The sequence below is a fragment of the Aythya marila genome (genome assembly GCF_965140915.1).
Source record: "Aythya marila genome assembly, chromosome: 2".
Lineage (NCBI taxonomy): Eukaryota > Metazoa > Chordata > Aves > Anseriformes > Anatidae > Aythya > Aythya marila.
Genome location: NC_139043.1, coordinates 131,143,902 through 131,215,990, shown reverse-complemented (window position 1 = coordinate 131,215,990; position 72,089 = coordinate 131,143,902). Strand labels below are relative to the sequence as shown.

General features: G+C 38.8%; 2 protein-coding genes across 2 annotated transcripts; one reads left to right on the top strand and one right to left on the bottom strand.

The window, feature by feature from the left end:
* Positions 1–36,392: 36,392 nt before the first annotated feature.
* On the top strand, positions 36,393–53,298 carry CALB1 (calbindin 1). The gene is made up of 11 exons (XM_082753127.1): positions 36,393–36,594; positions 36,889–36,965; positions 41,519–41,593; positions 46,342–46,425; positions 46,514–46,570; positions 49,309–49,386; positions 51,819–51,874; positions 51,959–51,998; positions 52,088–52,141; positions 52,274–52,345; positions 52,764–53,298. The coding sequence occupies exons 1-11, from the start codon at positions 36,513–36,515 to the stop codon at positions 52,875–52,877; spliced, it is 789 nt and encodes a 262-aa protein (XP_082609253.1). The 5' UTR covers positions 36,393–36,512; the 3' UTR covers positions 52,878–53,298.
* A 6,262-nt stretch (positions 53,299–59,560) lies between these two features.
* Positions 59,561–71,207, bottom strand: DECR1 (2,4-dienoyl-CoA reductase 1). The gene is made up of 10 exons (XM_082755463.1): positions 71,105–71,207; positions 68,127–68,329; positions 67,195–67,252; positions 67,019–67,105; positions 65,545–65,692; positions 64,599–64,698; positions 62,510–62,582; positions 60,235–60,381; positions 59,842–59,904; positions 59,561–59,752 (listed from the first exon to the last, which is right to left on the bottom strand). The coding sequence occupies exons 1-10, from the start codon at positions 71,177–71,179 to the stop codon at positions 59,693–59,695; spliced, it is 1,014 nt and encodes a 337-aa protein (XP_082611589.1). The 5' UTR covers positions 71,180–71,207; the 3' UTR covers positions 59,561–59,692.
* Between the last annotated feature and the right edge of the window lie 882 nt (positions 71,208–72,089).

Here is a 72,089-nt window from a genome sequence, read left to right as displayed (position 1 = left end):
GGTGGGTGGGTGGTGAGTGAAGGACAAAGGGAACTTCTGAGTCTCGTTTTCTCAGTCAGCATGCATCAGACCTTGTTCCAGGCTCTTCTTCTCAGCTTACCGTTGCAAAGAAAATAATCAATTCAGCAGCTTCTGAACACCCTGATGAAGTAGGCAGGTGTAGTGACCAGTGATGTAGGGAAGTAGAAGTTATCTATGGGATAGTTCTGTACCAAGCTCTGTTTTACTAGCACAAGATATCACCAGGTTAAGTGTATTTTGGAGGAAGCCAGGCATTAAATTAAAAAGAGGATGAAACTGGTGCAATACACCTTGTTCGAATTGTATACCAATAGGTGGTCAGCAACTGCCTAGAAAGATGTCTTCTTTGTGACAAAGAAACAGGATGAGATGTGGTGTCTTTCAAAGTTTTTGGAAAATTATATCGTTAGAAAGACTGATGGTAGAAGGAACTTCTCTTCCATGTGGGACATAGCTGAACCACGGAACCCTGCCACAGAGTGTTGGGGAGGCTAAAATAACAGTGCACTCAGAAACTCAACAGATTGCCAGAGAATGAATATATAGTAGTCCAGGTGCATCTCTAAACATCTATTTCCTGGACATGCAGAAGTTATGGTGGGAAAGGAATGTAAATTAAGGAATAATAAACAGAGAGATAAGGAATAGATATAGAAGATACAGAAGCATCAATCTTGCCTCTTTCACGTGTTTGTTCTTCAAGCTTTCCATTATGAAATGCTTCTTGAAATAGACCTCTATGAGCAATCTTCTAGTTCAAGCCAGTGAGCTTGTTCTTCATATTATATATTATCACAGGTAACAAATACTAAGACTGGAGGCCTGTGTGAATAAGAAATGCAAATAATATTGAGAGCTTTCACAAAATCACAGAATAGCTGAGGTTGGAAGGGACCTCTGGAGGTTACTTGCTCCAACACCCTGCTTAAGCAGGGACACCCAGAACAGGGTACCCAGAGGCTTTGCCTAATGAAACCTAGAATACCGTTAGTTTTCTTAGTGGCAGGGCACATAGTGTGTGGAAACACAAAATTTCCTAATGATTTTTTTTTTTTAAATGAAATAAACCTCTGGAAAAACTTATCAAAGTTACCACAGTTACCTATTCAGCTTTTCACATGACTTGGCTTTATCCCAAAACCACAAAGATTCACTGACTGATACATGGCCATCATATTGAATTCTCTCTCCCCCCCCCTTCCCCCCGCCCCAAAAAAAAAAAAAAAAAAAAAAAAAAAGCCCCAAAGAAGGTGAAATTACATACAGGGCAGTCAGCAGGTTTAATGCTTGTGTTTGTGCTTTCCTCACTGAAGCTAACAGTTCCACCTGCAAGAGGTTAGCTGATAGAGATCCAGTTCTGCACAATTCACAATTTGTGGATGTGCAGATTAGCTGACTGCAGAGCATACACAAGCATTATTCTTTGTGAAACCATTTGCCCAACAGCTGCCTTTTCAAGAGGAAGAAGATACAAGCTCTTTCCGGTTTGAAACTGAAGGAGGAAACAAGAAATCCCTTCTTGTATTTGGGTGGAAGCCAGGCATGAATGAATGAAAATGTAGATCTACATTTTTCTCACACTGACAAAGGATGGATGTCTTTTCCTCTACTTTAGTACAGGAAACAAGCTACAGTCAGCTGTTTGAAAATTGGAACAGATTTCTGAAGGAGGCTTACCATTTATTGATTCAAGGAGTCTGCTAAAATCATATCAGCAATACAAGACTTGGGGATTCTTCTCTCAAAAACCTTCTCAAGACTGAAGGAAAAACCTGGGAAACAGATAAACCATTCCTCTAAAGAATGATTGTTCAAATTACAGTGGAATTAGAATTAGCAGGCAAATAAATAAAGCCATTCCCACCAATTCAGAACTCCTATTTTGCTAATTATGAATGTTTCAAGTTCTGTACTAAATTTAGGAGCTCTGCATGAAATCTTGGCTGTACTGAAGTTAATGGGAGTTTCTGTCATTTTGAGGGGATCTAAATTTAGCTAAATGAATTTTCTCCTTGGTAGTTCTGTGCCTTCTCATGGTTTTGCTGACACTAGTCAAAACTACATGTCCTTGCATTAAATATTAATAACCAGTGTTTTGTTATTTCACACTGAATGCTTGTTTGAAACAATATTTAATTATTATTTCCCACAATCTAATTTGTTTCCATGTATTTGCGAGAGGCCTTTAAAGTTTGGCTACTCTAAGCATGCTCCTACAAAACTGACTGAGTATTTAGTGTTGAATACTTAAAAGTACTAGTTATAAAGCACTTCAAAACCTCCCCAAACAAAGCAATATACAAATTACTTACAAAACTGCAGTTCGGATTGTCATATAGTTGAATAATTTGTCTGCTGGGAATCACTGCTAGTCTGGATATTCTTTCAAAGTCTTCTAACCCAGTTTTATGCATATTAGACCCCTCTCTTCTTGTCAAATGGGACATACCTTCCCAGGCTGAGGAAGTTTGGTAATAGGCATATTTTGCATTTCCTTCTGAACCAGGTTTGATGAAAATTTTAAGTTATGTTGCAATCTGGTAAGTGTAAAAAGAAGAAAAAAAAAAAATCCTTCCCTGATCATTTGAATTTTCACTGGTGAAGTTGGGGACAAATCAGATAAATCAAAGACATGGGGATGTCCCCAAATAACCTGCACAAAAATAGACTAGTAAGAGACAGCCATAATGACCCAACTGTAATATTTTATGATGCAGAGGCAAGGAACCAGACAGTGAGGGGACAGACTTAAGGCAATTGTGTTTGACTTTAAAAAATGTTATTTGGCAATAGGAAAGTGCAATACAAACTGTCAACAAACTGTCAACATCTTAACTCCAGGAATGCTAACATTGATGAATCTTGTGTCTAGACCAACCTGGGAGATAGGGAAAGTGCTGGAGGTATTACTGTGGTTTTAGAGATTCATGAGGTTTCTCTTCATCACAAAAAGAACAATGCAGAAACTCTCAAATAATGTCTCAATGAGATAGTAAAAACAGTTTACCTCATCTAGGAGGCAAATTAATTTACACACAATACATCTTTAATGTTGCTTGGATTCAAGATGGTATCTTTTGATCTTTTTTTTTTTTTCCTTTTGGATCTAGACTTTCCATTCTATCTTGCTCTGTCACTATAATAGCTAAACGCTTTACCAATAATATTACATCTATTCATAATACTGCAAGTAGAAATGGGAGAATCATCACCCATACTTTGTAGAGGGTGAATTTAAGAGGTAAGGCACTTAGGAACATGTTTTTATGATATTTCTAGATTTGTGTGTTAATAGATGCTCCCCCAAAAAATCAAGGAAAACTAAAGCTGAAAGCTTACAAAGTTTACAAAGATAACTTCCTGTGCACCCAGAAAATACCAATAAACTAAAACACCTTGGTTCATGAAATACTTGAATCTTGAATTATGGCATTGTCTGCCTATTGCTTGTCCAACTACAAGGTTGAGGAACCTAGAGTCTCCCCTGCACTGTCCATGGAGAGATCCAGTTGCCACAATGCACCAGTCTAACCCGGGTGTCCAACTTGACTTTCTTTATAGACTTATTTATAAGAGTCAGAGTCTGTCAGCTTGGAGAGTGAAGATAAATTGTTCATTTTCTCAAACCTGGATTTTTCTTAAATGAGTAATCTGAATATAGCCCTGTCAGTTTTCTAGCTAGCAATTTTACCCAAAAGTATTTTATCTAGCTTTCTAGTCAAACTTGGTCCTTCTTCTCCCTTGCTTAACCCATCACACAAAGCAATCAGAAGAGCAAATATTCAGATCCTACCTTATTGATTTTAAATATCTTCATCCCGTATACACCATATCACAGAAAATGTCAGGGCTATAGTGAAGGTTAAAGGCATTTAACCACTGAGAGTGTCTTGCCAAGACAAACTGTTAAGAACTCAGGGAGGCATTTATCTTTTTATACATTCTTTTGCAAATTCAGTTGATTGACTTATCAGTTGATGCAGTATGCAGTAGGGATTTTCCTGCTACAAGTTTTATTTAGAACTGGCAGATCCCAGCAAAGCCAATTTTGGCTTAATTCCATTCATACTGCTATAACATTGAAAATCCGTTGAGATGCTTAATTGATCTCTGGGTTCAGTAATAGCTTCATTTCATAGTGAAGTTTGACAGTAACAAGACCAAATCTCATCCAGAGAAAAATATTTGAAGACTTAAGGTATGGGTTTGCATTCAAACCTTAGGGGTTGGTCTGTCATTCCATAGAAAACAGTGGATGTGATTAAAAAATCCACTGTGGTGACTGTGTTAGACCAGCTAATACAGAGTTAGCTGAGCTTTTTAGGTGAGCAATTTATTCACTCAAAACTAAATTTTCTGAAGGTGGCTTAAATTCCTATCAAATTAAAAAAAAATAATAATAATCAGCTACATTAAAGAGGCTAAACTAACAAAAGGTATTAAAAGCTTGATATGAAACTCCCCCAGCACGCAGACACAGTAAATCATTCTGAAGCTAACTTAAAGTTCAACTGATCCCAAATTAAGGGGTTTTAAATTTTTATTTTAACATGTCAGAAAACAGAAACTAACCCCATCTTATTCCTTGTCAGTTATTCTACTTTTTTTTTTTTTTTTTTTTTTTTTTTTTATGCCCTATGGAACCGAGAATTTTTTTTTCATGTTTTTAATGATGTTAGATTTTCTGTTGTAGGATATATATGTATATCCTACATATATATATATATACACACATATATATATATCCTATATATATACATACACATATATATATCCTATCCTGTATATATAAATATATATATATATTTAATTTTTTTTTCTGAAATCATTGCTATTTATAAAAGTGATATTAACTTTCTAAGCAGAGTCCAGGCAACCTACAAAAACTCCCACTGAATTTGGTGGGAAAATGGCTGCACCAAAGCAGCTGTAGGCTTATTGAACACAGATGCAGGAGTACACTGTAAAAAGTATAGGCCTTGGCTCCCCATACATCCAGAAAAGAATCCCCTTAAATTTGCTTTGCTTTATGTTTGGCCTTCCACTGTATGCTTTATCCTGTTGTGTACTTATGCAATGGCCACTGTTAACAACACTGAAAAGACTGGGTAATAAGAGGCAGGGGCTGTGACATAATCAGACATTCTCTCTTATTGAAGCTTAAATTGGACCTGGGAGACTAGGCTTCAACCAGAACTGAGGTCTGGTTTCTTACAGAATGTCTGTAGTAAACACAGAACCCAAAACCAAACTTATTACATAGAAACAAATGATCCCAATATGAAGCAAAGTTGATAAAGACTCATCTCAAATAGCGAGTGAAAAGCTCCAGCTGGTGTTTATGAGAAGTAAAGGTATTTTCTTCACTTCCTATTGAAGTTCTTTAACACAACTTAAGCCAAAGATACATCACATTTCCACAAATTGCACAGGGACATCAACTTACAGTTATTACTCTTAGAACATTCTGTAAGAGATGTGAATAGTTGCAGGCAAACAGTTGTGGTCAGTGGCTTGATTGATGTCCAAGTGGATGCCATTGACAAGAGGAGATCTTCAGGGGTTGGCATTGGGACCAGCACAGTTTAACACCTTTGTCGATGACATGGACAGTGGGATTGAGTGCACCCTCAGGAATTTTGCGAATGACACCAAGCTACATTGTGCAGTCAACACGCTGGAGGGAAGGGGGCTCCAGGAAGGCCTTATACCGGCCTTCCAGTACCTGGAGGGGATCTACAGGAAAGCTGGGGAGAGACTTTTTACAAAGGGGTAGTGGTTTTAAACTGAAAGAAGGAAGAAGAGAACCCTGATGCTGGGCATAGCAGCAGCCAGAGTGCACCAGGGCCCAAAGCTATGACTCATAGCTGCGAGATTACCTACATCCTCAGTCACCAGTGGGAGGCAGACCCATTCTAGGGGCAATGTAGGCTCTATGACACTCTGCTCTGTGGCCACCCAGATTGCCACTGAAACAGCAGTTGCTTAATTTCATCCTTCCTGGTCACTGTATATTCTGACAGCACTGGGAGCCCCATAGGCAGACCCACTCCACTGTCTCATGACCATGGAAAGTTCTCCAGTGCACACTAAACACTTCTACCGTATAGCTGTAGAGGGCAGCCTGAATCCAGCTCCCATTTCTCTTCATTGCACAGAGGAAGCAAGTTTGGCAGTGTTGGTCTGCCCTTGGATTCAGGCATCACATGGACACCTGAGTGTTCAGTGCATCTGAGCAAAACCCCTGTCTCACCTCTTCTGGAAAGCCCAGGGCTAAGAGTGGAACCCACAGATGATGGATCACTACTGCTTAGGTGCTCTGGTCTCTACTTCTTTCTGTCTTTTCTATCTAATGAAACTGCCAACAAAAACATGAATTACATCACACACTGCTGTGCTGAAACACTCTCCATCAGGAAGTAAATGGGGAGCATTTAACACTGGTTTGTGGACAACTTCTAGAAGATAGAAAAGACTGATAGTGACCAATCTGGGTCAGATTTGACTTAGTTACTTGAAAATGAAAGCATTCAAGTCCTACTTACAAGTTTCAGAATACAGGAAAACCAGATCCATTTTATACCAGAGGGATTGTTTAGAGCCTTTTGAAAGGGAGGGAGAAAGGTTTGAAGATCAAGGTAAAAGCAGGATGTTATCTCTTATTTATTGATTAAAACTGATTCTTCCTGTATGAGTAGAGAAATATAGAAATAGAAACAACCATAATTGTCTCCTCTTTCTTCATCTTCCGTAAAGATATTGTATTTACCAGACTGCATGGTAATCTATTCCTGTCCATAAGAAAGGTTTCACGCTATGCATATCATTGTAATATCAGGGTCAACAAGGGCACAAGCCAATTTTCTTTGCAAATTGGCCTCCTGCCAGGCTAGGACTTATGTCAAGCAGGCTTTGCCCTCCATGTCCAAGAACACAAGCTTTGGCTTCCCCTACATCATATCAGTTCAGCTGTGCAACGGTTTTGTGAGACAGACAATGAGTCCTTACAGACCTGGAGTACTCTACTTGTAATTTCAGGATTTTAGGCTAGGAGTCTTAAACTGGTTTAAACATAATAGCCACAAGAAATCTTTTGATTTAAACCAGAAGCATTCACCATACTTTAGGTAAACTGCTTCATCTTTTATTGGTAAGTAAGCATGTTAAAAAGACTACAGACTTAATATCCAAAGAGCTCCTTGAAGATGCATTACAGTAGCAAGCAACAGGAACTTAAAATAATTCTCTGCATTCCTGCTTTGAAGAAAAAAAAATGTTTGCTTTTTTTTTTTTTTTTTAATGCATTCAGGGACCATAATCAAAGATTTCCCCATTTTAATAAAAATAATAATAATAAAAGAAGAACAAACACTGATTTATTGAGAAAAGAAACAGTACAGCTTCAACCACCAGCCATAAGGGCTTCTGATTTTGCACTGCACTGCATATGTAGCCCCTCTTACCTACCCTTCCCGTATAATATGATTGCGGTGATGGTGCTAACCCAAATTTTGGATATTACACTATGTCTGCAGTGTCTGTATATGTTCTGTAGATGCGGCAGCTGGTTTTGCCTCTGAAAAGAGACATCAGGGAGGGCAGACTCATCATCTTCCTGTACATAAACCATGAAAACTTTCTTAGGAGTGTAGCATGAAACTTTCTGTTAGAAAGTGAAATAGAAGTCAGCCCTAGCTGTGAAGATTAAAAGGAATCAGAGTTATCTTTTCTAACAGCTGTAGGGCTCCCAAAATCTTACATCTACAAGGAGGAATAAATAACTGGGTACCCAGCTTCCCTATCTCTTTATGCTGATTTATTTTGAGGATGTAACAATTATTTCACACTGGGTTCATGTGTGAAGATTTTGGAAGTTTATAGTGTTTCACTCACAAATCCCTTAATATGACATTGCTTTCTCCAGCATGTTGTCTCACCCTGCAACCCATCATGTTGGAATGTGCTTCAGCTTCAGAATGAAACAGGACAAAAAAGGGGAGTTTAATCTTGGTTGTCTTTGTTTGGTTTGTTAGTTTGTTTTGTTTTATTTTGTTTTTCCCTGTCATTGATACTACATTTAAACCAGTCATCCTGTTATCATGAGAGCCTTGCTGGAAAGACGATGATGAGTAGTGATGAGTACAGATCTAGTTACATTGATCATGTGCATAAATTCATGCTTTCTGCTTCTAGACTAATTTCATTTGTTGACACAACCCTGCCAATCCAAAGCCCATCCTTATCTACAACACTGTTTGTATTCTGAACATTTGGGCAGATGAGACTTTTGCAATACCATGCTAACTTTCTAAATCTTCAGAAAGAGTTTTGGTATTGAGGAAACACCAGTACAAAAGGTCTAGATGAGATGCCAATTGATTTCTTTAACATATTACAATGTAGCAGCTTTCTGAAACCCAGGGTGCATTATGCTAAGTTTGTTGTTCACCCCCTCATCTGGGAAAACTTCACACTACAGAGATTTCTCTTCTGTCTTGCTCCACTATCCCACACTAGGATTCTTTTTATTTATTTTTTTTTTTAAGCTTTGTGTTTCAGAAAATGAACAAAGGGAAGTGGTCTTTCCATGAGAAGAAAAGAAGTCTGCAAGCAAGTGTCTGGCTGTGTTTCCTAACTCCTCACAGTTAGCATGAAGAAGACCAGCCCAGGATCACGGTGTGCCTGTGCTAACAACAGTGTGGAAACCTCCTCAAGAGGAGGCCAGTTCTTTCCACACTCTCCTCAGTCTCTATAGGTCACACAAGTGACCCAACAGATGGGTTAATGTGACCTCGTGGAAAATGAAGTAATGTAAAACAAAGAGGTTGCAGCATGCTTGCTGCTTCAGCAAAGCCAGATGTCCCTGAGCCTTCATCCCCTTTCTGTCCTCCTGCTTACCCCTCTGGTATCAACCTTTGCCTTTTTTCCTCCGTGAAGTAATTCTTCCACCGTCCACTCATGCTCAGGTTTACAGTCCTCAGGTCTCACCTGCATATACCCTCTGGCCAGCTGAGTTTACCACTCATAATGTCCTCCACAAAACTGTTCCAAGTGATAAGACACTATATTTTTTTTAACAATAGCAACCCAGCTGACTGCACCAGGAGCAGAATATACATTATTTAGAGCTTAACCAACCATCCTCTAATAGAGACTGAGGGATGCCTTGCTCTCCAGACAACTACATTTATACTAATATTATACATTTTCTCCAGCACTAAACAGCCTGTGACCATGCCATTAAACTCACTAAACCTCTAGAACAAACTGTGTATTAACAATTGTCCCTAGCCTGCACTAATCCCCAGTCTTCTTGGGAATTATTAGGAAAAGTGCCAGTTATCCTGGGGAAAAGGTTTAGCATGTTAGATTAGTAAATGATCACATTTTAGTTTCCATAGGCATTCTGTGACACTGCTTGACAGTGGAGACACACCAGGAAGCCTTGTGAGCTGCTGGTTGATGGAGGAATTGAAGCCCAGAGGGCCATGGAGAAGATGTGGCCCGAGTGTGTCACTTTTCCAGCTGTGGAATTGGGAATTCTCCCTCTCATGGTGAAGTTTTTCCTGCTTTCTTATATCTCTCTTGCAAAAGACTGTGAGGAAAAGCAATGTGATTTTAATCAGCTAGATTTGAAGATTTTTCAACTGTATCTGTCCACCACAACAGAAGGAATACTTATCTCATCCCTCCATGTCCAATGCTGAGAAATTCTTTTCCATGTCACCATGAGGTGTGCATGAATGTATGAAGAAAGAAAGATGGTACTTGTGAGGAAGCCAGCTGCACACAGTGAAGGTGTATATTTCCCTGCTCATGTTCCCACAGAAACGGGCCATGTCAGATTTACACTGTCAATATGAAAAGTGGGTATTTCAGATCACGAGCTCAACACTTTGCCAGAGGTTTAATAAAAAAACACACACTACTCCCTCCTACCACACATCTGTGCAGGTCTCATGGCTGTTACTGACCTATAAAAATCAGTTTCTATAATCTTGTCACGTAGATGACAGCTCATCATGTCATCCCACAGCCAGGCAACAGAAATTTTTGCAGAGCTGAAGATGCTAGTCACCCAATTCTTCAAGGCGCTGCTCATATTTTTAAGTGAATTTAACAGTCATAAAAAGTGGTAGAGGAGACCAACATCTTGTGCTTAGCCTTCAAAAGTTATCATCAGGATAAGCTCCCTGTGTAGGCAGACCTGCCAGTTCCCATCAACCCCTATGTGGAAAGAGCCATCCCTGAGCTAAGAGGCTTGGTTACAGCTCTGGGCCCTAACTGGGGCTGTCAGCTTTGGGGCCAGCTATGGTCATGGAGAATTAAATGTCAATCTTCATCCACATGGAAATGGACTTCTAACACAAGTTAAAATCCAAGCATCATTTTACATCAATTTTAAATATTTCTAACCAGAACTGGCTATTAACCACGTATTTAGGGACAGAGGGTTTAATATATGCTATATTTTAATCTATATGTTTCAAGGGGGAGAAAAAACATAGATGGATTCTGCTTGTCTGATCTCCTCCTTTCTCTCACCTCCCTCAAATTTTGGATGTGGTGTTGACAAAAAGAAATTGCTGTCAGTCCTTGTTAGAGAGCTGCACCAGCAACAAGGCAGATGTGTTTAGTTTCCTGGAGGAGTTTACTTGCTCCAGCTCCTGCTCTGTAACCAGACTGCTAATGGACTCGCTGCTTATCCAGTCACTGTTCTTACAGAGCTCCGGACGGAAAGCTGGGGAGGTGTTTATGGCTCCAAAGACTCGTAAAGGAGAATGGAAAAAATTATTCCTGCTGACTGTGCAGCAGGGAATTGAGAATATGATGAGTTCTAACACTACTGTCCAGACACTTTATGCTTCCAAGGTAAAGAGCAAACTACCTAATTGCAGCAATTCCCATCCAAGATAAAACATGATATCTTTTACAGAGGCTTGTCCAGTTCCTCATGCATTCAGCAAGAAACAATTTGTATGTGCTCACAATTCACGGGATCACTTTTTTTTTTTTACAGTTAAATACTGCTGTTATAACAGCTTTCATTCTACTTGATTTTTACTGTCCCTCTCCTATTTTCAGAGGCTGAGGTCCTGTGCTTGTTAAATTCCCTGTATTTTTTAACAACTTTTCTTAAATGGGATGCACAAAGGATTGAACTTGAGATGTGAATATCTGAGCATCGCTTCAGTGACTTAGGGTTTTGCAGATCACCTGAGATAACTATAGTAGTTGTTCTGTTTTTAAAGTTTAGGAGTCTAATTCCTGACTTTGACTGTGTATGTTTTCTTGAAGGAGGACAAATACAATAGTAGAGTGCAAACTGAAATCACTCCCATTGTACAACACTTCTAGAGACTGCAGACCATTAATTAAAAATCATGCAGAATTGGTTAACGTTTCACACCAGTGCAGCTGCTGTGATGGGAAAAAATCACCATGACATTTTTCAAACCTTTCTGGAGCTAAACAAAATCAATTATATTCAGAGGTGGTAAAATGTGTTTAATGCTCTGAAGTGCCTAATGTGTATTTGAAACACCTCAAGGTTGCAATACTAAACAGGATTCTTTGACTAACATTTTATTAATAACAATTCCTTATAATTAAGAAAACATAAGGACATTTCTGTTGCAAGAAAAAAAAGAAAAAAAAAAAAAAGAAAAAAAAAAAAGTTCTTCTCTCCATTGTGTTAGTTGTTTCCAATAAGTAGTTTTTTCAAACTGTTCCTCATGGAAGAGGTGATTCTGTACAGAAGTTTGCTCCTCTCTGATCCATTAATAAATGAGATGACAGTTGGGAGCATGAAAGTACTTTTATAGGAAAGGGAGTGAATAGAGCTGTTTATAATTTGTACCAGGTCTTTTTTTTTTTTTTTTTTTTTTTTTTTTTACATTCTTGCACTTGGCACTGAGATCTGCCACTTTGATGTTGCATTACCGCTGCCAAGGTCATGCTGACAATGAGTTCAGTGGCTGGAGAGGATATATACCTGCATGACTAAGTAGTCATATATTTGCTTCCATTGAAGCAAAACTTTTTGTGGGGTGACCAATGAACTGTAGTGTATCGTATATGTGTGCACTGTATATATATAAAGATTTAAAAAGTCACTCCTTCTGCACGTGGCATCTGGAATAAAGCTCAGGGTCTTCATATTCAGAACTCAGACAATTGAAGGAGCATAGAGATGGTCTTCATTCTGAGCCTTTTGCTCAGAGCACAGACCCTATAAAGGCCTATTTATGCAATATAAGCCATCAAATGAGGAAATTTGACTTAAGGACTTCTGTATTTCTCAAGGCCTTTTTAAAGAGTGTTAAGGACTTTGGGGTAAGTCCCTCAGCTTCCACAAACTTAGGTAAAACCTCCAAGTCCCAAGTTCCAGGTCATACAACAGTGCCTCAAGGCTCCCCTCAGCATGGCTCGGTCTTGTACTGAAGTCTCTCATCATTCATCAGCAATAAGTTTTTACCCTAGGACAGTCATGTATTTTCATGGCTTTGGGAAGTGCAAGAGATTTGGATTTTTTTCTCACATCGCAGATGGATGTTTGGATGTGGTAAATTAAACAACTTCTGTTTCTAGTCCTCTGGTGCCTGATAAGGCCTGGGGTTAAAATACACAGACTGCTGGTGCTTGACTGCTGTCACAGATCATTGTATCATTTCCCTTATTCATTTGAAGTTACATGTAAAAGATGAACCAAACCCAGCTGTTACCAAATTACTTGCAATTAAAATTATAATCTGTGAGATAGTGATTAACACAATAGCAGATATAAAGTCTGAAGTGTACTAAAGCCTTCTTGCCTGTTTTTTGTATCTCACTCTTGACTGCGATCTGTACCTGCTCTATTATACCTTGGTCAGATATCAAGAACTATCTCATAGAGCCATTGCCTCTCCTTTGTGATGCAGTACCTGCCAACTCTAAAGTCCATAAGGAGAGAAAGACAGTTTCCCAGTAGACTGAGAAATTAGAGGAGCATGATGTACAAGCAACTCACAAGGAGCAATTCACAAGCCTGATAAATATATATATATATATATATATATATATATATATATAATTTATTTATGCTCAAATAAAACTGGCAAATATTAGGTCAAATGTAAAGAGGCTCAGCAGAAAGGAGTAAGTATCTTAATGAGGCCAGTGACAGCCTGATACCCAGAGCAGGGAGAAAATGGAGTGAGGTGGCAGTGCTGTTAGAAGGCAGAATTACATCTCCCTATCTGAATAAGATGGTGAACTTGATGTGCATCTGCTCCTTTGAGAAACCACGGAGGACAGCTGTTCTGAATCTGCTGTCCTCTGGGATAACATCAGCCAGTCAAGACCTGAAAGAGATCTTTCTTCCATGTGACATCTGCTGACTGTCTTATACTAGGTTTCGGTCAAAATGCATGTAGGCTCCAACCATTACAGGTAGATGATGGAAAATTTGTCTTCATTCAAATTTCAGAGGATGTTTTTTGTAGATCTGCTCAGCGAGATGTGCCCAGTCTTCTATGGGTTCTGATAGTTTTGCATTAAAAACAAGCTGGAAAATTTCACAGACATGCAGTTAAATCAAGGTCTTTCACAAGACTTCCAGAAGGCTGGGGGCACTCTGTGGGGACTCCCAAGGCCCCTCCAGCCAGGATCAGCCCCAGAAGTGGGCATCAGACACCTCCCTGGGAATGGGCACAGGCTAACACATCCTCCGGCAACATTCGGGAAGTTGTCATAAGGCCAAAGGGGTCTGTGGGCTCAGTCATGTCTAGGAAAAACACCTGCCTTCTCAGTATCTCCATACAGCTGAATCACTGAGAGCAGCTGCTCACAGCCGGATCAGAAAAGCTCCCTCAGGACCCAGGACAAGCAAAGAGACCTTCACAGAGCTGCTCTTTGCAAAGCTAAGCTGAGGAGAGGGTGGGGTGGATGTCTAAAGTGGTGTGATGTGAGATACTCAGCGGTGAATAGGAAGGATGTTAATGGGTTATTTACAATATCATTTCCTCTTGACTTGCAGATGCTATCAATATTTGTGCATGTGTGATATGCTTCTCTAGTTCCCTCCAATTATGGCCATTTTCTATGCCTTAATAAACAGATTTCCTACAATTAGAGGGAGCTAGCAGAGGGGGTGATCTGCCTGCACAGGGCACTGCAGGCTGGACCTTGCTCAGTCACTTGTGAAGAGCAGCCCTAAATGTATTGAACCAGGCCCTTTTTGCTACTATTAATTACCTGGCAGAGAGGTTACAATTGTCCTGGTGTATTTACCCTGGCCAAGTTTGTTTCTGGACTCCCCTGTGATTTCTGATAATTGAGTGTTCAAAAAAACATCAAAGATGCTAATTGATTCTACTGTGGAGCTGATCCAATCCTTTTCCTCGGCTCTTAGACCAGCAGCAGTAAAACAAAAATTTGTTACAGGGATAATAAGAATTTCAGCAGGCAATCTTGTTAAGTCCTTTAAGGAAAGATAGAGTGGCAGAAGATGATTTAATGGCCCAATTAACCTCAGCGTAGTAGTATCAATTGACAATATAGAAGGCAAATGTTGGAAGTTGCCCACATGAGAAGACCATTCAATCCTCTGGTATGAATACACATGTTTTAGAGATAACCAGAACTGATGTAGACTTTTACCATCTCTGCAGCTTGGATGCCAATTTATGAAGCATTTTGTGGCAAATTAACAGTGGCAGAAAAAGTATAATTTTGAAACTAACCCTCAGTCTAGGAGAAATTTGACTTTTGGATATAAATAGCAGCAACACCTGCCTAACCTAAATGCTCATTTTACTTTAAACTAGTTTAATTTAAGCAATAGAAGTTACACTTACTTTTAATGGGCAGCAGCTGTTCATTAAATTTATAATGACATTTAGATACCCTGGTGATAGACATCTCAGAAATATCATATACGTAGAGACAGAAATTCATTATTAGCATTACTGAGATGGCTTAGAAGTGAAATTAACTTGAAAAGAGACACTTGTTTTAGCTTCATCTGCAGTTTAAAAACCCAGGCTATTTCCTAAGGAGGTACTACATGTACTACAAAGTGGTATTAACCAGAACCCAACTTAGACAAAGTCTGAAGAATTTTCCTTGCAAAGACATACACTGACTTAGGATTTTTCTACTAAATGATTACGGTACTACTACCACTGAAGTCTGTATTGATTTTACTTTCAGTTATATACAGACATACAGATATATACAAATGTAACATACAGTTACAGTTATACATTATTTCCACAAAGTCAATAATGAGCACATTAGAGTTTATGGACACAACAGCATACTCACCTTAGAGGCCCTGTGCATTTCCAATGGGCCTCAGCTTTGTCCTGATGCCAACTGAAAAATTTTTGTCAACTTTGGTATACAAAAGGTTTGACATTAGGGACTGATACAGAAAATAATTACAGAACTCAGTAACAGAATAATCTTGTTCTTTTATTATTATGAATCCTGCATTCAGTATCTTGGTCCATTATTTGTATCATCATACCCATCCCTACTCTCTTCTCTTAGACCTTTTATGTGTGTCAAGTCCATTTCTCTCTGAAAGTAGTACTGCCGGTATCCACCTGAGCTGTCTGGATATGCACACATAATGCACACATGCTGTGGTCTGAAGAACTCAGCATAGGATCAGGGCTAAATATGTTATTCCTATTTGCATGTCACCAGCGTTAATAAGGCAGCAAAGGTCTAACAAGATTGCTGTGCAAGAACCTCATGGCATTTCAGGTAGTCTTCAGTGATGCTTTTGTAACCTTTTTGACTTCAGTGGGATTGCCAAATGTTAACTTTTTCATTCTGTTAAAAAAAATCTGTTGATGAAACACATAAAAGAACTGGAATATGACTGACTTAGAAGAAGGAAATGTGTTAAGTGACATATAAGAATGAACAGCAACTTTGCTATGTTGGTTCACCAAAGAGAGACAACACATTATCATTCATTTCGGTAGATATGACCCTGATCATGCAGCCTATGTCTGCGTTACCTAGTTAGCACAGATCAGTAGGTGCAGATTATAGAATGGCTTGGGTTGGCAGGGACGTCAAGGATCATCTAGTGCCAACCCTCCTGCCATGGGCGGGGACACCACCCACAAGATCAGGTTGCCCAGGGCCTCATCTAACCTGGTCTTGAACACTTCCACAGATGCTCTCTGGGAAAAGATCTACAGAATTAAAGTTTGAAAACCTGGCATCCACAAAGCACACATACCAGGCTGTGGAGTGGCAGGGGCCAATCCATCTTTTCCTTCAGAGCAGCTTTATTCCAGTCCCACAGACTGAAAACCTGCTTGTGACTGGAGTACAGCAGCTGTGCTACTAGAGAAGGGTTTCCACTTTTATTTCATCTGAAGGGAATCCAATTCATGTGTTCAAAAAATGCTCCACAATGGTACCAGTGGACAATAAATGTGAACAGGGATATTTGTTTCAAAACATACTTCTGATCCAAAATAAAGCACTAAGGTAGATAAAATTATTTAAAACAGATTTGTTTTGTATGGAGGAGACAGTTTCAGAGTGGACTCAGAACAGGACTGCATTCGAACAATTCTGATGAATTAGAAGCAATACATCTTCTCACAGTTCCCTCTGTGCATCTAATTTTTCTCTGTTGAATAACTTCTAGCGTGTCAGGAATCTCATTAGCAAATTCTTTGCAGAAAGTGATGCTTATGTAAGTTGAAGACAAGCACATTATCAGAAGAATGTTTTGATTAATTTGCTGCTCATTAACAGTACACCTTGGTGACTGTATAGTAAATTCTTTTTTGAAGACAACTATAACAATTATATACAGCTGTATTTTTGAGAATCTAGTGTTCTGAGAACATTTAATTACCTCCAACAAATGTTTGGTATTTGTTTACATCAAGTCCCCATTTAAATTCTGCAGCATATACATTTAGGTCTGAAAATCTGAAGTCCCGAAGGGTTTCTTCTGAGAAAGCTATCACATTGTAGAGCCATAAAAAGTGGCTGTTAAAAAGTGACCAGGGCTGTATGCTGTGTCACCCAGGAACATATATCAGCTGTTCCACAGAGCACTTCTGTGAATTACTTTTTCCAGCTGGTCTGGTGGGACACTTACTGTTATGAACCTTAAACCAGATAATGTTTGCTTAGCATCCAATGTCATTGCAAATCCAAAATTTTGACCCTGCTTTCTGAAGTGACACACATCTTTTGGTGACCTTTGTCAGAACATCTAGCTGGTTTCACTACTAACCCAAAGACATTTTTCTTTTTACCAGATTTCACTAAGAGGAAAGAAGCTGCGATTGAGCTGCTTTGAATTCATTCCCAGGATAAGAAAGAATTAACAAGGGAATTCTTTGTGGATGGCATCTGTGCACTCCTCTATTTTAAAGAACATTGTGGTGATGAAGATATTATCTGTGTTTTGACTACAAACACTAGCTGTGGGTGCTATATATCATTCACTATAAAAATAACCACACTAGTAACAACACTGCACCAGGCTGGTACTAGGTAGTTATATTTGGCTAATATAACCTCCTACATTAGCCAGAGAAGAGTATTCTTCACTGCAGCGCTGCCATGTATTGTCATAAGATGGCCTCTTTCATTCACTCATTGTTTCTAAGGGCAAAATGAAAGAGTACCTGTGCACTGTATGTATTTCTAGGTTTCTGAAAAGCTTTATGATACTTAGGACAAGTATAGCACTTCTATAAATATATATTCTCACATTCTCATTTTCTCCACAGTTTGCCACCTGCTTAATTTTTTAGTAGAATTGCAAAGAACGTTTTTCCTTTTGCCTGGTTTCAGCTAAGCCTGTTCTTCTCAAAAACCTGTTCACAAGTTTCACTCGGCTACTGAGCAAAGATTGACTGGGGTGACCTAGCAGTTAATAATTGATTAAGAGAAGGGGGTTCTTCCACAAAAAAATCTCCTCATTTTGGCACTGTGCAAAATCAGATAAATGGAGGTGCAGTGACCTGCTATATCTGCTTCCATTTTGCTGGAGCAAAGAGGGCAGTGAGTGCTGACCAGCAAAAAGACTGAGAAACACAGCATAGAGCTGTATTAACAGCTCTTGCTCATTAAGGAGAACGAAGAGCCATATTTCAAAGTAACAACACAACATCTGCCAAAAATCTGTGCAGAGCAGTTATAAACACAAATGAGTACTTTGTGTGCACATGCAGATAATGGCAAACTTCAATCAAATAGCCTGAGTGAGTAGGTAGTTCTCCAAATACCTCCCCAGCTTTCATCCCGAGGCACAATGATGTGCACAAATCAAGTAGCTCGATAGCATTACCCTATGGAAATGTGTCCCTGGAGTCCAATGTTCCCTCTTCCTTCTCCAGCACCCCCAAAATGACTCCTGTTAAAACTACGTCTTGTTATAGAGATAAAAAGAGCTTGAGGAGCCTTGTCCTTAAATCTTCACCAATTAAGAATGAAGATATTTAAAGGCATGATGCAAGGAGAAAGCCAACAGGAAACACTTGGAGCTCAGCAAAACACTTCTGCCTGCCTTGCTGTTATATCAATTAAATATTTGTTTCTTTCTCTAGAGGCAGATAAGATTTGAAAACCCTTAGTTCTGGACTATTGTTATTAATATTGACAGGGGTTAGATATACACAAGGGCAGCTGCCATCCAGTCTTCTGATCCATGGCCCTGGGAAGGGAACCTGGATGACAATAGTGCAGCATTTCTGAAAGAGATGTACAAAAACAGGTACTCCAGGGGAGAGCTATCTCAGTCAGAAAAGCAGAAGATCACTGAAAAGGATGTCTTAAATTCTCCCTATTTGTGACTCTTCACTCAAAATCTTTTCCTGTACAGGCAAACGCCAAGGTCCATGGAGAAATGAAGGGGGGTATTTAGGAACAGGTGTTGTACTACACAATCTTCTGTTGCCTCTGCGTGTTACACTGTGCACAGATGAACACTGCCCTGGTACTGCAAAATCTCACTCCTGAATCCTGCTCTGAGTTTATTTCTTTCCTGAGCAGGTCAGGAAACAGCTCTGATGGGGTGTCTGTTCCCCCTTTCAGCATCTGCAGCTCTCTGAGATGCAGAGATCTACATTAACACCTGCTTTTGTTCTCTCTGAGCATGAGAGGGCCCAGTGTATAAACACATGGGCTGCTTTGTGGGATGAATAAATAAATAAATAAATAAATAAAGTGTCTCCTCCCTGCAGCAAAAGCATTTTTGCATGGAAATGGGACTGACACCATCTCTGACTGGTGGTTGGTGGTGCCTATCTGCAGGAGAAGACATCTGAGTGCCACTGTATATGAGGTTTATATCAAGTAATATTCAATAGAAAACTACCACAGACAACCTGAGGAAGCTTGTACTCCTGGTAAACTGTCAAGGAATTTATAACTGTCAAGGAATTGCCCAAATGGTTTTATGTTTAGTAATGACAGCAAATGAAGCCATTTTGCTTTAGCATGGCCATGTTAATGCTGCACTCTGTATTGGCTAATGCAGGTTGCTTGGCTTCTCTGGTAGCAGCAGCAGGAAGAATTCAGGTTTCTCTATACAGCACTGGCAAGTCCATCACTTATGCGTAAAAGCAACTTGCTCCAAAGCTTTTTGTTCCCACCTGAGTCATCTCTCTGACACTAATAAAATCTTGCCAGCTGACACCCCTTGCTCTTACAATTAAAAGCAGGTGTGTTTCACCAGGAGTGGGACTTGAGGTCAGAGTATTTTTCTTCTCAGTGAATATTACAGGAATAGGTGGGAGACTTTTGACTCTGCAGCCTACAGTCAGTCAGACTACTCCATTACCTTAAATGCACAAATTAATTTCCAGTGTAGTGCATTTTTCCACTGGTCTTAAGAATGATTAGGGATTTCATGGTTTTGAACACAGCCCAATGCACTTTTAAATCAGGTTTCTTGTAGCCTGCTGTATTAAAGCCAGAGCTAGCTTAACACGTCATGGAAAAACAAGATGGACTTTCACAAAAAAGCCTGGTCAACCCTTCCAGTTTTCCCACTACATTTCTTTAACCCATTTAAAAGAGCTCGACCTTTCTTCTTTTGTATTGATCTTCTATTCTTACCATATTGCACAACTGAAAGATCTGACATCCTTAGCTCCTAAGGTATTAATTTTCACTGGACTACTGTAGAAAGAAAATTAATGAGTGGGAAACTGAAGCACCAGGGCTCTGTAGATCTCCCAGAGTCATTCAGAGAGTCACTTCAGCAAGAATTGAGCCCAGACCTTCGAAGACGAACAGCAAGACCTCAGCTATTCAATCATCCCTCCTTTCAATAGCACCACTTTACTAGTCTGGAGATCACTTTCACATGATAAATCTTTTTAATCATAAAAATACTTCTATTCAGTGTATGTTAATTCATAACAAGAAAACCAGAATATTTTTATTGAATTATGTTAATTCTGTATGAAGTATCTAAGGAATACCAGAGCTGTAATTCCTTATTCCATAAAACAGGTGTATTCATTTGAATGAATGCAAATAAGGACCATTGATTCCTTTGACCCCTTTAATTCATTAGCCTGGCAGATTAGTTTTTTAGATAAACTAGAAGGGAAAATATATACCCAAGGTGAATTTTGAAACAACTGTGTCAAACTGAAACTGATCCTGGAGTGATCCTTATCTGCAAACTACGGGATATTTGTTCCATTGAACGTCAGAAGGATAAAATCAGTCTAAAGTCTCACGTTAGCAATTGGCAGCCACTTAAGAGTATTGCACCTGAGAACAGGCTTTACTTTATTGTCCATAAAAGTAAACTGTGTGACTTACCAGTCTTCTACTTGGGCAGCAAAATACTTTGAGACAGTAGATTTCTAAGTTTTTCATTCTGTAAGTATATAATTTTTAATTGTCTCAAGATGGGATAGTTCTTTACTTAAAAACAGTCATCAACACAGACCTCATAAAACCTATCCATTGCATCAGTAAATATCCTGACATTGTAAGTGCTAGTAATATCAGGCTTCAAATTTATGAAGTTCTGTTTTCAGTAATGACTCCAGCACTTCTGCATTATTCTGAAAATTTATTTAGGTGCTCCCATAACCATTTTTTGGCATTTATTTACCTTTTCTTCCAGAATTATGAGCCAACAGACAGTCAGGGACATTAGGTTCTTACAACCCAAGTGGAATTTTTTGAAGTGCTTTGACTGGTGGGGAGCATCCAGGTTCCAAGGGCTTTACAACACAGCCCCTAAAGAAAGTCTGTATGGTACAGTAATGGAGCATTCCAAGGCATTTCACCTTAGAATATATGTGGCTCTTTTTACAATATAGAAGAGACTTAAGAATGGGGCAGACACAAAATTCAGTAAGCAAAAATTTGTAAAATTTTTCAAGGCACAATGTCAGTCACTTGGGTCCAGGAAAAGGGAAGCTCCTTCACCCCAGTCTTTACGTAAAAGCTTGTGTGAAGTATTTGCTGGGATGTGGGAGCTGGGATGACGCCCTGCTGCTATGCCCATGGGGACTGAGGGTGCCTCACTTTACAGGGCAGGAAAGCTCTCACTTTCAGGCTATCACATATTCTCTGGGGTGAAGAGGAAGAAAGGCCACTTGCAATTTTTCCTGTTGGAGCTGCTCATTTTATGTCGGAAGATTAAATATTAATTGCCCAGAAGATAAGCATTACTCTTTAGATGCTCACCGGGGAAGGGGACACCTGTGTTTCATTTCTGCCTCCCATTACTACCTGAGCAGCAGTGGAGCAGGGACAGGCAAGCAGGTCTCTTTTCTCTGTTTCTCTCCACTCATTCAGGTCAGTGCCCAGTCACTGTAACTGTGCCCTTTCTTTCTCTCCCCAGAAATATGCATCTGCACTAGGCAATCTGAAAGAGTTGTAGCAGAAGGACCCAGGAAAGCCTTTTCCTGAGGTATCCCACTGCCTGCTGGTAGATCCATCACCTTTGCAACTGAATACACAGGCAGAAAATAGAAGGCAAACCTGCTCACTCAACTTTTTGTTGAAGCACAGAGAGGTAGAAATTCTGAAGTAAGACATTCTGAAGTAAGAAATTCTGAAGCTTCACCAGAGTCCAGAACAACTAGAGTTCACTGGAGTCCAGAGCAATAGGTGTTTTTCTGGGAACTGTTCTCCTCTCCCCAGCTCAGCAGACCCCTCACTAAAGAGAAAGGGATTTGAGGGAAAAAGAAATAAGCAACAGTGGCATTTAGGGCTGTGGGAACAGCTTTCCTGAGACTGAGACAAGCAGCTCTGTGGTCTCAGATCTGGCAATCAGCAGGAACCCTGATGGCCTTGGAGAAGGGGCCTCAGGCCAGGGCCTCTCTGTGCCTCAGCTTGATCATCTCATTACGGTCCACCCTAGACATCAAGAAAAGCATCACTTCGCATCTTTGGATATTTAGTCCTGAATTACGCATTAAAATAGGAAAATACTCTTTGAAAAATTTACCTGTGTTATTTATAATCTAATTTCCAAACATGAGTCACAGACCCAAGTGACTTCCAGGCCCTTAGATTCATTGGTCATGCAGAAGAAATGAAAGACAAGAGATTCCAGTGGATAATGAGATCCTCCAGCTGCCACATCTATGGCATAAATGGTCATCACCCTGCCAGCCCTGGTAATGGGGTTATGAGCAGAACCAGCAGGAGAAGAGCTCTCATGTCCTTCACCAAATACAGAGTTCCAGCAGCCAGCTTGCCTATAAAATAACAGCTTAATTCAACTCTGGTAAGCAACTGTACTGGAACTATTTTTATATACTATGTAAATAATGAAATTTATGTCATGTATCATAGAAAACTGACTAATCCTTTCCTCCATTTCAAATTATCCAAGTGTACTAAGTATAAATAGTGTCTTGGATGGCCTTAAGAGGTACATTTGGAAACACTGGGTCAAACCTGCACACCGCCACCTGCCATTTGAATGTGTTTCAGATCTTACTCAAGACTCCTTAGAGAAGGCAAGATTCTTTCCTTTCAAGTCAGACTCATTATATAGGTAACATCTGTATTGATACATTCATAACACATTTGTGTCTTTCTAAGCTTTGCTTGCATACAAATATAGAAGCATGCTGTTGGTGGAAAATGGGGTACATGTACTACTTTAAAGGTTTAATTTACCACAGGTTCCAAAATCTTGAATATTGATCCCTACAGGTCTTGAATCTGTAAATGCCAGGAAATTACAAATAGCAGTGGTTAAAACAGAAGAGATTCCCGCATATTTCTCTTCCTGAACTTCCTCCTTTTACCAGATTAAAATCTTTGCTCTGTAGATGTGATGTTTCCTTCCCACATCCACGCTGATTTAACATAAGAGGGAACATGAAACCGGCCAACTAATTCTCAAGTGAGGTAGTCACAAATGTGACATCAATTGCAGACTACAATGTAATAAACAAATTTAGATTTCATGATATTAACACAAATGCATAGCTTTAAATCAGAGAACTCCCAGAGCTGCTTGTCACTATAATGAGAGGGCACTAAGTGGCTTCTGTGTTCCCCTGACCTGGGGGTTCACCATTTCCCCAGCCTCCTCTATTTCCCCTAGCAGGCACTAGAACTGCTGAAGGATTTCTTGATTACTGAGAGCTGTTTGCTCACCTAATACAGCCACCTTGTTGGCCACCACATAGAGGTGTTACCAGCTGTAAAACTCATTTTGCTCAACCCCTGGACCTCCCTGCATTGAGGATGATCTGGCAGACAATTCAGTTGGTGTTAGGGCTGCTTTGTGTGGGTGATACACTGCCAAGCTGGGGGAGTGTTAAGTATTTGGGACTCCTTCCAGTGGTGTGAGGTTTCTTGGGCATGGTGACCTGATACTGGCAAGAAGGTGCTTTACTGAGGCAAGGCTGCAGGAGCTGGTCAAACAAGGGATTTTCCAGCTAAAAACTTAAAGAACCTCTCCCCTTACCCTCCTCCCAATTGAAACCTTGAGTAGAAAAATCAGGGAGTAACTGATTTTCTTGTTTTATAACAACTACTGAAACTGACACATTTGTTGTTGTTGTTGTTGGCTTTTCTAATTTCATAAACAAAAAATATTTGGGGTCTTCTCCCAAAACCAGAACATTCTGAATCATACACAACTGTTTGCTTAGAAAAGGACCTGGGTCCAAAAGGGGATGAAAAAAGAGAACCGAAGAAGTGATAACTGTGACTAAAGCAGAGGTGTATCTCCTTGACAAGTACTCTCTGATGGCTGATAGTATTGCATGAACAACTTAACCACATTTTTACAAACGCCATATACTTAAAGACTAGAAAGACTTCAACATTGTCAAGTAAAAGCACTAAAACAATTACATCCAAATTCCCTTTCACAGTTTCAAATACCTTTATTTACCAGTGTAAAATACTTACAGGTCACCACTCCCAACTGCTTTATCTCTGCTTTAAAGCAACTGACGTTATAAAAACCTTGTAAGTACCAAGGGAAGGAATGAGAAATTTTACCTGGTAAGGATAACACCTGCTAACAAAAATAGAAACCTATATTTAGGTGCTGTTACTTCATGGCTGGTTAATCTGGAGAGCATGTCCGGGAGAGCAACTGGTGTTAACCAGTCTGATAGTGTGATGCCTGCAGCAACATGAACTTGTTAATCTCAAGTTTAAAATAGATCTTCACCAGTAAGTCAAGTTAACTATGTCTGACCTGACTAGTTTTATCTTTGACTGTTCACTTCATCTCCTCTGTTTTGGTGCTGGGGAGACTCGACCCTAATTTAATACAATGTCTTGATGATTACGTAGCCTGCATTGAATTGTAGAGACAGGGAAATTTTAGACTTCCCAAACTAATATTATGAGCTCAGTGGCATTAAATGGAACATCAAACACCTACATTTGAAGACCCTTTGGGCCCAGAAATCTGTGTGTTTTAATGGCCCTTGAAGCTGAAATCATAAGTTAGCTATAGACCCAATCAAAAAATTGGTTTACTCCACTTATAAGATTTAGAAAAAGTTCACCTTCTCCCAGCTTGAAGCTACAGTCCATGATATAAAAGGCCCTAAAAGTGATGATAATATTTTCTGCCTGAAGGAAAAAGCCTTCATGAAACGACAGTGAATATCTGCAGCTTCCATTGCTTTAATAGGATTTGTGTGCACTTGAGTTCTGTAAAGTCATACAGTGTGTTCATAGATGCCTAGATATAGATTTCAGAGCCTGATATATATCTCTAAATTGGAGTGTATCAGCCAATCTGACAAAACAATACATATTATACTTTTGCCAGACTTTCCTGCTCTTGGCTGAAAGAAAGACCCAAAGCATTTAAAAATCTGAGCTGCACAATGTTACATTTTAAGTTGTTTTTAGCATTTGTTAAAAACTTTGGTTCAAAGCACAAAAAGATCACATTGGGCTTTCATTCAGCTTACATTATTAATAAACTCACTCAATTGCAAGAGACCTTCAAAGATTTCTGTATCACAGCATCAGAACTCCAAAGCCTAAAACTTTTCCTCTCTAGAAAGTTTCAAACAACAAAGAAATGAAGTTTTTAGTTTGATGGAATTTGGGCAGAAAATTTAGCTCATCCAGAAGAAGCCTTAAGGTGTTTCCTTCCTATATAAACATGTTTGGGACCCTTTCTTCTTTAAACAAACTTTTAAAAGTTAAGTTTGATACTCAGGTTTTTCTCATGATATAAGATATCTTCTGAGCAGCACCCCTGCTCTCTGGGGTGGGAGGATGAGAACATTACTAGGTCCTTTCAGCTCCTGCCATCAGCAGTTAAGCCCACTCCTCCCCAGCACAGGACGCAATGGCCACGGCTATAGGTTTCCACACGCACTGGGTGGGATGGGCTGCCCGTGAGTGTGAAAGACAGAACACAGAGCAGTTTTATCTAATGAATCCATCATTCTGCCTCCCAAAGGCATGTTTTTCATTCTCCACACTGGCAAAGTATGCATACTTTGTGACCATTTGACAGGGGAAGGACGAATAACTTCCCAAGAGCTATGGGCCTGGGTACATTACAACGATAATAGCTCATGAAAAAGGCCCTTTCTCAAGATTTAGAGACCTTCATAAAACATTCAAGACTGTCTGCAGACCCTTCCCAGACTGAAGCAGTTCTTCCCTATGCCTTGCACAAAGGTAAATGCAAAAATCCTGCTTGAACTTAACCCCCTTGGAGTTATCTTCCCCACAGGGATCAACACAGGTGGGATTTATTGGGGCACATCTTCCACAAACAAGTCCCAGATACTTTCTGGTTGCCAACATTTTAGGAGCATGCTGTCGCTGTGTGCTTCTGCCCTACTGCCTTTAATGAATCATCAGTACTGGTGATCTCCCCCTGAAGCTACCAGTCAGAAAGCTTCCGCTGACTTTGTCGCCTACAGAATCCCTCCTGCCCACTACGCCATCCTGTGAAATCAAAGCCTCCTCCCACTTTCTTGAATTGTATCTGCTTTGTACATCAGTTTTAGGTACAGGTGACCTTGAAGATTTATGCGCAGGAAAAGGGAAGAATATGAGTCCTGTGTAAGAAACTGGAGAACTTCTTTGTACTACAGCTTTATATCAATATGCAAAGCACCAACAAGGCAGACATACACATATCTATGTTCACTGTCATTCTGGATTAAAAGAAGTCACACTCCAGCATCCAGGGAAGAAATGTGGATTGTAATATTCAATAATATATTTTCAGGTTACTTGAAACATTAATTATAAAGATTAATCCAACTTTCTGAAAATGCCTTGTCTATGGAAAATGTATTGTACAGTGGAAATGATTGTTGTCTGTCCCTAGAAAACTACTGGAAAAGTTCAATGAATTTACCAAACTTTTTTTCAAAGATAAAGACCCCAGGTATTCTAAAACCTTAACAGCAGCCATGCAAAATACTTCTAACTCTTACACTTATGTATACCCTCAACAACACCACAGAGAAGAGGGCAAGAGGCAGCCCAAAAGCCACAGAGGTTATTTCTAAAACAGAGAACAGTGTAACTTTGAATGAACAAGTAGAATGAGTCTGCTGTAAAGTACATGGGGTACCCACAGAGCAGGATTTTAGTTAGAGGAGCATTAGCTCCTTAGGGTGGCTGCAGCACTTGAGTAGAGCTGGGCTAGCAGCAGTGCCAGCACAAGGTTTCTCTCCTGGCACATATGTCCTTGGATCTGCAGGATGATTTCAAGAGCAGTTACCAGAGCTCTGGCTACACCAAAACAGGAGCTTGTCTTCTCATATGTGGCTGGAGGAGGTCACCCCCAGACAGGAGGAGGAAGAGGGTTACTCTCTTCTCAGGGCCTCCCTCAGGTCCCACACAGGCTCTGTCAGACTGCACACCACAGCTGGCATTAAGCTCATGTTTTGCTGTTTCTCAGCTAGTTTATTCAGTTCTTTTAGCTTTCTGAGAGATTTTCCTCTGCACATCATGGCCAGAGATTTGCATTTTGTTTCAGGATGCAGGGGACCTGATTTTGAGGGGACAGCTTTTATCAGCCAGTTTTGTCCTCCATGCTTTTCTGTGGCATGGAGCCAAGCTCTTCCTTATCCTCCTCCAGGTTGTGGGAAGAGCAGGGATGTGATGCAAAGCAGAGGGATAGACATTTCAAAACAGACCTTCTGACTCTGAGCAACTGGCTTAGCCAGCAAGGCATTGCTGAAAAATTGTGGGGACCTCTGGGATAGGCTCCCTGCAGACAAACTATCACACGGCAGCCAGCCCAGCCACCTGAAGATGTGGGATTTCCATGCTCCAGGTGAAGAGCCCAACTGCAGCTAATGACAGATGACAAGGAAAACCCATGCAAAAATCCTGCTTGTGGGACTGTGGAAGACAACAGGCTTTTTGGAGTGTCCCTGTGCTTCTCTCAAAAACAGACGTGGGACTAGAAACATGGAGCTGAGGTCAGTCTTGTGCTGCAATTGGGTGAGACAGAGGGGAAAAAAAAAGTGAGAAAGCTTGTGCCGTGGCAGGAAAATGGTCACTTGTTTTCATGACACATTTTTCCTGTGTGGCTGAATGCTAAACCTGATGAATCGGTATGTCTGCAACATGTACCATTACATTTCATTACTTTGCTTAGTTTATAGCTATTTAAGTATAGGATGGGCTTTTCCTGATTTACATTGCTTCCACTTGGAACCATTGCTTCCATCTGGCCAAACTGGCAGCCCCATTTGTAGACACTTCTAGTCCCTAAAAGAAAGAACCACCCAGAAAATGGAACCATAGTGAAAAAAATAATAATAACTAATAACTAATAACTAATAATAATAATAATAATAATAATAATAATAATAATAATTCACTGCTGAGCAATAACACAGTCAGGTGTATTGCAGTAGGTAGGATAAAGCAGCTTTTAAATTTCTGCGAGTTCCCTCAGCACTGATGTCGCAGGAGGCACTGTGGGAACAGGCTTACAGCCCAGGTATAGCTCAGTAAAGGAGCAACAAAGAACTTTGTCAGTTCAGAAAGGGGGTTTTGAGGATAAAGTTGTAAACTGATAACAAGTTGGACACACTGCACTGTTGTGTTGTGAAAGCGTAATGTTTAGCTTCTGTTTGCTTTGACTTACTAACATTTTCCATTCTCTGGCTGTTGTAAATGTCACTTCTTTCCATGATCACGCAGACAGGCCCTGATCTTTGCTCGGAAAAGGGTCCAGATCTTCTATTGAACCTGATCATCATATTTTTACTGCAAGCCTTGGACAGTTTTGATAAGTGTTTATGTTATGAATTGTTGGAAGGGAAGCTTCTAATCTTGAACCCTAGAGGAGGCAGGTAACCTGGAACAAAATTTCAAATAAAGCAAAATAAATGCTTTTTAATGTATCATTTACAAGCTTCCAAGAAGCCACTGTGCTTATCAGATGCTGAAATCATTTCCAGGAGCTACTTAGAAGTAGCTGTCAATTCTCTTCAAAAATGATATGCCTAGGAGAATTAATAAAGAGATTCCCTACTAGATTTCCCTTTTCTGCTCTTGAACTCATCTACAAAGTAAATTATTTACATTTTTAAAGAACATTAAACTTTTTTTTATATAGATCAGAGAGATGGAAAATATGTAGTTAGCAAGTCTGCCTTCCAATGTAATGTTGATAAAATCAAACTTTTTTTTTTTTTTTTTTTTTTTTTAATCTGGGGGAAAAGAAGCTGGTGAAATAAGACAAGCAAAAATAGAAAATGAAGAATGTATCAATCTATGTAAAGAGCTCACATCATTAGGGAGATGAATAGCATATAGAAGAGCTATTTTCCCTTTGATATGCAAGTTTTCAAGTTTAGCAGCTATTGATTTTCAGTGAGAGGAATGTGTGTAAGAATGGGCCACACCAGATAAACCACAGTTGTTGGCGGTTTGCACAGAAAAAGTAAATACAGTTACATGCCTGCTTCTGCAGCCTTCCAGCTCAAGGCTGGATCACACAGATTTCTGCCAATATCCAGAACTCACATTGCTGTGCAGCAGTAGGCAGTGACTGAGATCTTTATTAGCGTGGCACTTACGTCATTTTTGCTGAGCTAGTTTTGAGTTCACCAGAGTTGAGAGATGAACTTGCTCACCTTATAATATTGTTTGCTTTACTTATTGTTTTTTCCATATTGCACTTTGAGACTCTCGCCGTGTAATTTTATGACTTTGAAGTTGCATGGGTTGACCTATAACTGTAATAAAAGAATTTGGAATGAGATAACACAAGTTTTTCCATTATTTGCAAAAGGTTGAGGCTACCTATTGAACACCTCCACATTCCATAACTTTGCTAAAAGGAATTATTTTTTCAAGAAACCACTATGTTGTGGTAGGCCCTTACAGCACTCAGATTGGTGAGGATAGAACTGTGCTGTGAGCACAAGCAAGAAAAACCTCCAGTTTATAATTTTTAATTTAACCTTTCTGAAGAACACTGCATTTCCTAGTTACAAATTAACTGTATGCTTTTATCCAACATAACTGCTCTAGGACACAGGTTGTGTTTCTCCTGATTTGTGCTCTTCTTAATGACCACTAACTTTAGTTAAGGAGACATACAGCACTGGGAGGGAAGCATTTTGATCCCATTCTGTCCACAGGGGACTGACCCAGAACACATTTCATCTGGATCCCAACACATCTCACATAGAGGGTGCATGTCACAGCCCTGGTTCCCCACTCACCCGAACTGTGGTACCTGTGGTCATACTCTGCAGTTTCCCTTCAGCTGTCAGCTCAAGTTTATTTCCCCCAAAAAAACAGTACTCAGAAACTGAGTACTCTGGGAACAAGAGCCAGTGACATGCACCCAGCTCTCCTCCCCTTGCAGAGCTGATGCTCAGCCAAAGCATACATGATGTTAGACACAGTCTGAGTACTCCAGGGTGTCCTAAATACTCAAAAGGAGCAGCAAAATCCTCCATAGAGACAAGCCTCCTAAATTAGGTGCCTAAATTTCTAGCAGTCTATTGGTAAAACATCTCACAAGGTGTGTCTCTGAAAGCTCCAGCAACCAGCCACCAAAACTATTAGTAGCACAAAGATTTCAGTTTACTGCTTTCTAGCCTATTAAACTGTGCCACATTTGCTTAGGATTATATGCAAGTACACATTATCCAAACAGTAAAAAGATAATAAAAACACAGTCTGGCATATAGCAACATAAGCCACTAAAAATCCTACTGAAACTCACTGGAAATCAAGAAAAGGACAAACACTGATTTTAATAAACATTAGGTCAGATTCTCAGAGGAAGCACCTATTCTGGTGAGCTCGGACCTTTCTCCACTCAATGTATGCAGTGCAGAGAGCTAGAGGCAGCAGCTGGAGGTCTCCTGATGCCAGGGATAGGTTTGGTTGGAAATGTAACTTCACACACCCTCGCAGTACACCAGTGTGGAGACATCACAAGATCGTGGCAGATGGGAGAGAGGAGCTGCTTCCTCCAGGTAGAGTTAGGTCATCCCTGAGGTTCTTCTAAATCTCACAGTTAGGCAGGTACTTTACTGCAGAATAGAACTAAAAACACTGTTTAAAATAGAACTAAAAACATCATCTTGGAAATGATGGGTCTTGATACAAGAATGCTGTTTGCTGCACAGTTTCACTTTTGTTTTGAAGGATTGCCTTGGTTTCCTGGTTCTTCTGTAGTTTTGTAGAGCATCAAGCCAATCCCATCCATCCAAGGGTCTTTTCCTAGTGACACTTTTGTGAGTTTGTAAAGCTAATGCATTGATTCATTCAAACAAATAAACCGTTTCCTGATGCCAGGAGCTGCAGGCTCTCATTCTCCCTGCCCCAGGGAGCTGCTGGGCTGGCAGGAGGTGCCAGGCTGAGAGGTCTGTGCTGGACATCCATGTGGTCCTCGAAGGAAGGGAGCTGAAAAATTAAGAAATAAACGCTCTGATGGCTCCAAGGATCTCACAGGGTAGCAGAGCGTGGTTGCATGGCCTTTGGGTGATGGAATTCTGAGGAACCTGTTATTGAGCATTGCCTTGTCATCAGCATGCTGCTCCTTGGAAAGCTACAGATGAGACTTTTGGGGTGTAAGGTAGGTTAAAAAGGGATGAATTAGGCCCTGGCCTCACCTGTCAGGAAGTTAAAGCTAGGGATGTTTTGTAATCTGGTGGTTCAACATTTTGCAGTTTATATTAAAATATGCTTCACATTCTTAAAATTACTTGGACAATTCTGTCTGATGCATGAAAAATATGTTCCAATATAATGTTGATTTTGAAAAACACAAAAGGCTATTTACATAATATATTTACTGTGCAAATAGTGGTTTGCCATAACGGTTATATAAACCGAGGGCAGCTTAAGATGGAGTGTGCACTTCAATGCTGCATTTTCCTTTTCATTTTTAAAGTGTACAGACACTGAATGAAATGGAGATAAAGAAGAAGTAAGCAATACACTGTTCTGTAGTATCATCTAAATATTTTGAAAAGAAGTCACGTGTGCTCATGGTTACACACGACCTGAAGCTGCCTTCTAGAGCCCGGTAGTACTTGGCAAATTCTGCCACAGCCCAAAATGGGTACCACGACTGTTCCAGTGCTTCTGCCTGGTTTATGTGTCCCAGGCAAGCTTGGGGATGTTATTTGCATATCTGGATCAAAGATTTACCTGGGAAAAAGTCTTCCCAATGTGTCCCAGGGTTACTTTACAAAGCACTAGCCCTTACCTATTTCTGCATCTGTCACCATTAAGACTAACATTAGGAGGACTCTGTGCAGATACAATCATTTGGCCTTGTTCAGTATTAACACCTATATTAGATTAACATCTATATTCTTTTTTTTCATATGAAAGGCTGTATCTATGGGCTTTAAAGTGTTTAATATATGGTAGGGCTCAGGATTAAGGGCAAGCCTACTCTGTATTCATTTAAAAGTTACCGAAGTTTAAAAATTTGGTTAAAACCTTATTCACACATTCATGATGTTTCTCAGATGTTTAATGCATGTGAGTGTAAGAGAGACTTTTCCATACTATACAATCACAACAATGTTATCCTTAAAATCTAGGGAATCACTTGTTTCTAAATGCTTATGACTGTGACAGTTCTCTACAGGAGGGCAGGAGTGCAGCTAGCAGTAACAGCCAAAGGTCAATAATCAGAGAATCATAGAATATCCCAAGTTGGAAGGGACCCATAAGGATCATCAAGTCCAACTCCTGGCACCGCACAGGTCTACCCAAAAGTTTAGACCATGTGACTAAGAGCACAGTCCGCATTGCTAATCATCACTAATTGTTGGGTGGGAAAGAAGATGTTGATAAGGGAAGCCCAGACACGAGACTGGAAATCCAGTCCATGCTCTCTCAAAACCACATGAATTTGGCCTTTCAGAAGTGAGGGTACACAAAGATCCATCATGCCTGTGAATTATCTTCTGACCATGAACTGAGAATTACTGAGTAAACAATTTCTGCAGTCCCTGCAAAGAATTTGTGTTACTCATGTAAGATATTCTCATTTGAAAGTACTTTCATTTGGGTCTCTCTTGTACTACCTGCTCATCAGAATTCAAGTTTGTGATGTTTCAAGTCATGCTGATTTATTTACTTTTTTTTTTTTTCAGTTGTGTGTATTTATTTATTTATTTATTTTGATGAGAATTTCTTACCTTATTATTTCTTGCTTTTATTTGCTGTTATAATTGGTATATTTGATTTTCACAAACCTTGAAGGACCCTTGGGATATTATACTTAAATGCTCTTCAGAGACTGAAGACAGAAGGTTGGTAGTCATAACTGGAAAGTCTCAGAAAACCCACATACAAAACAAAATTTTAATGAAAAGCATTTGTAGAAGAGCTATGAACAACAAATGCTTTCAAAGAAAATGACAGTCACTTGGATTCTGGGTCAAGTTTCCAGCTGGCTTCACTGTAGTTTTTTTGACTTCTGCCAGATATGGATCTGGCTCATTTTTTGTAAGGAGAACTTCAAGTAGCTCTGGATAAAATGAAAGACAGGGCTTATGCTTCTTAGTGAAGTAATTCATTAATCGATGTGTATATATGCACATCACCATACATATAATTTCTGAAAACATGAAGAACTCCATCCTTGTATAAAGCCCTCTAGAGTCTCTGGAAGAATTTGCATGGACTTCATTGGGTTATGGATCACATCCTGTATATATCTGCATTTTTAGATCTTTTACTGTGCTTTCTCTTTCAATGGAAATTAATAGCTTCTTGGAATCGAAATGACCAGTTTCTGATTTAGTTTTGCATAAGAAGCAGAGTCCAGTAGGATTAAATATGAATGGTGGCTTGGTAATTCATTAATCGTGAAAATATGGTGTGCAGTTAGTTACATAAGTGCTTATTTTTGCACGGAAATGTCTGCTACTTTTATGTCTGCGCAGGATCACTTCAAGTGCAGCGGCAAGAACAGATGAACTCATTCACCTCAACATATTGTTTTACAAAGAATGCTGAAAGATACATAAAGGCTCTGTAGACAATACTGATTTTGTAGATGTTAGCATAATGAGAGGTCAGTGCGTCCAAGTATCCTACCTGCACATGATTATACATGTCCCTGGTGAGGAGCAACAACGTATTTTCTAAGTCCCTGCGAGACTTTTTCCAAACCCTCTCGGCCACATGTGACCTATGCAAAATATTTTATTCTGAGAACTTTTGAAAATGTAAATATTACAGCTCCTTTTCATTTAAAAGTCTGAGCAGTCAGATGAGCCATGTCGGGCTGGCCCCAAACAATACTGAATTCTTCCCCACCATTCAGCTACAGATTTCTGGGTCAGGGATAAGTAACAAGGACAAGATTTGAGGTGCCATTTGAAAATGGTGCACAGCAAGGAGCAAACCAACATAAGATGCAAGTCAGAGGACTGTTAAAACAGGTTCAGCACTCAGTTTCCATTTGTGCATGCTGCTAGAAGCTGAAATTCTGCACTGAAGTGAGTAATTCAATACGCTTGGCAAATACAAGAGGTTGCCTCATTGGCACAGTTGTCTTCTGTGTAAAAATGATGGAAATGCCAATTCTACCTTTGTCTCCTTCCAGCGTCCTTGCGTCACTAGCACCCTGTTGTCTTTCCAAGCACAAAGGATAGGTGCGGGCTCGATTCACTGCACTTCCGCTTGTCATGGCCAGGGCCCTGCCAGGTACCTGCTCCTGGTTAAAAAAAAAAAGCCTCATGAGTGCTCTGTTCTCTTGTCGTCATTGTTACTTTATGGAAATGCGTTAGCATGAGACTTTTATTTTCAAGACAAGTCATAGAGGTACAGTACAGAAGTGTCAGGATCAGTGTCAGGAACTGAAGTCTACTACTCTGAGAAAGCCGTGCCTGAAAGAGGGTGCCTAGATGGGAAATTGACCTAGCCATGTTTTTGTTTTTGTTTTTTTCACATGGCAAAACTCAAAGCTTGATTGCAAGGAAATATTGCAAATTAGTGATTTTGAAAGCGTGTAATGGTATTTGTGAATGTAAAATTGTCACAAACATTTTTTGCTAATACAAATAACTTGAGCTGAAGAGATTAAAGATTAGATTCTTGTGCCTTTCATCTCAGCTTTTGTTTTGTTCATCATCTCACAAAGCATAGATCAACATGAAGTTTCCCCTTGAAGAACTCGCAGCCATACAGCAGCAGCAGAAGGAGCAAAAGCTGCACGTAACAGGTGGAGAAACAGGAGAATGGAAAGATGAAGGGAATCAAGTATAAGGTCTCATGATTACTTAATTGCTATGCCCACATCTTGTTCCATAATGCATACAAGATTTCAGCCACCCAATCTACTGAAATCCCTCTCAGGACATGTCAGCCTTTAACTGAGCATCCACCTCTCATCCTGCTCCATCCCCCCTTGGCTTCTTGCCGTCTTCTGCTCTGCGTTATCCCATTCATTTTGTCCTCACACTCTATCTTAACATGCTGCTGTCCTACCATTGCTCATGTTAATCACTTCACACATGGAGATTCCCAGGTTTCCCAGCTGTTCTCATCCCCCATCCTTACTATATTACCTCCTGTATTTGGCAATGCTCTGGCAGCCAATCACCTTGGCCATCACACCCTGCTAACTCAATGCAGCATGTGAGGAACATTGCAGAAAGGCAGTTTCTGAGCTTCAGAGTACCGAGGTCACACAGCCATCCTAATGGGGACCTGATCATTAGTATGGATACAACTCCATGTCACCCTGCGACAGAAGGAAGATCTTTGGCAAGCTGCTCTGCTCCCTCCCACCAACCCACAACTATAGGAGGGCAAGTCTTGGAAGATGGTCTACCCAAAGAAAAAAACTCTAGGCCAGTCAGAAGTGGCAGTGTCCCTCACCCCCCTGCACTGCAAAAGAGTGACCTTACTAGGGTGGTGTTTCATACTGTGCTGTTGGGATGAATTTACCCTCTAGGGCCATATATTTAAGTTTGATGACCCCGTTGCTGTGCTGTCTCGATACGGATATCTCAATACCCCGAGAAACTTCAGTTTATAGGGCTGCTCCACTTCAGAGATGAAGCCCATGCCGAGCTACCTGCAGACACAGTTTGGGGACGGATCACTCACGAATGGGGTGACCCCAGCACCTCGCACGGGACCATCCCACAGAGCTGACACCCAGCACCCTTCCCCAGCCGGGAACCCGACGGCTCAGCCGGCAGATCCACGACCACCGCTTCAGCATCAGGACCCCAAGATAACTTGGGGGGACCCGCCGGCCCCCAACCCTCCCTCCCCACGCCGAGGGGAGGGCGGCACCCTCCGGGGGGAGACCCCGGCCCCCCCTTCGCACGCAGGGCGGGCAGGGCAGAGCCGGGAGGAGTGGCCGGCCGGGGCGGCCCCAATAAATAGCCCTCGGCGGGGCGGCGGCGGGAGGAGCCGTCGGAGCCGCCGCTGTCGCCGCTGTCGCCGTCGCTATCGCCGTCGCGCCGGCCGCGGGCAGAGTCAGCACCGCGGACAGCGCCCCCTCCGCGCCCCCCTTCCGCGCCCCCTCCGCGCCCCCCTCCGCGCCCCCCTCCATCATCATGACGGCGGAGAGCCACCTGCAGGGCGTGGAGATCTCGGCCGCCCAGTTCTTCGAGATCTGGCACCACTACGACTCCGACGGTGACTCTCGTCCCTTCCCCGGGGCGGCAGGGGGGCGGCTGGAAGGGGGGCTGCGAGAGGGGAGGGGGACACAGCCTCTGGGGCGGGGGGGGTAAGACGGGGGGAGAGGAGAGATCCCCGCTCTGCCACCGCCGCCCCCAGCAGCTTTGGGGTCGGGGTTGGGGTTGGGGTCGGGCGAGGTGTGCCGGGAGCCCCCCGGAGGCAGCCCTCGGGCCGAGGAGTCTCTGCCGGCGCTGGAGAGCGGAGAGAGTTTGGAGGGAGCGGTGGCCGCAAGCGTAACTCTTTTTGTTGTAGGCAATGGGTACATGGATGGGAAGGAGCTACAAAACTTCATCCAGGAGCTGCAGCAGGCGAGGAAGAAGGCAGGCTTGGTAGGTTAACGTTTCCGTCTCCTCCGGGAAAGAAGAGTTTTCTTGAGCAAACTCCGGTGCCCCGATTCCTCCCCTGCCCTATGGCCATCACACGGTGCATGCAGGAGCCTTAGCAGGCAGAGGGAAGTAGGGCAGTTAGAAATCTGCAGGTTTAATATGAAATACATCGTCTGGTTTGGAGAGGGCAGGGTCCATCCATCTGGAGAGCAGGTCCCATTCACATCTCACCAGGCTACGAGATGATACGTCTAAAAGGGCTTTAAAAAGGTCAGCAAATGCGTGGACATTACCCTTTTGTCATGGATGGGACTTTATCCCATCACAACCCGAGCCAGTTATGTACTGATACTTAAAAAAAGAGATGGAGAGAGAAAAGAAAAACGAGCAAGCACTTCAAGTTAGTTGGACTCTGCTTTAATTTCGTGCTTAATGGGCAGCATGGGCTGAAATGCATTTCTGCCCCTTGCTGGTCAGTAAATAGATCTGCAGATGACTGCCAACCACTTCGTGCCCTTCACCAGAGTTGTACACCAGGAATACGAGTATCAAATCCTCATAGTTTAAATTGCTCACAGGTCCAGCAAAGTTTTTGACAATGTTGTCAATGCAATTCTCCACATGAGTTATTAATGTATTGATCGAAAATTTCCTCCAAACTATACTCTCTTGGGAAAAAGAAGGGGTGGGGGGAGAGAGGAGAGAAATAAATGATTCCGTATAAAGATCTGAATTAAAATAGAAGTAAAGCTTTTTAACAAGTTATTTACCTTTGAAATAATTAGTATCAATTTCATATATGTATAAATATATCAAATTTATTGTAGTCAATCTATGCAGAAATACTTCCGAAGTAACAGTAAAATTTTAATCTAACTGAATGACATGTCTGCATGGATGAAATAGGTTATTACTTCATATAAGTATACCTCCAGATCGAGCAATAGCTTTTTGGTAATTAACTTTGCTTTGAAGTTATATATTTTAGAAGTGACTGAAAAAAAAAAAAAAGTATGCCTCAGTTTATTCTGTGGAAATTTTTATCTTTTAGTAATTGTATGAGTGTAAACTTCACGGATCTGAAAATCTGTCTCCCAGCAATGCCTCTAATGTTACTGCAGTCTTGGTATCAGTTAATTCTTCTTATAGCCATTGGTGTAGACACTCATTTTCATGAGTGTTAATAACTTTAAACTAAAATTTCAAAGAACTTCACAAAAATAGTAAATGAATCTGGCTTCTTTTAGAAAGAAAAAATTGTATTTTTGAGTATTTTTTTTCACAGAGAAGGTTAAACACAACTTCAATATCTTTCAGGTAGTTCAGCAGAACAAATCTCTCTTTCACAATAGAGTGCAGGAAACTTAAGTATGTCCATTAGAAAGGAGATACTGAAGCCTGTATATATTTAGTATCAATGGTATTCTCAGTAGAAATCCTTATACAATTTTCAGAAGTTAAAAAAATGAATTAGAAGCTTCAGGGGAAAATATCAGTTGTTTCAAAATCAGATTCTTTTCTGGCTCCAAGGAAGTGTGCACCTTCTCTTAAAAAAAAAAAAAAAAAAAAAAAGCCTGCTCAAAGTAACACAGAAAAGCCTATCAGGATTATTCTTATCTGCTACGTTATTTATGCTGTCTTTTGCATAACCTCTGCCTGTATCTCACTTTTTTTTTTTTTAAATGCTCAGATGTTTAATTAAGTTTTTCTTTGCCATTTCTCTGAATCAGTTCTGTTTTTGGAACTTTCTTTTGAAAAGAGCAATTATATTGATCTGTAGAAACATCATATTTGGTACTTGGTTCATTGGCTCTCCTTTTGGTAGATGTTACATTGGATGCTGAAGTCTTTTTCTAGATTATGGATATATATGTCATCTTGGGTTTCAATCTAAGCTGATTCTTGGATTTGAAGGCTCATTTGCCAAACAAGCATCTCATTAGTTCGTGTCTTGTCTCATGGGATACTAATTCAGTAGCTTCAAATTTCTTTCCTTTTGCCAGAAGGGACACATTGAGAAACTAGTGTAGGTTATATGTCATTTCCTTGGCTGTCCTTCTTTTAACACCCCAAAGCTTCTTTGTCATCATTAACTTCTGCATTTCAGGTCACTCTCCTGCTCACTATTTTTGAAATATTCAATTATGCATTCTTCATAGCTGGATTTTACATCAGTCATGCCATATGCATTAAAGAATCACATTGATTCTGTCATTGAATAGGGTGGTTTAACATTTCCCAATATTCTTCCCAACTACAGAGCTGTTCTAATTATGTTCTAATTCTAATCCTTTTATTAATCCACTCGGTAAGCCTGTACTTTCATGGTTGCTTTTTCTCAGACGGAGCAGTAGCATGCAACCCGACTGATGTTAGCCCCATGACTGGAACTGCCTTTGCTCCAGAGGGTGCATGTGCACTCAGAAGTGTCAGGGCTTGGGCTTTCCTTTGGTCACACTATGTGTTTTCACTGTGGTAGACAGTGAATTGATCTGACATACTTTCAGACACTTTGAAAGAACTGCCTCTTTTTAAAGATAAAAGCTGTATAACTATAAATGCATAGCTTCCATTTGCTGTGCCCCACTTTTTATGCCTTATGTTCTCTACTTAGGTGTGCCCATTGCCAGAAGAAACTTCAGGGTGTTTTGACAAAGAGGTCAATAGAGAGGCAATCAGTATCTTAGACAAGTTTTTCCACATCTGTTACTTACTTTCTCTGCAAATGCAGATGATGACATTATTTCTCCAGAGAAATATGCGATTTAATAGGTGTTTATGAATGCAGTCGTGTAAGTGTTTCTGTAGTGCCATCTGTCCTTACATTTTTAAAATCATTCCAAAAAAGTTCCAAGTTCCACTTGGTTCGATAAGTGTCTCTTAAGTTTTAAGAGGGCAGATGAAGGTGTGAAGAACAAGTTTCTTAATTTCAAGCATTGCGCACTGCATCTGTATCAAGATTAGGACTGGACTTGATTAAATTTAAGCAAGTTTTTTTGACTGAAAACATTCATTTGAATAACATGACTTGAAAAATTCGTCAACAAGCTGAAGAGTAACTGAAGTGAACACAAAGTGGGTGAAAAAAACCTTTCTGGAGAACATACAAGAGGAAGAGCATCTTGTTTTGTTTAGCCTGTAAGCAACTGTGCCTCCTTCAACAGCTGGACACTGTCTGGCACTGTAGAAGTGCTGTGAGAAGGATTAGCAAAATATTTAACCAGGACTAATTAAAATCCAGGTGTCTAAATTCTCCATTCCAACTGCTAAGCAAACGTGCCCACTTTGGGATCATAAGATGAGAGGTGACATTGAACTGCATTGTATTAATAACGACATCTCTAATTAAAGCCCCGGCAAATTACTAACCTGCCATGGATGACTTTGACATAAATAGGATACTAGGCCATGATTGTATCAGCTATAAAGAACTGACATTTTAGGTAGCTTTTGTAGTTGAAATTTGGGACAAACTACAACTGAGTTTGTACAGCTGAGATTCCCTGTGTCTCCAGTGAGAGAATCACTTAGGTCCTATGTAATCAGATCTATTAGAGCAACTAAAGCTTTAATCTAAAGGCTGCTGTATCTTCATCTATAACTGTAGAATTGTCAATTATTTTAACACAGCTGTAGTCCTGATTCTTGCTGCATGGCTTAACTAGCTTAGACCAATAGAAAATGTAAAGAAAATTAGAAGTTTAATCAGTATTGAAGGTTGATGACAGCTTATAGAAAAGCAACGCATGTCCAGTTGAAGTGTAAGTACAAGTACCTTTGCCGTAGCCTAGGCAGAAGACAATCTCCGAGTACAAATGTATATCAAGAGACATAATTTATATAATGAACAGCTATGCTGGCTTTATTCTGTCAGATTTAAGGTACTGCTCAAAGCTTTCTCCCTCTCAAACCTGCTTTTCTACATTACAGCAGTGACATTTGGATACTGTTTTTATGATAAGTAAATACTACGCAGTGAAAAATGTGATAGCCTCATGAGTTTTTTTTAGGGCTAAAATAGCATCCATTGTTCAGGTAAAATCAACTCAAGGATGTATAAAGACTATATTGGTGTTCAGATGTATTATACTGAAATGTTCCTTATTTTGAAGGATGTTGCACTGCCTTGAAGTTTGTCATTTAAAAGTGAAAACATAGAAAATTGACTAATAATTACCAATGAACTTCACTGTTATCCCCTTAAACAACAGAGCTGTTATACACATCTTCCAACATGTCTTCTTTTTTCATTCTGTAAACTAAAATAGGAGTATTTAGATCCAAGTATTTAGATGCCAATTGTTCTCGTTGACTATAATATAATCCTCTGGGAAGTAAAATTTATCACAGTGACATTATTCATCATAAAAAATTTACTCAATTTTATAACAACTTGAGTAATAAGTGTGAATAAGTGTGATATAAGAGTAATACAGTAAGTGCAAATACTTTGTTAAGTGTAGTAAATTATTTGGTGACTAAGAGAATGCTCCAAGTAGTTTGTGTATGTTTCTCTGTATTTTATAAATGATAATTCTCACATTATAACTTCACAGGATTTAACACCTGAAATGAAAGCTTTTGTGGACCAATATGGCAAAGCTACTGATGGAAAAATAGGAATAGTTGAGGTAAGATAATCACTTTATAACAGATGATTAACACGTTTATTTGTAGAAAATACATTTAGCACAGAACAATATGAACATATTATGTAAATAGTTTGGATTTTTAGTAACACAGAAAATTCTTTCTCTGTCTTAGAATCCTTAGCATTTTTTTCACTAATGACTTTTTTTTCTTACCAAAAAGTAAAGTGCTCCTTACCCTTCTCCAGATAATTTCAGTAAACTTCATTTAGCTTTGCATGCTTTATTCAGTACAAATAAGCATCAACAGCAATTTAGATTTCCTGTGAAGCAGCTAACAGCTCCATTTTAGAAATTGAAATTGCGAAAAGTAAATATGATTTATTTCTATGTATGATACTGAACTAATGCTCTGTCACCACTCCTATAATTAGGGCAACACACAAGTGAATGTAACTAGGCAGTCGCTATATGTAGCTTATTCTAAAACAGACATATATGGTAAAATAGCACGTTAATCATGTTAAATTTAATCAAAATTTTAACAGTAGTTGTGATCCAGACCTTTCTTGAACTTGAAAAAAAATTTTAGGGAGAAAATTCCCGTTTCTTCCTCCCACTTTCTAAAGAGAACAGATATGCAGTCAGCCAAACTGTTCTACACTTACAGGCTCTCAATAACTGTATACATGTAATTTAGACAACTATCTAGGAAGCAGGGAACCATTGTGTTTCCTCTTGCTTTCATTGTCCAGTGCTGCAAATCAAAAAGGAGAATTTGTTGGGTTACAGCTTGAGAAGTCACTATGTCAAGCCTAAACCTACAACTCATTTATGTCACACGGAGTGCTTTGAGACTGAGGCTTTATTATTAAATGCTATTATTAAATGCTTTTTTATTATTATTTTTTATTTTTTATATTTTCTGATACTAAGAAATTTGACCTAGAGAGCTAATTAAGAAACAGCTAGATACAAGCCACGTCTGCAAAATTTCTACAGTGACCAACTCTGGGTCAGTAGCTATTTTTAAAATAGAGGACTGAATAGAATCTGTAAAAGTCAATAGGATGTATCACTGCTGATATAATAGATCACTTCAGGATATCTTTTGCCCTCTGTCATGTGTCTGAATTGCAAATACTTGTTTAAATGCGTATCTATTTATGACTAAACTATGGAAATATGAAAAGTTTCTTTCACTTACAGCTATAATCTATTTTAAAATTGCATCTTTTGACAATATTAGCATTGATCAAGTACTTTTGCATCTGAAAAGAATGTGTGTTAATTTGTACTAACAAATTGTTTGCACTAACAAATGCTTATTCATTTGCTGTTGAATAATCCTGTTTAATTTAGTATTTCTGAATACATGTAATAGAAGCATTACATGCTAGAAGAATGTGTAGAGACTTTGCAAAAGCAAAAGACTGTGGTTCTTTGCTTAGGGAAGATAACCAAGAGTTTTGCCTTTCAAGTTCTATTTCTGATTGTACTATTGACTTAATGGGTAAAGGTGATCAAATCCCACAAGGCCTAATACTGTAAGGTGCTTACCACCTCCAGTGAACTGCCAGCCATGTTCAGCATCCACTGAAGCCACTGAATATTGACAGCTCTCAGTTCAGTGACTGAAGGGACTTTTTCCCTTAATATAGCAGCTTCCTAACCCAAAGGCTATATTTTTTTTCACTGACATCAGCAAGAAGCTTGATTTGGAAAATGCTGATGGGACTCAGACTATGTTGTACGTGCAGTATGGTGCTAAAGTTGCTATTTGGACTTGATTCTCCTTCCTTGTAAATAAAAACGTCCACTAATTTCAGATTGCTCCCATTTGCATTGTACAGCAAACACTTCTTCTGAAAAAAGTATATGAATGCTGTTTAAAAAAAAATTACATAAATGCATTCAGCCTTCCAGTCATCATAATGAATACCCCAGCAACTGAAGGAAAATGTTCTAGCAGATAATGAATGTTCAAGGAGAGGTTTGTTGAGCTAAGATATAGAGGAGGCCTGGGTGGCTTCACAGAGGAAGGAGTGGATTTTCAGCTTTGTGCTCAGATTAAGCGTCAATTCTGTCTTCAGAAGCACACTGTACTTAGCCCACTGGTTTTTATCCAGTGCCTACAAGCTAAGTGCAGAGCCTGACCTGTCCACTACCTTGCCATTTTGTAAGAGACCTTTCGTTCACCTTTTGTACTCATTCAGGCCAATGCTTGCACTAAAATGTGAAGGTGGAACCTGGGGGTTTGAAACTCAGGACTGCAGTAATTCCACATTGACATTATTTGACACTTCCACCATAAAAATAGCTACTTATTAGCCTAAAATATTATTTTTACTTCTGTTCTCTATTATAAGATTTTGAGAAGCAAATTCACTGAGTTATATGAAAGGTATCTTAATGATCAACAAAATTTATTTAGAGAATGACTTCTAGATAATAGCTCTGTTATTGTTTTGATATCTGAGAATATTTTTTCTGCTATGTATCCTATAAAGATCTACATCAGCTTGTAGCTGAGTATTATTACTATTACTTATGATAAAGAAATAGCTGATGTTCTCCATAAAAGCAGCAGAGTGCACAGAAGCACCCCCAAAACTGCCTCTGTTGCCACGCATAAGAACTCGTGGCAGTCTGCACTCTTACTGAAAGACACTCACAGGGTCCCAGCATGCCCATCCTCACGAAGAAGTCTTCATCAGAAACAGCATCGGGTTCCCATCTTTCCTTTCCATAGCAGGGAATGGGAAATTCCCTATCCCTTAGTACTGCACAGGTTTCAATGAAAAGCAATTTAATGCTATTTGATGCTAGGACAACTGGACTTTTCCTTAGCTATATTGTTCATATGATACTAAAGGGTTTGAAAGAAGGAAAACAGAAAAGACTTATTTTTGGCAGAAGTCTGAGCTAATATTGAATACTGAGCTACTACGTCTTTGTAATGCAAAAGCCTGTGCTTTTCTCTGTGTGACACCTACAAAGGGCAGGAGGTATAGTTTAAAATAATTTTCTTCCACAGGTAATATATTCTGTGCCTCATATCCAGTTAGGTACTGCTAGTAAGCTGTTAATGATGCTTTGGAAAGTTCTTGTTTTGCATTTAGCACCCTTGCAAAATTCACCAGATTTAGCTATAGCTGTCCCCCTAACTAGGACTTCCAGTTTCCACACATGTAGACTCTTTTTCATTGTCATAATCAGTCCCTTCCCTCAACTTTTTTTTTTATAATCAGTCCTTCTATCCAATGTTTACTGTTCAGTAGCAATGCTGATTTACTCCAAAAGTCAAAGCCCCCTCCCATGGGAGAAATAAAGAAAAGTTTTCATAAATCAGTACAAAGTTGCACGCATTTAGCTGTTGCGTATATACAAATGTGCACTTACCCATTTATGTATATGCCATTTATAATGGGGTAGATTTCAAAGGCTGCTGACAAAAAACACATTGTTTAAGTTGATTAGGTTTGGTTTTCAGCCATTTAGCAAAAGCACTCAGAACGCGGTGATGTGCTTGGCAGTCTGTAATCAACGGCTCCATTTCTGTAAGGAGAGTACTCTGACGCATGTTTGCAGTTGCACCAGCACTTAACGCATATCACTCATTTCTTGCACAGATAATTTTAGAGAAACTAGAGATCCGTTTCCATCAACTTGTGCCTATAGAGGGAGAGGGAGAGCTGAAGTCACCTACAGTGCAACGAGAATCAAATTAAAAAATAAAAAAATCAAGCAATTAGACAATAGTACGGAAGAAGGCAATAGCAGAACAAGGGATTTTAGGATGTGAAATGAATGCACAGAAACAAAAAATTTGAATACAAATTTTAAGATGGGGCTACAGGAAGTCTGCAGATGTCATTTTTCATAAAAGAATGCAGCGAAGAAATCCTGCTTTCTCCATTTTCTCTTCCTAGTAAGCACAGCTGGTCTATTCTTCAAGTAAAAAGTTTTCTCTAATCAAAACATATTTCATACATTTTGAGCACAGAAAAAAAAATATTAGGCTTTTGTTAAAAACAAATCATGATTTTACATGAAATTATATAGCATACTCTCCATCTTCTACATTTGTCACTTGCCAAAATTGAGTTATAGTAAATGAACATTTTCAAAAATCAGTACAATAATGTCTGATTTTAAAAAAGCCTTTTGTAGAGCATAGGCATTGGAAGAACCACCCCTGATTTTGCAGGGCTAAAAGCCCTTTTGATTCCCTTATGGTATTTATAGCTCTTCTTGAACACATCTCTGCCTGACAAATGATCGCCAGTTGCCATCTCCTTACCCTACCCACTTTCTTTTTCCCTCCTGTTTTGTTTTTTTTTTTTTTTCCAATTTATTTTTCTGCTTTCCTTACACGTTCTTCATGTCAGTGCTCCCATCTCCTTCTTCTCTTACTCAGTACCTGTTAGTAGTCTTTCTTCCTCACTTTCTTATTCATGGTCCTCCACACTCATCCATGCTTCCTTCATGTTGATTCCAAGGTTTTCACCAGATTCTTTGCATAGGTAATTTTTTTCCCTCTTCCCCTAGCTGACCCTTCAGTAAACTATTTCACTGTCTTCTCTCAGACCTCACTTCTGTTTGACCTCGATGAATATGGCAAAACCAGATGCATTTTCCAAATGTTTTGTCTAACAATGACGCTTCCAGTGGGGCCACAATGGGGCAGTGGGATCATGAAAAATTTCTTGCTTCTTTTGAAGCTTTCATACTCTTAGGCTCGGCTGGGCTAACAATCAAAATTTAATCTTTTTAAAAATCTGTTACAGCTTGCTCAGATATTACCGACGGAGGAGAATTTCCTGTTGTTCTTCAGGTGCCAGCAGCTAAAGTCAAGTGAAGACTTCATGCAGGTACAGTGTGAAAAGTTTCCTTTTGTAAAATCACCCAAGACCTGATTGCCATAAATACATCGTCAAATCATCTGTGTTCTGATTGCAGACATGGAGAAAATATGACAGTGACCACAGTGGCTTCATTGATTCTGAGGAACTTAAGGTAAGCTGATACCTATGAGTGTGCACAAAATGAGAGCAGGCATTGGATTACAGGCACGGGATCTTTTTCTTCAGACACCCGCTGGTGTATGTATTTGCATTTCAGACACGACTGAAAGGCAATATGATTAGCTGATGTTTGTATCACCAGTGAATTATTTTAAGTGCAACTCTAATCTGATAAACGTTTCTAAAAACATAGTTTAATTTGGATTGATGTCTGTCTCAAGCGACTGCGAATAGCAGGTACTCTAGTTTAGAAGTAAGAAAGGTGATTTCTGCCAAGGGAAACCAGATAGGCCTGTGAAAGCTATGTTGTTCTTTTTGTTTGTTTGTTTTGGTTGGTTGGTTTGTTTTTTAGGGTGGAGGGTTAGCTATGTGGTTTTTCTTTTTCCCCTAAGGGCATTATGACCACTAATCACTATGCTACTGGGCATAGTAGGCTCTCTCGAGTATCACGTAATCCATACAGTTTCCACTGTAATGCTGTTAGGCTAACACAGCTAGACTTATGCGGCCCTGCTTAGATAACTTGGTGGGAATTTGGACTCAATTTTAGTATGTGCAAAAAGATGTTCAGAGAGAACCTCCCGTGTTCCAGTTTGTGCCCATTGCCTCTTGTCCTCAGCACCACTGCAAAGATCATAGCTCTGTCCTAATTGCACCTTCCCTTCAGGTATTTATAGACGTTGGTAAGATCCCCCCGGAGCCTTCTCTTCTCCAGGCTGAACAGTCCCAACACTCTCAGCATCTCCTCATAGGAGAAATGCTCACTTATGGCAGAGTCTGAGCAGAAAGAGGCCATTTTCTACAGTTCAATTGCTGTAGCTTAAATTCAGAGGAGTCAAAACACTTCATAGCAAGAGAAAGACCTAGGAGTGTTTATCCATTTTACCTGGAATATTTTGCCCTTATGTGGTATTCTAAAGAAGAGCTACATAAACTTTTATTAACCAGGAGGTCCAACCACCTGAAATCCTTACAGCTCTTCTCTTAAGAACAGGACTCCAAATGATAAGATTCAGTTTATTCCTTTTTCCTTCCTCTTTGAGTTTGGTACCTGTATGACATTTGCCAAGGGTCCCTATTTGATTTATCCCTCAGACAGATGAGCCCATTCTTTGGCTGCCTGCTTGCAGCAGGTCGATGTGTCTGAAGCTGTTAGGAGCAGGAGGAGGCCAGGCACACAGCACCCGAGAGCTCTCCAGCTGTTAGACGGTTCCTTAAGAACTGTCACCACTGCTATAATTTCAATTAGACTTGAAAAGACAGGGCTGATTGAGAACCAGCTGAAGAATTAAGAAATTTTAACTGGTCATAATGGTCCCACTCTCTCGTGCTGTGAGATTTTGTTTGGCTCAGAGAAACAGGACATTGAAAAACTCTGAAAGGAAGACATAAATGTCCAGTTGTATTTTTAGGAATGGTAGACATTTTTTGACAAGCCCAAACATTTTAAGTATTTTCTATGTAAGGAGTACACCCACCTATAACTTCCTAAGAGAAATTTAAGCTGGAAATGAGCAAAACTTTTCAGCAACAATCATGGCAGTGGAATGGAGCAGACAGACCCCCCATCGCTGCATGTATTTAGGAATGGTTTGAAAATAGCTCAGATCAGACAATGATGTTGGACATTCAGATATCAATGATCCTGCCTTGAGACATGGAGATGGACTGGATAGCCTTTCAACATCCTTCCCAGTCCTATTTTCTGTCAACGCACAAAAGATTAAACATTTCTCCATAAAGTCCATTTACAACATTTCGATCATACTCTTTGTGTAGAACCTAATAGGAGGGCCTTTCAGCACAGAGGGGGCCAGACTGAAAGAGCTATGCTAATAAGTAATATGGCTATTAACATGGCTGCATTCAAATTCAGGGATGAATACACATATTCAAATTGATTTTCTTATGAATTACCCTATTTTCTGTCTTGAAATGTGACCCAAACTTCCACAGAGATAATGGTACTCCAACTAATGATAGTAATTAGTACTTCATTGAGCACTGACAGACATATGGACATTTCAGATCTTGTAATAACCTTGGCAAATAAAGTGATATCCTTCTTTTTAATGTTACTAGTACAGCAGTTTAAACCACTGCATAGAGAGAAATAATCTTATTTGTTAAAGTGAAAATGTCTGGTGTTTAAAATGCCTGGTTAAAAAGTCATGGGATACCATGTCAGGTTCTTGTTCTAAAAAATAATAAATCTGATGAATCTGGCCGCACACATTTAAAGAATAAGGTAGGAAGGAGGAATATAGATTTACATGTTCATTTCTGGCATCAGGTGCTGCCATAGGCAAGGAGAAAACCTGATTAATCATTGATCTTTTCTGTAAAATCATTCCTACGTTGCAAGAAGTAATTAGACATCCAAATTTTCCGAGCAGTTTCAAGGTTAATTAGTTTAATTTACTGATAAAGCTGATTAGAAAGCCAAACTATTTTTTCCAAATTCACAATACAACAAACGGCATACAATGTATAATGTTTTATGAGTCACTTTTTCCAGATAAAACTGCAGTATACTGGAACTGATCAAAAGAAATTTTTATGGACCTAACTGTTAATTAATGCTTCTTTTCGTACTTATTTTGAACCTCAGCAGTAAATATTAAAGTGGGAGTAAAATAGTATTTCCCATTACCTTAATCTGAAATTAACAAGACAAGCATTTTATACAGTATTAAAAATTCACATATTGCTCTCTATTTATTTTAACAGAGCTTCTTGAAAGATTTGTTACAGAAAGCAAATAAGCAGATTGAAGACTCAAAGCTAACAGAATACACAGAAATAATGGTAAGATTATTTACAGGCATATTTCATCAAGATTGGTTTAATCCAAATTGTGTTTATCTTCAGCCACTGGAAGGTTCCAAATGATATGGAGCCCCACCAGGTCCTAATGAGGCCAGATGTGTCACTGCAACACAGGCATGAATCATGGCATCAAGCTCTGCCAGTACTCCTCCAGCCATAGTACTCTGATGCGTAGAGCTTTCAGTAAAACGCTCAGGAATTCTGAATCTTCTTGGCGTTTATATAATATCAAATCAAGTCATAGCATAATGCAAATAATTGCTTTCCCAGGCCATCAGGTGTAAAACTAAAGTCTTCAGAGTTCACAGGAGAAAAATTTTGCCTGTCATAAGATTAATTATGTTGTTATGCTTAGATCAAATTAATTTGAGGCTTCCTCTTATATTTTCCTTTCTAGCTGTGCTGTAGTGTCTGTCTCTTGTTCTAACAGCGATCAGTGCACGGTGGTTTCTTAACAGATTTACAAGCACCTCACTCTTTTTGTTTCCTTCACGTAATTACAAAAGAAGAAATTAATGCTTTAGATGAACACTAGAACAAAACTGTCACTTTTCTGGCCTTAAATCAGCTTGTCATTGGGGCATTCTTTCCATGTCACCACTATGGTGCTCCATGGTAGAGACCACTATGGTTTCTGAATGGATGTTTCAAAAAGAAAAAAAAAAAATCAGAATTCTTGTCTTCAGGAAATGTATAACACTATGTTTGTGTTTTCCCAGTTTGGATTCATCCTAAAATATTACTAGCAATCAAAAACATGTTAGGTAAACACACAAGCCCTCAAACTGGACCAAAGCCTAAGAATGATTGATCAAAACTTGTGCCTTTTCTGACAGAAATCTGCTTGTTTGTTGTACCAATACAAGCCATTTACCTGCAATTATTCCCTGGTGAAGGCAACACATGCATCCTGTTTGTTTAGGGAGGTTTTGGACCTTCATCTTAAAGTGTCCTCTCAGTTTTGGTCTCTGCAGAGAGTCACATTGACAAAGAATTAGCAGCAAAGTAACAGTAAAGAAATTATAAAATCAACTCTCCCATAATCTCCCCAGAAACTAGAAGAGAAGACTGATGGAAAACATACAGCACGGAGCAGCTGCAGGCAGGCACAGCATGACACTAACAACCCATCAAAATATGTTGACTTTACAGCTCCTACTGCGTACCTCCTCCAAATGTAAATCTCCTTTCATGTGGAATGCGTATAAGGCAGATGCTTCTATACAAGGAAAGCAGGTGTTAAAAGGAGCCAGAGTGTTACATAGATTGTTTATAGAATCAGCACCTTTTCTGGTCTCCATTGCCATTTTTTGGTGAATTACCAAAGTGAAATTGGGTATTTTTTTCAATGGAATTGTTTCTGTATTTAAAAGGATGTACACTTACCTCAATGAAAGACTCCACTTTTCCTCTTCTCTAAAAATTACATCTAAAATTACTGTGATTGAAAGTGGGATGGAGTGTGGGTGGTAGTGTTTTCAGTACAATGCCTAAAAATGCTTTGTACAGTTTGCTGCTTTTGTGACTCTTTTATACAGCAAAGGCAAAATAATATTTGAAGGTAGAAAAATGGAACTATATAGACATAAAAATCGGCAGAGACATAAAAATTAATCCTATGCAGCATAAATATCTCTAGGTACTTCCATGTGTGCTGTTTGTGCCCCTCAATCCTTTCAAGGGCTGAATGGAAAGCACTTTAATACAGTAGGATGATTAAAAATGATTAGAAATAGTATTCACTTATTTTGTCAAATTACATCAATATATTTATTCTTATAAATTAGTTATAATTACTTGGAGATATTTAATTTCCCGTTTTAATACTATCAAAAAAATGTCTTGGTTGGCTAGAGCACCTCTTTAGGCTTTTCTTAAAATATATCACAGAAACAGAATGTGATCTTTACTTACATATTTAGACCTAGCAGCCAATTGAATAAAACATCTATTATTTCCTAAGGAAGTGAATGCCTCGAATTCTATTGAACTTTACCTGAATGTTGTTCCACTTTAATGAATAGAGAATAATGATGCTATTGTTAGATATGAAGCCAAAAGTAAAATGTTATCATGTCAACACTTCTCTCCCTTATAAATAATCACATGCACTTTTCTTGCATGGGACAATCATCACTGTAGGCAGGTTAAGACCTGTCTTAGAGTAGGTTAATCAGAATTGTTCATCTCATTTCTTACCAGGCTTTTGCAGTAGAATTAATTACTATAAATTACTTCTTCAGCACTTTAAATAAATGTATTACGCTGTAAATGTGACAGTTTGAAACCTGGAGCCATCATTTCAGTTTTAAGCTAAGCATAAATTTCAGTGAAATTGTTTTCCAAAGAAGCATTTTCTTTATCATGGTGATTAATTGTGATTAGTAATGTAAAAATATATATTCTTTCAGCTCAGGATGTTTGATGCAAACAACGATGGAAAGCTGGAGCTTACTGAACTGGCCAGGTATGCCTTCTGTCTCTTTTCATAAAAAATACCATACTAATTGATGTAAATATGCTGAATTTGTTTTGTTCTTTGTATCCAAAGGCTACTCCCAGTACAGGAAAATTTTCTTATTAAATTTCAGGTATGAATATTTATCATCTTAAGGTTACATTGTTACCATCACACATAATAGGTTCATTAATGATCTTTTTTTTTCCTCTTGGTGTTTAGGGTGTCAAAATGTGTGCAAAAGAGTTCAATAAAGCCTTTGAGATGTATGATCAAGTAAGTCCTGAAAAAACCTTCTTAGTAATTTATTAGATTGAGGGCACTTCTTTTCTGAAGTTGTTGAAAACTAGCTGTAACTTCGAGAGAAAAAAATAAATGCTCAAAATTCTCTTTAATATTATTTTTCAGGATGGGAACGGATACATAGATGAGAATGAACTTGATGCACTGCTGAAGGATCTCTGTGAAAAGAACAAAAAGGTAATCCTAGAGGGCTTTTTTTCCCCTTAGAGATTAGATTTAATTTGGATTTTAAGGACACTTTAATCCACCCAATTAAGATAAATATAGAACTTCTAAGTCATAATTCCTGAAGTCAAAGCACAACTAAAAATCTTGGCAGAAGTCATAGCAGTGTAAAGCCTTAACTAAGGGAGTTGCGATTACACAGCAACACTATCAAAAGCTTGTTTCTGAGACATCAGCTATCAGCAATCTAACATATGCCTATAACATGGATCATGTACAAATATATAACAACATTTTCAATGTGTTACTGTTGGACAGGCTGAGAACACCCTTTTTTTTTTTTTTCCACCTTATTTTCTGCCATTGGCAGCAAACTTGTTCATGCTGACAACTAAACAGGATTATAAAGCATTATCTGTTCTTTAAATAGGAATTAGACATTAACAACCTTGCGACATACAAGAAAAGCATCATGGCCTTGTCTGATGGAGGAAAGCTGTACCGAGCAGAACTGGCTCTCATTCTCTGCGCTGAGGAAAATTAGAACTCTTCTCTCATGTCCACTTAACTAGTGATGTACTCTATCTACACAATAACTGTGCACTATAAGGGAGTAGGCTGTATTTTTAAACTGCATATAGAAAATTAGCCAGGATGTGTGGCACATTCCTTTGAGTTTGTTTCTATACTGTTTGTAATGTACAGTTTTTGTAACAATAAGATTGATAAAGAGAATGTCTATGTTTGGGCCAGTCTGTATATTCAAAAGAAACTAAAATATGTTGGCTTTTTTTTTTTTTTTTTGGCTTTCATAAACACAGCTGGAAAAAACTATATATATACCTGCTGACATTTTGTGGTCATCATATCCTTTGACACTTGCAACATTTTTCCTTGTTGATCCACATAACATAAAGGTCTCTCTCCCAATTACAACTTTTTTTTTTTTTTTTGTATGATACAAATTCAGACAAAACATTATTTATGTCTGAAATAGAAAAGAGAAGTTAGCGTGTCTGATGTCCAAAAGTTACCAAGGCATCAAGGAATATTTTCAGTTGTCAGACTACCCACTTACAGGTCTGTGCTCTCTGCAGTTTTTGGATTACTCTTCTCATAATGAACTGATAGCATATAGGTGAAGCATTTATCTCCTTGCAGTAGTTGACAAAAATACAGTGTTCTCAATTTAGCTGTTTAACTTTACTGAATTTAAACATAGGCACTTCAGAAACAAATGCCTTTAATCTGTTTTGGAATCCTGGCTAAATGACAGGTAGCATAGTTAATACACAGATTAACATATAAGTGTACCTTTCATGACTATTGCTGTGTCAGAGAATATGACAATCCATTTTCTAAACTATTTTCACATTTTGCAGGTTATAATTATTCTAGTAAATTGCTGTTTTTACATCATATTCTGTGTAATCTGTAATTAAATTTAATATCCTAAGACTGTTGTTGTCTAGTACGTCTATCATGTCTATCTCATGGATTCTTTTTTCTGTACCATGTAAAGGACAAAACAACTATTTTGAAAAATTGTGCCTCCTTAGATTACATTGGATTACTAATCTGTAATAATAGTATTAAAATTTAACACTAAAATAAACAAAAGATCTAGTAAATATTTTATACCAATTTAGTAATTTGGTTTACATGTTAAGCTCTGCTTTTTACTAGTCTAGAGATTTTTTTTTTTTTAAGTGAGAACTATATAGAAACAGCTCTTCTTCTGTCTCCCACCCCCCCCACATTTTTGTTTGTTTGTTTGTTTTTTGGACTAGCTCTTCTTTTACTTTACACCAGTTTCATGCCAGCACAACTCCATGAACATCCAGGTCATCACTCCAAGTATCTTCTTGTATAAGAAGGAAATTGGGCTGTGTCTTAAAGCCAATAAATCTATGTTGCCTCCATTTAAAGCTGTTTCAAAAGCAATTCCAGGTTAGAAGATTAGCTATATATAACTTCTCAAATGCATCTCTGTGTCTTACCTAACAAGCAGAAGGAAATGCATTTTATTTGAAACACGTCTCTAACAATGAGGCTCAGATCCTTCAAGATTATTCTGGCACTGAACTCCCACTGAAATTAATCCGTGACCTCAGGTGAACTCAGGCAACTAAATGCCTGTTTCAGGAATGGCCTGGTAGCCCCAGGCTCTCTCAGCTTTGGAAAGTTAAGGAGTACATGGTGCAGGATAGATCTTCACTGAAGAAAGGCTCAAGAATGGAAGTGAATTTAAGCTAGCTCATTCTTACGGTTTTACTCCCACTTCACGCACAGTGATTTAACTTCTCACCTGCTTGTTCTCTCTATGCAATGTGAAATACAACTGTGTATGTTAACTGAAGGAACAATGAATAGATTATCTGCCTATCAGTACAATAAATGATTGATATTGTTCATCCTGTGCAGCTGAAACCCTGGATTTTGCCTTATTTTAACAGTGTTAAAAAAAAAAAAGTATGTAAAAATATGATGTAATGTGACTGTTTGTTAATATCACCACTGTGGCAGATAAAGCATTTAAAGTGTTTGGACAAGAAGTCATCACAGAAACTGGGATCTGTCTTCTGAGCATAAGCATAGTTATCTGTCAAAGACTTGTTTTGAAGTCTGAAGTCATCCTGTTCCTGCCACTCTTGGCAATCAGCTCTCTCCGTACAGCAGTTCTCAGCTACCTGTAGAGGGAATGCTTCTTGCAGTTATTTCTTATATATACTTGGATCAAAAGACAGCGATTTAACAACACCATTCTAGCAAAGGTGTCTACTATAGCAGTGCAAAGCTAAACAATAGCAAATATGGTTAAGTCAAAACTTCTGTAAAAAGTCCAGGTTTTCAAATTTCTTCAGTGCTCCTGGGCAGAGATCTTAGAACTGTCAGGGTTCAGGTAGAACAAGGATTAGGAAAATAAAGGAGGCAGTGATAGGAAAGACTACAAGCTTCTTTCTTCTGACAGATATTTAGGGACAAATGAAAGGTTGAAATTAAAATATTCCATACTGTACATGTCAAGTACAGATCAGAGCACTGAGAGCCAGTAGTGCTTTATGTAAAATGAACATCTCACAAAACATGCATACATTGCTGCTAGAACACTGCTTACACTAGGATTAAGTATTTATTTCATTAGACAACATTAGAAAAAAAATTACTGATTAATTTCAATTTGGCACCTTGTGCATTCATACTCCCATCATAATCATCAGCTGCAATCACTGGTTGTTGGGGTGTAATGCAATCCACACCTACTTGCTGTGTCTACAGAGAGGCTCAGAATCCATATTTAGGAACCTAAAATATACGTGGCCTGATTTTCGTAGTGCTGAGCACCTCCAAATCCCTCTGAAATCAACTGAAGTTGTTCTGCACCAATTAAAAGCAGGCCAATGCACCAAAATCCCAAAGATCATTTTATTTTACTGTGGTTTAAATTATCACATATAGATTGATTTTTTTTTTTTTTTTTTTTTTTTTTTTACCTAGTCTAAAGTGGGGTTCCAAGTTTAGTGCCTACAACACAAAGATGCGCCATGGAATTAAATAAAGTTACAAATTTCCTTGCAATTCAGCCTTTTTATGGGTTACCAGCATGTGAAAAAGAAAAAAAAAAAATTATTGGGTATCCAGAGTTGCAAGGGACCCACATCAAGTCCTGGCTCTACACAGGACCACCCAAAAATCAGACCAAATATCTGAGAGCGCTGTCTAAACGCTTCTTGTAGTCCAGCAGCCTTGGTGCCATGACCACTTCCCTGAGGAGCCTGTCCCAGTGCCGGACCACCCCCTTCGTGCAGATCCTTTCCCTAACCCCCAGCCTGACCCTCCCCTGTCCCAGCTCCATGCCATTCCCTCAGGTCCTGTCGCTGTCCCCAGAGAGCAGAGCTCAGCGCCTGCCCCTCCGCTCCCCTCATGAGGGAGCTGCAGGCCGCCATGAGGCCTCCCCTCAGCCTGCTCTGCTCTGGGCTGAACAAACCAAGGGACCTCAGCCGCTCCTCATGTATCTTGCCTCTAGTCCCTTCACCATCTCTGTAGCCCTCCTTTGAACACTCTCTAACAGTTTTATATCCTTCTGATATTATGGCACCCCAAACTGCACGCAGTGCCTGAGGTCAGGCCTCACAGCTCAGAGCAGAGCAGGACAATCCCTTCCCTTGACCAGCTGGCAGTGCTGAGCCTGAGGCACCCCAGAGTACCACTGGCCCTTCTGGCTGCCGGGGCACGCTCTTAATTCAAACTTAACTCGCTGTCAAACAGAACTCCCAGATCCCTTTCCACAGGGCTGCTCCTCAGGCTCTCATCCCCCAGTCTGCACGTACAACCATGGTTGTCCCATCCCAGATACAGAATCTGACACTAGATCTTGTTAAATTTCCCCATGGCTGGTGATTGTCCAGTCCTCTAATTTCTCAAGATCTCTCTGAAAGGCCTCTCCACCCTCAAGGGAGTCAACAGCTCCTCCTAATTTATTATCATGTGCAAACTCACTTAGTATGCGTTTGAGTCCCGTGTCCAGATCATTTATAAAAACATTGAAGGTAACTGGACTTAAAGTAGATATAAGCAGCTCATGTGCCAATGAACTTGGAAGCCCATTTGGACACATAGGAACCCATAACTCCCTCAAATAGCATACACTTTTGCTTGTAAAGCAGATTCTCAAAGTCATAAAATAATAGAAATATTCTCAACAGTAATTGAATTATTCAAGAGGAGGGAATTCCAAACTAGAGATTGACAGCAGTTCTTGTATCATTACCTCGACGTAGTACAATTTATCTCTTTTCATTAGCAACCTAAAATGATTTTCGTTACTTGTTTATAAACCTCTGCTGTAACACAACACCACTTTTAGAGTACAGAATTACTGTAAGTAAATGTAACAGAGATTCCAAGTAAACCAACAACTGAAATAAAAAGTGGAATTTCAAAGTTTAATGTAGCAGTCAAGATGTACTTCTGTTGAAAACAGACGATGCAACCCCACTGACTCCTTTTGTGATCTCCAATGTACACCATCACTTTTTCTGACTATTTCACTGACCTTCTTGCACCTCCAACTTCATGAAATTATTAAGCTGCACAAAACTTTTTTCATATCCCCTTTTACCACCTGGTTCATTGGTAGTCTGAAGTAGGGTCAGAAATGCAATACTCCCAAGGGAAATAAATCAACATAATGCAGTGTGTAGAACATGGATACCATCTCCTGCCATTTTTGCTGTTTTGAATAAACCAGCTGTGATAGCTACACTTTTTATGTCAGACAGAGAGGAATGCACAACATAAAACTGCAGAGCATGTTTATGGGTTGGACACCCCATAGGACTTACTTTCTTGATCTTTCCCCCCCATGTTTCATCCAAGACCTATGTTTTGTAAGCTAAAAGTAACATGCTAGTCTCCCTGCTTCAGATGACTGGGTCCTAAGGGAAAGCTGGAAAGGGTACCCACTGTGCTGTTCAAATACAACAGAAATAACGTAAGGTCATGCAAATGTATTGCAGTGTTGGAGACTGAACACGGTTATCTTGAATCTCACTCCAGTATTTTAACCATGTAACAGACCCTCCTATATTAAGACTTCTTCATAGCTGTGGATGCAAGAAACCAGTGGGAATTTACATTTATCAACAGCCCATCTCCAGCGGATACTCTAGTATCGTAAAGAAACACTTGATCATACCGCAGCTTACAAAGGTACCTTAGAAAGTTTCAAAAATTTTTTTCAAATTTTAAGGTGTCAAAGCCTTATACACATTGTGTCCCATATGAAGAGAAATTTTAAGCATCTGCAAGGGATGACAAGCGTGGAACAGCATATCTGTAGAACAGCATGTCATATAACTTCCCTAATTTATAAATTACTTTTAGAGGATAGACATGAATATCATGTAAGAAATTTATCTCAGCAGTAGACCTGGCAAAACCGAAGATGCTTTGAAAACAAAACTGTATGTTTAAGATACACTTTCAAAGCTGCTATCATCAACACATTTCCTTTCTTTTTTTTTTTTCTTTTTTTTATTATTATCTGTGGCACAGGCAATATTCAGTCCCCCACAGAACCATTGCTCAGGAGAAACCTGGTACATGGAAACTGTATTATCATTCCACCAAGCCTGCACGGTTCACCCTTTCAGTAAAACATGTTAGCTTGTTTCATCTTTGCATTAAGGCATTCAAAAGATCCCAAAGCCAGAGGCTGGCAGGTTGTTAGTTAACATGGCCTAAAGTAGGGGTAAAGCAACAAAATAGCTATCAGCACTTGAAGGAAGGTGTCTTTGAGTTACTTCTATATTCCTGATTTTTAAATCACTGTATATGTTTTGTACAGCTCTGCGTCTATCTATCCTTGTACATGTGGATGGCCTGGAAGTTAATAAATAATAATAAATTAAGCATCACTTAATTTATTTAAAGAATTCTACCAATTGTTTAAAAGGGGTGAGATAGGGCATGCAGTGCTAATATCAGGCAATCCCCTAATATGGAAATATAGAAAGCGTAACGTTTTTTATAATCAACAGCTTATAACAAATTTGACCCATGTTATTTGTGATGGATGAACTGACTGGGTTCAGAAGTAATGCCATCTTACAGATTCTCCAGTACCACTCCGAATTCAAATGAAATCTAGGGACTTCCCTCATCTCATGCAAACTAAAAATCATTTGCTATTAATATTTCATTTTCAAGAACGTTTACTTTATTTGCACAGAGCTACTTAGGAAGGCATTACTACCCCTTGAATGTCATTTTTAAAGTTTGGCATAAAATAATTAACAGACCGAAAATGTCAAAAAGACCAAGATTGTTATATATTTTAAAAATATTTTTAAGTAACCATATCAGCTACATTCCATCTCAGCATATGTAGTACTTCTAATGACTTGAAGTTTTGTTATGTGCAGTTTCAGGGCTTATGACTGAAGTGCAAGCAGTAGGACTTGATTTGTTTTTCTTCAGATTAAAAATTATACTTGAGTACAATGGTTTTCAAATCCTACTGGGGCTACAATATTAAGAAATACTTCCATAGACATGAGAAACCAAAGAATCCTCAGAAATATTCTTTAAAAATGTAGATCATGTCATGGCTATGTAAGACATTAACCATAGAACAATAACATTTTAATGAACTGTTGGTTCACGACTGATAACTGATTGAAAAAAAAAAATCAGATGAAAAAAACACTCTATATTCAAAACATGACAATTTCTAAATATTTTATTGAAATCAGCATACAAAAGATTTTTAAGGCTATTTCTCATTTGGTTATTTCTAAATATTCATGGATAAGTAGCAGTTCATTTCCAGAATTCACCACCATACAGTTAGGTATATTAAGAGCCTTTTGTTTTCCTAATCATTGCTTCCATCATATCCCACTGCTCTTTGGTAACCTAAAAGAGAAAAGAGCATTTTATTGGAATTCCATATAATTACACATCCAAGTATATGAACATAAAATAGCAGGGAAGAAATTTAGTACCTTTTTCAACTCATTGAATTCTCCTGCCATAGAAACATATTCTCCACCATCCATTCTAATAACCTAGAGTAAGCATAAACGGTATATTTAGTAAGTGGTTTTCCTGTAGTATTTCCTTGTTCTGAACTGTGAAAGTCATTTTTATTGATTCAGACCGAAAACTAAAATCCATACTCAAAATAATGTAATTCAATATTTTTTTTAAATGTTCTTCTTTAAAGGTACTAACCATCATACAATACAATTAAAAGGTTAATAATGATTGTAGAGTTTCAAAGTAATAGCTTCATTTAATTTCTGAAATACTATACTGTAACCAACATTTTAAAAACCATCAGCAGAACTCAGACCATCAGCATGTTGATTTTATGAACAAGATCGACTGTAACTTACTGCTCCATTAACCCAGCTTGCATAGTCACTGCAGAAATAGGCAGCAAGATTTGCTATTTCTTCTACAGTTCCCAGACGGCCACAGGGAATCCTCTCAATCATTTTCTTCTCAAATGCACCTGTTGGGTCAAGGCGGCTAAAAGCACCCTGAGATTTAAGAGAAACATATGAAAAGAAATGTTTTAACTACATGAGAAATTAAAACTAGACAGAAATCTGACTCCATGGAAAATTTAATAAGGAACTTAACAATTGTGAGCAAAACGTCTACAAATCAAAAAAAAAGAATATAGGAAACAAAACATAATTTATCACTGTTTTACTAATATGCATCTACTGAGGGTGGTAAGCTGGAATTAAACATTCGTTTGGTATGGTCACCCACCATCTATCCACAAAAAAAGGGGGGGGTTGTTTTCACAAACACCCTTGATATAGACTTGAGGAAATAAACAAGACTCAAAATTGCTGCATAGACACGGGAGAGGAAGGAGGGGAAATGAGCAGCAGCAAAAGCAACAGAAATAAATTTTACATGGCACAGAGCATGAAAAAAAGGTTCAGTCAAATTGTTTCAATGACTAGAACTAAACTAATTCACTCTAAGTTTTAATATTTGAATAGCTTAGAATTCAATAGGAAATAGAGTTTTTTGTTCTTCCTGGCTCCTCCAAAAGGAAACAAATTCCTCAGGCAAAAGTCAGAAACGCATTAGTAACATTTATCTTAAGTTACTGAAGTTATGAGAGTTAAAGCACACTGTAATTTCTGTAATCATGGCTCTACTCATGCCATTTACATTTTCTATAGGCATGTTTTTAAATGCCAGTTTATAAGCTTAATAGCATTCCACTTGTACGCTTCTTCCTTTTCCTACATTGACGTCCAGAAGCGTTTTCTGAAGACACAGGTGTAGCCCTTAAGGGGGAAAGCTTTGATTTTGCAATATGCTGGTTTAAGTAATAGAAATCTGCGGTTTTGTTTTCAGAGATTTGAAGTTGGACAAACGTAATACTTTACTAAGAAAAAACAGTATCTCAAGTGGGAGATATGCTATTAATTTAAATTAAAAATAAAATAAAAAAAAAAAACAGGAAGTAGCATACTGACGTATAAAGTATTTATCTTGCCAAAAATTTTGAAATCTAAAAATTAAAGTGATCTTGCCACATGATATAGCATATGCTAATAGTTTATATAGATTCAAAAGGGAAAACGACAAACTAATGGAAGGAAAAAATCCATCAAGATGCCTACAATCTGAAAAGATACTAGCTGTATCAAACTCTCTGGGCCATAGACTACCAAAGGCTGGAAACAAATAATAAGTATCATCACATGGTGGTTTGTTTAATACTCTTGACTAAAAATCCACTTGGTACAAAACCAGGAGAGTTTTCAGTCTGAGCTGTCATGTTGTTTTAACATACTTACAACTCTGCTGATACTGTTACTTATTTAACTTTACAGTCAAAAGGGTAAAACTAAGTTGTACAGTGTAGCATCTAAGACTGGCAAAACAAAAAAGAAAGAAAATAAACTTTCTGCCCCGCCCCCCAAAACAACAGCAAAACCAATTGTGGAACATTTTATATATAGCCATAATACCATTATTAGCTGTTAGAACTCATAACTGTAATATTTGGACTCTATGTGAAAGGGATTCTTCTCTCTTCTCTTGCAGCACTGCTTCCTTTTTTCTTCCTGTTCCAGCTGGTCTGGATTACTTCCTTCAAACCCTTCAATCCTCCTTTTCACTCTTACCAAAGCTTCACATTTTCTTGCTGACTTATTTTTCTCTTTCTAGTTTTGTGCTTTTCAACAAAACTAGTGAGATTCTGTTCTCATACACCTAAAAGAAACTCTGATATTTCAGAATTGAGATGCTTTATGTAAGAATTAGGAGTTCAGACAGCAAAAGACAGTTGTACTCTGCCAAGAACTCACTTCACTTGACAAATTATGCATGTACATTCTTCAAATCCTATCTAAAAAAGAACATTACAAGATGTTGTTATGTCCCTCCTTCAAAACACTAAGAAAAGTTATTTTATATTAGCATAGTGGAAGGGGCAAGAGCAAGTTTCTTAAGTTCAAGAAATTCTACGTTACAAATGTATTATTAATAAGTAATGTGTTCAATATTCCAGCAGTCTTGGGACTTCCAAGGAAATTATACCCTAACTTAACATTTATAGAAGGGGTTAGACTATCTTAAAGGTAAGTCTCTACTGCAAAGCACATTCAAGGCTGTGTTTCACTTCATGCTATGTACCTTTGTTTTTATTGGACCTGGTTGAATCACATTGAATCTCATGCCATATTTACCCCACTCGGCCGCAAGAGACCTAAAAATTCATTAACAAAATGCATCAACATTTTAAACATTACTTTAATAATGCTACTCAGTGCATATATTTGTGCGTGTATATATATACACACACACATATAAATATATATATATTTTATATATATATATATATAAAATATAATATATATATATTCAGAACTGAATCAAATGTGTAAATACTAAAATTTGAGTCCTGAAACAGGTATTTCCACTTAAGGATTTTTCCTGCTTTTGTTGTTCTTAACAAAATTATTTATAATTTAAAAATAAATAAATAAATCACATTCACAAACAGAGGAATACTGATTTAACATATGCATCATAGATAAAATAACAGTAAGGAGGGATTCTCTCTCTCCCTCCAAGTACAGGTGATTTTGGCACCTCAATTCCTTGACAAACAGCTGTTAGACTGTCTTTCTCTGGTAGTTATGACCATACAGTAAATATAAATATCTCCAGCATTTTCAATGTATCTCTCACATGTTTTGGAATACCATGAAACAGACCTTAAATTTTAAAATGGGACCAGTAATATTTGTTTTATGCATTGTCTCTACATAAGTAGTACTTCAGATAGTTCATCTTCTGAATGAAGAATCTGTGTCATAACATCTTGGAAAAATATATGTTTAAATTCCGTTTGGCTCTACAGAACAGAAATTAAAACTATCACTTATGTCTTCATAAGTTTCTTGATATGGAATTCCACTTACTAAACAGCTGCCAAACTATTATATTCCTTCTGCTGAAATGCAGAGGAGGAAGTATTTTCTACCAAGGACTGTCACATAGCTAACAATGACAGAATTATTTTTGTTTGCCAATTAACTTGGGTACAACACATTGCTCTGAATTTTAATTGCAGACCTTGATTTAAGATGGTGTTAGGAAAAAAAAAATATTTATGAAACTAGCAAAAGTACACTCCACCCAAACAAAGGGCAAAGGAAAGGTGAAGGTACTACAGACCTTGAACTTTTCCTCAGACAACTGGTTTTAAGTGATGGTTTGCCTATGAGAGCCAGCAGAAAAAAAAAAAAATGCAAAAGAATCTCATTATTGAAACTCTGGATTTGAAATTTTAGAATTTGTTGTCGCCAAAAGATGTAGCTCCACTTCCCCATAACAACTCTGCAGTCAATGCAAGAAAGTTAAAATACAACACTCTTCTGGTTCTCTGAGAGGTTTATTCAGCTCAAAAACCCACAGGAAAAGAAAAAAAGTCACCCTTTTTATAGTTTTGCTTTCCAGTGAAGTAGCAAACTTAATGTTCTGGTTAATGTTCTGGTTAAGTGCCACAGCAATGCAAGGCGGAGAGCAAAAGTATGCAGCTGGGAACACCTTTCCCAATGCACCAAAAGCAAGTCTATGTAATAACCAACTAACCCAAGAAAGAAAAAACTGAACAGCTAGTGGAGAGTGGCTAAAGGGGATGGAAGAGGAAACATGCCAAGAAAAACACGCACCCCAGTGTGAATGCCAATCATACAGCAGCAAGTGACTTATGACTTTTTAAAAGCATAATTTATCTTCCAGCATCTGATGCACTTGGAAATCCAGTCTGTTCCACAGTCTTTGTAAATAAAAATACTTCATCCAAAGAAATGCTGACTCCGTTGTTATTCTCCCCCTTCTAACCACAGCAAGCGGGTTTTGGCTGATTTTATTCCACTCCAAAGGAATAAAAACTTTTAAAGTTTACTGAAGAGAGCACAGATGAAAGCAGGGAAATCCCTGATAAAATACATTTGTTTCTACACATGCGTGCTCTCACCTTTCACTTTTTTGCCCTGATAAAAATTATCACAGTAACAAGCAGTTAACATTTTTTTCTGTACGAAACCGTCAGCGTGCTATTTCTTGCTAGGATACTGGAGGCTGGAAGGTTCTCTGATCATATAATGGCATGGGAGGACTATATTAACTATATCAACTAGCTTAGCTCAGTCTTTATATTTATCCTATTGCGAAGAAATGAAAAGCAGAACAAACATTTTGCTCTATTACTCACTTGCTCATTGCTTCTACACCGGCTTTGGCAGAGGCACTCGGTAACACGAATCCTGAACCACTCTCTGCATAAATTGTTGTAATAGCCAGGAATGCTGCTCCTAGAAGTTGCAAAAACATTAAAAAAAACAATACACACAAAGATCAAATGCTGAACGTAAGGTAAAAAGCACCCTCGGCAGCACAGAAGTTTGTAGCTCAAATGTCAGGGAACTATATGGCTCTGGGCTGTAAGAAGATTTTAAGAAGATACAATCTTGGAAGTCCTTTTTATTTTAGTTTCCCCTTTTCCATGAATGTTAGAGTTCTTTCACATAAGTAGAAATGGGTGTTGATTAGGCCCTAAAGCTTAATCTAAACCTTCAGGCGTCCACTGATTATCAACATATATACATGAAATCACTGACTAGAGTGAAGGCCCAAGCTCTTACAGTGCCTTTTTAGAAGCTGCCCTAGCCTAGTAGTTACTAATGGGTATTTTGTTCTAATTTCATCAATATAGATAGAGCTATTAGTCAAATCCTACACCTGTGAATTTTAATTATTTATATATTAACAAGTCAAGAAGGAAAACATGAAGTGTTACTCTGACTTAACGTTCATTTAAATAAGCATCACATATTCAGTTGTTTAATGAAACCAAGATATATATATAGACCCAATAGAAAGAAGTAACATGCTTTAAACAAAGCCTTATTTTTTTTCCATTTTTACAAGTGTTTTACAATTAGTACAAACTCTGCAATCTACAATAAAATAATTTCTAACCAGTCCTACTCCATGATTTTAAAGTACAGCTTTAATCAATAAGAACTTTCTAGAAAAGACATAGTGTTAAAATTGTGGCTATGATACATAAACATATGTAGCCTTACATTGTAACACAAGGAAAGCAAGTAACATTATGTTACAAGGCTTATTTATCATTTATCTTAAATTTAAGGTACCTTTTTGGGCTTTTATGAGCTCCTTTCCAATTTCCAGAGTTACAAAAGCAGTACCATTAAGCACGATATCAGTTATAGTTTTCCATGCATTAGCAGAGAGTCGTTCAGAAGGGGAAATAAAGTTTCCTGCTGCATTGTTTATCACAACCTGAAACAGAAAGAAAAAGAATTTACTAAAAAATAGCTGTGTATCCAAACTGCTCTATATTACTAGTCCAGTAGTGAAGAGCTGAAAACGTAGTGGATATACCTTCTCTACTGTCTCCACTGTGTCCTAACAGAAACGTTTGTCCCAGATACCCATGCTCCCAGTATTCATAGACATACCTGTCCTGTCACTAAAGAGAAGAAAACTAAAGAACTAGACATTCAATTCAGTATGGAGTCTCTCTTAAAAGCAAAAAAGTGAAATAGGAATGTTTGGACAGGAAATGCTTGGAAAAAAAACAACATGGGCGATATTTATTCATAAAATTATTAATATAATAAAAATGTAAAAAAGAGCAAGAAGTCTCCTCCCTCTGTACACACACTTAAAACCTAGAGATAATAATATTGTTTGGCCAGAAACTGCAGTAACTAGCAGTCAAAACTACATCCAGAACAATATGTCTACATATCAGGACAGTGAGCTGATTTATATCACTGATATAGCATACAGCAAGGAGAAATACGTTCTCCACTGCTTATTCACACATTTTAAATTCATCAGGTTCTCCTTCATTTTTACATGAAGCTATTGCTGAAAGCAAAATGTCTATTGTAAACAGATGACAGTTTTAAATCTACAGAAAACCATTTTAAATCTCACTGAATATCCTTTATGTTGATGTTAACATCCTCGTCACACTTTCTAAACAGCTAGCACAATCTGACTTGGTCCGACCACAACCAAATCAGGATTTATGACCTAGCATTGCTTAGATTCCAGTAGACAACAACCCTTCTCAAAGCAATGGGCTAACATTAATGCTCTGTGTTTTGTATCAACTATTAAAAGATGTTTACCTTGACTGAAGATTTTTTCTTCATTTCAGCAGCAGGTAACTTTCAAGTTGGAACCTTCTTTGCGTATTTTAATAAGTCAAGCAAGGACTTGTTTAGGACTATTTCTGCTTTTAATTTGTGAGACACTGTTAATAACCAACAGGTGTTACTAGATACCCGTACAGGTAAATCATCTTTTCAGGAGGATTTATGAGCAGCATTCTGTTCACTTAATTAAAACAATCCTATTGAAACTATTCCACTGCTTACAAGTAAACTGTTAGTCCTTAAACCAAGTACAACTAGAGTATTTTAACAACTATGCGAAAGGTATAGCCAGTTTAACTGTCAATGTTAGCTTTATCTTGAAGTTCTGCCACTTCTTGTCTAGTCTCTTTAGATTCCATTAACTTCTTATCACATTAAAATCCTTCACACATTTTCAATAATGAAGACTGCAGATCTTTCCTTTCACTAAAATACTTACATCAGGATGACCTGCCACTTGAATTAGTTCAGCAACAGCATTTTTAACAGAAACTGGATCTCTCACATCACACTGGATAGCATAGACCTGCATAATAATGGAAAAAAAAGCATATAAATGCATAAAATCCCTACAACCCATCTAACGTATAACATTCACTATTCTGTAAAATTTACCTTATTCCCTGTTTTAGAAGAAATTTCCTCTGCTGTTCCTTTCAAAACATCAAGCTTCCTAAAATAAGTAATGACATTGAATTTCAATTAAATGCAATTACAGTTCAGATTATTAAATAAAAATATCATTAAATAATATTTTAAATTTTAGCTTGTATTTGCTCTGAAAAGATTAATGAATGCACACACATATTGATTTTCATGAAAATAACTCCAAAATAAAAATTATATTCAGTTACTAACTTTCTGAAAGCCTAAGATCTAAGTAATTTCTGGTTATTACTATTTAAAGTAACTCAGGAGCATCTAAAGTAGGAGACTAACATTAAACTAATCAAGTGTAGTAAACTAGCAAAATGCTTCTATTCTGAGTACTCAATCATAATAAACTTAGCTTTAGCTATTACTCTATTAGTATTTTAGAAGGTACTTATGCATTCAAACTTAAAACTAATATCTGAATCACTACTTAGAAGAATATCGCACTTATTTTGATTAAAAGTGAGATTGTTTTTCTTATCCTTATTCTAATATTTAGGGAATTGTAGAAGGTCTATCTTTGCTAAGAATTAAGATGAATGATTGTAATTCTTCATTGCAATCAAAATCTATCTAAAGAACACCCACAATAATACAAGATGTCCACTAATATCATTCTATTTTGTATTCTCTTTCATGCTTTAGTGGAATTTATGTCATATTCTGGTTTATTTTGCTGCCACGTTTCATGCAGAATTTTTCTGAGTTTAGCTTATTTCTTTCTACTGCTGGTTATGCTGCAGCTCCAACTAAACATCAGATTTGGGGTATTTATGACATTATAATTACAAGGGTACTGAAATAAACTGGAAAAATTTATTCTGTTTACTTTATGAAGAAGAAAAGAAAACAAAACAAATCGAAAGCTCTACAACTTGTTCATTAATATTTACCGGCTTGCTATAACACACTGGGCACCCAAACTAGACAAGGCTGTCGTCATGCCTTTGCCAATCCCAGTACCTCCACCAGTTACAAAGGCTACTTTCCCTTGAAAGGTATTCGGTGGCAACATCACTTTTTGAAGAGGTGAAAAGAATGCAGCCTGTGGTGCACTGCTGTCTTGAAGTAACACATTTGGCCCGCGGCTGAAAAACTGTAAGAAAAAAAAAGAAGTTTTTTTTTTTTTTTTTTCGTATTTCCATTTACAGGACTGTTACTCAAGATTAGATCTTTTTCTGACAATGAAGATAACTACCGTAACTACCTTCCTATCATTACAAACTGAATGTAAGAATGATTAAATTGCATTTGCAGGGAGGTGTTTTAGTGAAATACAAATAGTAAACCAGGAAAGTATCCGAGCTATTTTTAGACGTTCCATTCCAACTAAGGAACTATTGAAAAAAATACTTTAATCATGATTTTTATTATTCTGTATATTAGTTATTTTTATGACTGTCACTTTTACTAAGGTATGTGGAAATCCTTTACAAACAAATTATACATTTACAGCAGGATTTGAGGTTCAGATTCAGATATAAAATGTACTTTAAGTACTAGGAGTTTAGCCCTAATAAATGCATGTGATTTTGAAATTACTTATCTATACATTTACAGATTCAAAAGCTTCACTAGCAGTGCCATGGTTTTGATCCTTTACCACAGTGAAACATTACCCTTAACTATCTTGAATTAGGTAGAATCAAACTGCATGAGACCTGTCCCAGTAATTTCTGGAGCTGCTAAACAAACTAATGCCATCTTGCAATCTGTGAAACATTAGGTCATTCCAGCATCAGATGGAATCCAGCCCTAAAATAAATACTGAATTAAATACTTCGGCATAGCAGCACTACAGTAAAAATGCCAAATGTCCCAAATTATTTAGAATACAGAAGTTACCTCAATCTGGAGCTAGAAATATTTCTAAGAAAGACAAGACTAGACCATTTTTTGAGTGAAAAAAAAAAAGAAGAATGCAAGACCACAGGCTCTGTTTATTTTCACCAATACTAACTTATACCTGAGTCCTTGAAGTGTCTATTTCACTACAAATATATATATATATATATATATAAATATATAAATATATAACTTTAGGAAAACTGCATGTTTACTTTTATATGGTGTTGTGAACAAAAGCATAACATTGTTCAACATGTTTCCTGTTGCCACGAAGAAGAAAATTTATTTTAAAATAGTACAAATATTACAAGTTATTGTTATAATTACTAATTCAAACTGCTAACTCTGAAAATAACTGATTTTTAGTGATATTTTTAGTGATATTTCAATAATCTGTACATGCCATAGCTAATAATATACAGGGATGCGAGTTTCACAGATCTTAAAATGCCTGAGAAAGTGTGCATGCAAGTCCTTTTATGTGATAATACATTTGTGCATGAGTAACATGGGTGAAAACAGAAGAACCATGGAATATACTGCCGATTTAATGGAGCTCACGTCCCAAGCAAATGGTTAAACAAAAACTACGACTGAAAAAAGAGTTGGGAGCACTCTGTAGAATAAAATCAAGAAAGTAAAGGTCAAACTAAAGCTGGATTTATTGTGAAAGTAAAGTAATGCAGCAAGTCCCACAGCACTTACATTAAATGCATATTTTAGTGATTATTTCTAGAACTTGGACTCCTCAGCTAATGTGCAATGGTTTCTCGCACACACATGCAAAAATCCAAAAACTGTTCTAAGCAATACAAAGAGCTTATATAGAAAAAACAAAGGATACTGCATTTTTCTGAAATAAAGTTCTACTGATCAGATCTGCCACCAAATACCTGTAATACAGTGATTTATGTTTTATTATTATCCCAATATGTTTTATAATTATCCCAACCAAAAACAGATTTGCACATTTTCACTGAATACCACAATACTCCCAAGGCTCCAGGAAAAGGGTGGGTGAGGATTCTCTCTGAGGACTTCAGAGCTCCCTGTTCAGCTCATCTCTGTTGGGATATATAGGGACAGAAGGCTCTGAAAACCTTCAGTTCATGGCAGACACCACAAACCAAGATGTCATGGGGAGGCCCCCTGCCCCCAGGATAAGATTACCCCTCCACAGGTACTACATGTTTTCCACAGCCCGCTCCTTTATTCACATCACTACAGAAACCGTGCAAGCAGCTCTCCTCCTGCTGATGGAGGATGAGGAAGCAGGTCGCAGTATGGGTTTTAAGACCAAGATTAATAAATTAACAGCATCAACTAGCCGGTGAGGTTGGTATGATTCAGCAGTCTCCTCAGGAGCAGTTTCACAAGGGGCTTCCTTGGCAGGAGTCATTCAATCTAATCTTGCCAGCATTTAAAGTCTAGGTGTTAAATTAAATCTCGGGTGTAAAGAGAAGCATAAATACGCCAGGAAAAAGGGTAAAAATAAAGAAGCGAAGAGAACAAACAAACCCCCTCACCCGGGGGTTGGAAGTAAGTCATGAAACTACTACGGAAGGTCCTCCCGGAGGCAGTCAGTGGTAGGAAGCGCTCTGCCTGGGCACAGCTCGCTGGAAAAGGCCCTCAGCGAACCTTAACAACACCCACACAGAAGCAGCCGCCTCACTACTTGGACAGCAACATCCACACTTCAGACAAATTACATGCTGCAACTCTGCCAACGGGACCAAAGGGCGCTACCGACACTTCCAGCCCCTGCCGTCCCGCCTGAAGGAAAATGGGGCACAAAGGGGCTCCGCGGAGCACTGAGGAGAAATGGGGGCGTCCCGACCCTTTGGGGTCTTCCCCCAGCCACCATCAGCCCCTCGACACCGCTCCGACACTGCAATACGGCTCCCCACGGCTGCGGGTGGCTCTGACACCGCAAGAGGAGCCCTGGCAGAGCGGGTGAGAGGGCTGGCGGAGCACCCCTATGGGCCTGCCCGCACCGGGCTCCCCGGGATGGGGAGCGCCTTACCCGCCTGCCGCCGGACAAGGAGACCGAGGTGCCGCCGCGGGCACCGCTCCACCACAGCAGCGCCGCCGCCGCCATTTTGTCGAGGCTCGGGGGCGGGCGCTGGGCGGTGCGCCTGCTCCGCGGCCCCAGGCGGGGCGGCCTCACCGCGGCTCCCGGGCAGGGTTCTGCGGGGATGGTGCTGCTCCTGTCGGGGCCGGTGGTGTCGGGGAAGACGCGAGGCTGTAGCTGGGAAGCAGAATCGGAGCCCCAGCAGCCTCAGGTGGTCGACCCCACTGGGCGCCGGCTCCTTGTTTGGCTGCTGCCTTCGCCTCAGGAGCCCGAGCTGCAGCGGCGCTTTTCAGTCTCTGTGTTTCACTGGGTTTTGTTTCTCAAATAATTACTCAGTGCACGCTTAAGGACACTAAAATAATAAAAAGTTTTATTTTAAGTCAAGAAAGACTGTCTCATGGGCTCCACTGAAAGAAGTCTATGTGCCCTCTACCATCAGCACAGCTCCTCTCAGGCACTCTTGCCAGTTCTTGCCAGGTGCTTTTGGGGAACAGGCATTCTTTACTTAAGAAACATCAAAAGAGCTGTGGGGAAACAGTCTGCTAGTTGGGATTCTCAAATGGGGCTGATACCACACAGTTTGTTTTGGGGTGGGATCGGGATAAGCACATTCACAACAAAGCCCTCCCTGACACAACAGTAGCAGCACTGATGCTCCATCCATCCCACACAAGACCTGAAACAAGGTGTAAGGGGATGATTGAAATCCCTCTCCTTCTCATTTCAAATTCACCACTGACAATGGAATCCAGAAAAGGCCTGAGCAGTTTATGAACATTAAACCCAGATAATCTACACGGGATTATTCTGAGATAACATTTGATTTATTTGTGTAGAGCACATAGACTGGCCAATTGGAAAGGTGATGAGTGACTGATACCAACCCTTTTGTACAGCTTGAGTAAAACAGAAAGCAGGCATTTAAAAAAAAAAAAAA

What these genes read in the sequence shown, in the direction of transcription:
- DECR1 (XM_082755463.1), bottom strand. Translation starts at nt 71,179, where the DNA reads ATGGCGGCGGCGGCGCTGCTGTGGTGGAGCGGTGCCCGCGGCGGCACC. An exon ending in CAGTGTGTTATAGCAAGCCG is followed by an intron (nt 67,253 to 68,126) that starts GTAAATATTAAT and finishes TACTTATTTTAG; the next exon opens with GAAGCTTGATGTTTTGAAAG. An exon ending in GGTGTAGAAGCAATGAGCAA is followed by an intron (nt 62,583 to 64,598) that starts GTGAGTAATAGA and finishes ATGAATTTTTAG; the next exon opens with GTCTCTTGCGGCCGAGTGGG.
- CALB1 (XM_082753127.1), top strand. Translation starts at nt 36,513, where the DNA reads ATGACGGCGGAGAGCCACCTGCAGGGCGTGGAGATCTCGGCCGCCCAG. An exon ending in GAGCTTACTGAACTGGCCAG is followed by an intron (nt 51,875 to 51,958) that starts GTATGCCTTCTG and finishes TTGTATCCAAAG; the next exon opens with GCTACTCCCAGTACAGGAAA. An exon ending in TCTGTGAAAAGAACAAAAAG is followed by an intron (nt 52,346 to 52,763) that starts GTAATCCTAGAG and finishes TTCTTTAAATAG; the next exon opens with GAATTAGACATTAACAACCT.